Source organism: Psammomys obesus, unplaced genomic scaffold (genome assembly GCF_907164565.1).
Source record: "Psammomys obesus unplaced genomic scaffold, mPsaObe1.curated_primary_1811, whole genome shotgun sequence".
NCBI classification, from domain to species: domain Eukaryota; kingdom Metazoa; phylum Chordata; class Mammalia; order Rodentia; family Muridae; genus Psammomys; species Psammomys obesus.
Window position 1 is genome coordinate 201075 of NW_026590715.1, and position 72089 is coordinate 273163.

Here is a 72089-nt window from a genome sequence, read left to right on the forward strand (position 1 = left end):
CTCTCTTTTGCTTAGTTTGTTTCGATGTACAGATTTTAGTGGCTTTATTCTATGTTGTATGTTTATATGAGTGAGTATATACCGTGTGTGTCTCTTTGCTTCTGGGACAACTCACTCAGGATGATCCCTTCCAGGTCCCACCATTTACCTGCAAATTTCATGATTTCCTTATTTTTCATTGCTGAGTAACACTCCATTGTATAGATGTACCACAATTTCTGCATCCATTCTTCAGTTGAGGGCATCTGGGCTGTTTCCAGCTTCTGGCTATTACAAATAACGCAGCTACAAACATGGTTGAGCAAATGTCCTTTTTGTGTACTTGAGCCTCATTTGGATATATGCCTAGGAGTGGTATGGCTGGATCTTGAAGAAGCGCTATTCCTAGTTGTCTGAGAAAGCGCCAGATTGATTTCCAGAATGGTTGTACAAGTTTACATTCCCACCAGCAGTGGAGGAGGGTTCCACTTTCTCCACAACCTCTCTAGCATGTGTTGTCCCTTGAGTTTTTGATCTTGGCCATTCTGATGGGTGTAAGGTGAAATCTCAGGGTTGTTTTGATTTGCATTTCCCTAATGGCTAATGAGGTTAAGCATTTCTTTAAGTGCTTCTCTGCCATTCGATAGTCCTCTACAGAGAATTCTCTCTTTAGCTCTGTTCCCCATTTTTTAAGTGGATTACTTGGTTTGCTGCTTTTCAGCTTCTTTAGTTCTTTATATATACTGGATATGAGTCCTCTGTCAGATAAAGGGTTGGTGAAAATTCTTTACCAATCTATAGGCAGTCGCTTTGTTTTGATGACGGTGTCCTTTGCTTTATAGAAGTTTTTCAGTTTCAGGAGGTCCCATTTATTGATTGTTGCTCTCAGAGCCTGTGCTGTTGGTGTTCTGTTCAGGAAGTTCTCTCCTGTACCAATGAGTTCTAGCGTATTCCCCAATTTTTTTTTTCTAGACGATTTAATGTGTCTGGTTTTATGTTGAGGTCTTTGATCCACTTGGACTTCAGTTTTGTGCAGGGAGATAAGTATGGATCTATTTTCATTTTTATACATGTAGACATCCAGTTAGACCAGCACCATTTGTTGAAGATGCTATCTTTTTTCCATTGTATGGTTTTGGCATCTTTGTAAAAAATCAGGTGTCCATAAGTGTGTGGGTTTATTTCTGGATCTTTTGTTTGGTTCCATTGATCCACCATTCTGTTTCTATGCCAGTACCATGCAGGTTTTATAACTGTTGCTCTATAGTACAGCTTGAGATCAGGGATGGTGATACCTCCAGAAGATCTTTTATTGTAGAGGATTGTTTTAGCAATTCTGTGTTTCTTGCTATTCCATACGAAGTTGAGAATTTTCCTTTCCAGGTCTGTAAAGAATTGTGTTGGCAATTTGATGGGAATTGCATTAAATCTGTAGATTGCTTTTGGTAAGATGGCCATTTTTACTATGTTAATCCTGCCCAGCCATGAGCATGGGAGATCTTTCCATCTTCTCATATCTTCTTCTAATTCTTTCTTCAGAGACTTGAAATTTTTTTCATACAAGTCTTTGACTTGCTTGGTTAGGGTTACACCAAGGTACTTTATGTCATTTGTGGCTATTGTGAAGGGTGTTGTTTCCCTAATTTCTTTCTCAGCCCTTTTGTCTTTTGTATACAGGAGTGCTACTGATTTTTTTGAATTAATTTTGTATCCGGCCACATCGCTGAAGGTGTTTATCAGTTGTAGGAGTTCCCTGGTAGAGTTTTTGGGGTCACTCATGTATACTATCATATCATCTGCAAATAGTGATAATTTGACTTCTTCTTTTCCAATCTGTATCCTCTTGATCTCCTTCAACTGTCTTATTGCTCTAGCAAGGATTTCCAGCACTGTGTTGAAGAGATATGGAGAGAGTGGGCAGCCTTGTCTTGTCCCTGCTTTTAGTGGGATTGCTTTAAGTTTAGTTTGATGTTGGCTATAGGCTTGCTGTATATCGCCTTTACTATGTTTAGATATGTTCCTTGTATCCCTGATCTCTCCAATACTTCAAACATGAATGGATGTTGGATTTTGTCAAATGCTTTTTCAGCATCTAGGGAGATTATCATGTGTTTTTTTTTTTCTTTCAGTTTGTTAATATGGTGGATCACATTGATGGATTTCCATATATTGAACCACCCCTGCATATCTGGGATGAAGCCTACTTTGTCATAGTGGATAATATCTTTGAAGTGTTCTTGGATTCGGTTTGCAAGTATTTTGTTAAATATTTTTGCATCAATGTTCATAAGGGAAATTAGCCTGAAATTTTCTTTTCTTTGTTGAGTCTTTGTGAGGTTTAGGTACCAAGGTGACTGTGGTTTCATAGAATGAGTTTGGTAATGTTCCTTCTGTTTCTATTTTGTGGAATATTTTGAAGAGAATTGGTGTTAGCTCTTCTTTGAAGGTCTGGTATAATTCTGTGCTGAAGCCATCTGGACCTGGGCTTTTTTTTTTGGATGGGAGACTTTTGATGACCGCTTCTATTCCTTTGGGGGATATAGGACTATTTAGTTGATTTACCTGATCCTGATTCAGCTTTGGTAAGTCAAATCGGTCAAGAAAATTGTCCATTTCATTTAGATTTTCAAATTTTGTGGCATATAGACTTTTGAAGTAAGTCCTAATGATTGTTTGGATTTCCTCAGTGTCTGTAGTTATTTCCCCCTTTTCATTTCTGATTTTGTTGATTTGGGTGGTGTCTCTCTGCCTTTTAGTTAGGTTGGTTGGGGGTTTGTCAATCTTGTTGATTTTCTCAAAGAACCAGCTCTTGGTTTCATTGATTCTTTGAATTGTTTTATTTGTTTTTAATTGATTGATTTCAGCCCTGAGTTTAATTATTTCCAGCCATCTACTCCTTCTTGGTGTGTCTGCTTCTTCTTTTTCTAGGGTTTTTACGTGAGCCATTAAGTTGCTTGAATGAGCTGTCTCAAATTTCTTCTTGAAGGCACTTAGTGCTATGAACTTTCCTCTTAGCACTGCTTTCATTGTGTCCCACAAGTTTGGGTATGTTGAGTCTTCATTTTCATTGATTTCTAGAAAGACTTAAATTTCTTTCTTTATTTCTTCCCTGACCCAGCTGTCATTTAGTAACAAGTTGTTCAGTTTCCATGGGTGTGTAGGCTTTTTGCTATTTCTGTTGTTGCTGAGGTCCAGCTTTATTCCATGGTGATCAGACAAGATACAAGGGATTATTGCAATCTTCTTGTATCTGTTGAGGCTTGCTTTGTGACCAACTATATGGTCTATTTTGGAGAAGGTTCCATGAGGTGCTGAGAAGAAGGTAAATTCTTTTGTGTTTGGGTCTAAAGTTCTGCAAATATCTGTTAGGTCCATTTGATTCATGACCTCTGTCAGAGACATTGTTTCTTTGTTTAATTTCTGTTTTGTTGACCTGTCCTTTGTTGAGAGTGGGGTGTTGAAGTCTCCCACTATTAATGTGTGGGGATCTATATGTGGTTTAAATTTTATCAATGTTTCTTTAACAAATGTGGGTGCTCTTTTATTTGGGGCATAGATGTTCAGGATTGTGATGTCTTCCTGGTGGATTTTTCCTTTGATGAGTATGAAGTGTCCTTCCCTATCTCTTTTTATTAATTTTGGTTGAAAGTCTATTTTTTCACATATTAGAATGGCTACTCCTGCTTGCTTCTTGGGTCCGTTTGCTTGGAAAGTTGTCTTCCAACCCTTTACCCTCAGGTAATGTCTATCTTTGTGTCTTAGGTGTGATTCTTGTATGCAACAGATTGCTGGGTTTTGTTTACGTATCCATTCTGTTAATCTGTGTCTTTTTTTTGGAGAGTTGAGTCCATTGATGTTGAGAGAGATTAATGACCAGTGGCTGTTAGATCCCTTGATTTTGATGTTGGCTGTGGTCATCAGGTTGTGTGCTTGGTTGCTTTTTGTTTTACTGCAGTAAGGCTAATTATTTCCTGTGTTTTCTTGAAAGAAGCTAATTTTTTGGGGTTGTATTTTCCCTTCCAGTGTATTCTGTAATGCTGGATTTGTGTGTAGGTATTGTTGAAATTTGTTTTTGTCATTGAATATCTTGTTTTCTCCATCTATGAGGAGAGACATTTTTGTGGGGTATAGTAGCCTGGGCTGACATCTGTGTTCTCTTAGGGTCTGCATGATATCCGTTCAGGCCCTTCTGGCTTTCATAGTCTCTGTTAAAAATTCAGGTGTGATTCTAATGGGTTTGCCATTATATGTTACTTGGCCTTTTTCCCTTGCAGCTTTTAGTATTTTTTCTTTGTTCTGTATACTTACTGTTTTGATTATTATGTGGCAGGAGGATTTTCTTTTCTGGTCAAATTTGTTGGGTCTTCTGTAGGCCCCATGTATTCTTATTGGCCTCTCCTTTAACTTGGGGAAATTTTCTTCAATGATTTTGTTGAAAATATTTTCTGAGCCTCGGAAAAGGGAGTCTTCTTTTTCCTCTATACCTATTATTCTTAGGTTTTGTCTTTTCATATTGTCTTGGATTTCTTGGACAGTCTGTGTCCGGAATTTTTTGGATTTAACATTTTCCTTGACAGATACATCAATTTCTTCCATTGTATCTTCTACACCTGAGATTCTTTCTTCCATCTCTTGTAGTCTGTTGGTTATGCTTACCTCTGTAGTTCCTGTTTTCTTCCCTAGATTCTTCCTCTTCATTATTTCCTCCATTTGTATTTTCTTTAATTTTTCCAATTCTATCTTCATGTCTTGAGTTGTTTTGTTTACTTCCTTCACCTGTTTGATTGTACTTTCCTGTTTTTCTTTTAGTTCCTTCAACTCTGTTTCTTTTATTTCATTTAGTGCTTTAAGCATTTCCTTTCTAAAGGCCATAAAGTGTTTGGCTGTAGCTTTCTCTATTTCTTTACGGATGGCAATATTCTGTTTGAGTTTATGTTCCACTATGTCTTTACGTATCTTATTTGTTTCCTCTGTTATAATCTTCATGAGCATAGTGGTTAGGTCATCTTCTTGGATTTCAGATATGCTAGGGTGTCCAGGGCTACTTGCCCCTGGGTAACTGGGTCCTGGAGATGCCATATTGCTCTGTCTTTTGTTGCTTGAGCTTTTACGCTGACCTCTACCCATTGTGCTATCTTAGGTGTTTGGTGTTATTTTCTGGTGGTTCCTGGGGATCCTGTGGTGGATAGAATCCCCTTTGTAGAAAGCTGTTTTTTCCTGAAGGATATCTTCTCAGCTTTTTGGGTATAGTGCCTGGATGGCTGGCGTTTTTTTCAGGAGTTGCTGCTGCTCCCCTCAGGGATAGAGACCTGAGTGGGAATTGTGGTCTTTGTTAGTTGAGAGGGTTCTCCTCTCATCCAGGGAAGTCCTGAGGACAGCTGCCCTGTTTCTGGGTTTCTTGCTGTAAATTTAATGATGAACTGCTGTGACCTAGTTGGACATCTGGCGCATAGCAACTGTTTGTTCCTGTGTCTGGAGCACAGCTCAGTGAAGGCGCCTTGGCCCCACCGGTCTGCTAGCTTTTTCCAGGGAAGGATTGGGTGATTTAAGTCAGTACAGTTTCCTTCCTTCCCTGTGGATTCTCTGGAGACTGGGATTCCCAGTCTCTTTTTTTGCCCTGGTGCACACTGCTCATTCTCTGCCAGCTGGCTGGCCACAGAAACTGCCTGTGTCTGAAGCACAGCTGAGTGATGGCGGCTCAGTCTCCGCCAGCTGTCTGGCACGCAGAAACTGCCATTGTCTGCCTTTCCGGCCTTTGGGATCCTGGGTGTCTGCTTAAACTGGGTAATTTTCCGGAGACCTTTTCGGGGTGGGGGTGTCGGCTGGGTGCTCTGAGATCAGACCAGCCATTTCCCTCCCTGTGGGTTTGCACTAGACAGTGAAACTCATTTGCTGGTGCCCTGGTGCCCACAGTTCTATCTCAGTCTGCGAATCAGGCTGTAGGCAGGCAGGGCTCTGTGCTGGAGCCTGGGTCTCTGGCTCTGGTTCCAGGCTGGCTCCTGGGGCACCTGTGGAACCCGAGTCTTTTCCAGGGGATGTCTGGGTGACCTAAGGTCGGTTCTACTGGTTTCCTGTACCATGGGGTTATCTCTTGACTGAAAATTCCAGTCTCTGATAGTGTGGTGCGCATGGTTCAGTCTGGGACCTTGACCAGAGACACTGGCTTGTGACTCTGGGCTGGGGCTGGGGCTGGAGGCCGGCAGCCAAGCGTCTGGCAGAACCGGGATCTCTTCCTCGGTTTAGCCAGGTGAGTTAAAAGCTGATTGAATCCCCCACCGTGGGGTATCCTCTCACCTGGGAAACACAATGACTGTGTTTTATGGCCACAAGTTCTGATTGCTGGTCACTGTGCTGATCCTGCTGCTGCTGCTCAGAAAGAGAGTCCTCCCAGTACCGCCATCTTGCCCTTCCCCCCGATTTCCTTGTTCTTGCTCAGTAATATTTCATTGTGTAAATGCACCACAATGTCTGTATCCATTCCTCACCTGAGGGATATCTGGGTTCTTTCCAGCTTCTGGCTATTACAAATAAAGCTGCTATGAACATGGTTGAACAAATGTCTTGTTGTATACTAAGCAAGAAGGGGGACCCTGAGTAAGGTGCTCAATTCTCATACAGAAAGGCAAATGGGATGGACATCAGAAGAGGAAGACATCAGGGAACAGGACAGGAGCCTACCTTAGAGGGACTCTGAAAGACTCTACCCTGCAGGGAATCAAAGCTGAGGCTGAGACTCATAGCCAAATTTTGGGCAGAGTGCATGGAATCTTAAGAAAGAAGGGAGAGATTGAATGATCTAGAGGGGAAAGGAGCTTCACAAGGAGAGCAAAAAAAAAAATCTGGCCACAGGGGTCCTTTCTGAGACTGATATTCAACCAAGGACCATGCATGGAGATAACCTAGAACCCCTGCACAGATGTAGCCCGTGGCAGCTCAGTGTCCAAGTGGGTTCCCTAATAATGGGAACAAGGACTATCTCTGACATGAACTCAGTGGGCTACTCCTTGATCACCGCCCTTGAGGGGGATGAGGCCTTACCAGGCTATAGAAGAAGACAATGCATCCAGTCTTGATGAAAACTGATAAAATATGATCAAAGGGAATGGGAGGAGGACCTCCTCTATCAGTGGAGTTGGGGAGGGATATGGATGGAGATGAGGGACGGAAAGTGGAATTGGGAGGGGACTAGTGAGGGGGTTACAGCTCAACTACAAAGCGAATAAATAGTAATTACTAAAACAATAAATGTATACATTAAAAGATAAAGGTGAATATATATATACATACTATATATATATATATATATATATATATATATATATATCAACAGAGAAAAGTGATGCAAATGTAAATAAATAGAGGGACCATGTTCCAGCCACAGCAAGCAGCAGAACTTGGCAGCTTTGGCCAAATAGCTCTGTGTTTAGAGTCAAGGATAGAAGAAAGGGTCTATGGAATCTCCCTCTGTGACTAAGGAAAACCACTAAGACCAGGCCTGTGTCAGGGGTGTCACTGCATGTAGGGCTAGAGAGACCATTATGTGAAGCTGTGAAGGTAAAGCCTTTCATTGAAGGTCTCAAGATGTTGGAGATACCAGAGCCTTGAGATAACCACCAAGGAAAGCTGCTACCAGGGAGTGGAACCAGCCCAGGAGAAGAAGTGTGTTGCAGTCAACAAAGCTGAAAGGTGTTGGAGATCTAAGAGTGCTTTGACATCAGACATGGAGATGCAGAGTGTGGAGTCTGCTCTGCCTTTTTTGAGCCTTACTTTGATCCAGTATTTTCTCACTATGCTCCCTTTCCTCCCCTTTGGAATGGCAATATATATTCTGTGCCATTCTATGTTGGAAGTATCTTAGTTGATTTTTTATTTTGGTTTTATAGGGGATTACACTTAAGAGATTGGCATGATTCTCAAAAGAGACTTAGAACTTTGGACTTTTTTATTTTTATTAATTACAATTTATTCACTTTGTATCCCCCTGTAGCTCCTTCCTCCTTCCCCTCCCAATCTCACCCTCCCTCCATCTTCCTCACCTGTGCCCCTCCCACAGTCCACTGATAAGGGAGGTCCTCCTCCCCTTCCCTCTGATCCTAGTCTATCAGGTCTCATCAGGAGTGGCTGCATTGTCTTCCTCTGTGGCCTGGAAAGGCTGCTCCCCCATCAGAGGGAGGTGATCAAAGAGCAAGCCAATCAGTTCCATTCAGAGACAGTCCTTGTCCTCATTACTAGAGAACTCACTTGGACACTGAACTGCCAGGAGCTACCTCTGTGCAGGGGTTCCAGGCCATCTCCATAAGTGGTCCTTGGCTGGAGTATCAGTCTCAGAAAAGACCCCTGTGCCCAAACTTTTTGGATCTGTTGCTCTCCTTGTGGAGCTCCTGTCCTCTCCAGGTCTTACTATCTCCCAATACTTTCATGAGATTCCCTGCACTCTGCCCAAAGTTTGGCTACGAGTCTCAGCATCTGCTTCGATATCCTGTAAGATAGATCCTTTCAGAGGCCCTCTGTGGTAGGCTCCTGTCTTGTTCCCTGTTTTCACCCTCCTCCGATGTCCATCCTATTGCCTTTCTGAATGGGGATTGAACATCTTAGCCAGAGTCCTCCTTCTTGATTAGCTTCCTTAGGTGTACAGATTTTAGTATGTTTATCCTACATTATATGTCTAATATCCACTTATGAGTAAGTATTTACCCTGTGAGTCTTTTTGCTTCTGGGATATCTCACTGAGTATGATCTTTTCCAGTTCCCACCATTTACCTGCAAATTTCATGACTTCCTTGTTTTTTTATTGCTGAGTAATATTCCATTGTGTGGATGTACCACAATTTCTGTATCCATTCCTCAACTGAGGGGCATCTGGGCTGTTTCCAGTTTCTGGCTATTACAAATAAAACTGCTACAAACATGGTTGAGTAAATGTCTGAACTTTGGACATTTAAACAAGTGTTAAGTCTGTAAAAGATTATGGAAACTTTCAAAGTTGGCCTGAAAGCATTTTGCATTATGATTTTGCTACAAGCCTATGGGGGCCAGGGAGTAGAATGGTGGTTTGAATAAGAATGCTCCCTCCCAAAGGCTCATCTGTTTGAATACTTAGTCGCTAAAGAGTGGAACTATGTAAGAGGACTAGAAAGATTAGGAGATGTGGCCTTATTGGAGGAGGTGTTTCACCGGGGTGGGCTTTAAAGTTTCAAAAGCCCAAGATCAGCCCATCATCTCTCTCTTCTTGTTGCCTGTGGATCCATACCTAGAACTCTCAGCTACTTCTCCTGCACCCTGTATGCCTGCATGCTGCCATGTTTCCTGCCATGATGATAATGGAGTAAAACCCTGAAACTGTAAGCAAGCCCCCAATTGCATTCTTTTTTTTTTATAAGAGTTGCCTTGGTCAATGTCTCTTCACAGAAACAGAACAGTTGCTAGAATAGCCCTGCTATAAAAATCTTATACAAATTTTTTGTGTAAATATTTCTGTAGATTATGTCCTCTCTTATTTTGGAGTACATATCTAAAAGCAGACTTTCTGGGATGTATGACTCGTGTGTATTTATCATCTCCATTTAAAATCTCTTTGTCTTTCACAAGATTCATGAGAGATTTGTTTTCAGGATGATCACTGGAAGAATTTTGGGAACGCTGTGCATGAGGGAGTGCAATTGGTAGTAAGTACAGAGAGAGGTGAGCTATGTATGACTCAGTCACCATAGTAATACAGTTTCCCAATAATGTAGAGAGATCTGGTGCTGATATGACCTTTCAGTATTGTCTTAAATTGAGGCAAAGGGCTAGTCGATATGCCCCTATCTTAGTATATAATTAAATATAGGTTTCTCCTATAGAGATTAGACAACTGTGGTGCTGTGAATGAAAATGGCCTCCATAGACTCATAGAGAATGGCAATATTGGACGTATGACCCTTTTGGAGTAGGTGTGGCCTTGTTGGAGGAAGTGTGTCACTAAAGGGTGGACTTTGAGGTTTCAGAAGCTCAAGCCAGGCCTTTTGGCTCACTGTCTTTTCCTGCTGCCTGTGGATCCAGATATAGAACTCTCCAGCACCATGTCTGCCTGCATGGTGCCACACTTCCCACCATGATGATGAAGGATTAAACCTCTGAACTGATAGCCAGCTCCGATTAGATGTTTCCCCTTAGAAGAGTTGCTGTGGTCATAATGTCTTTTCACAGTAACAAAGCCATTACTAAGACAAGAACCTTGGGCTACTTCAAATTCTTCAATTAAAAAAAGCCATATTTGAGGCTGTATCTGTGCCTTGGGGTTAGATAATTTCCCTTGCACGCATGTAGCCTGGTGTTCAATTCTTAGTACTGCCAAAATAAAATGTATCTTATTTTATAAAATAAAGTTTGTCATATTTGATAAAAGAATGTTCTAGTTATATTTTCCCTTAAAATATAGCTTTAAGAAGAATTGTCCATATGAGAAATATAAGAATACATGGCTGGAGAAATAGCTCAATGATTAAGAGCACTTGATGCCCATGGAGAGGAACCAGGTTTGTTTCCCAGCATCCACCTCTTGTTTCACAGCCTTTTGTAACTTTAGTTCCAGGGAAGCTGTTGCTCTCTTATGACTTCTGTGAGCACTATGCATGTAAATGGTGTGCATACAAACATGATGGCAAACACTCATATGCATAAAATGAAGTAAATACAAGGAGAAATACAAGAACACTAACTGATGTATCAGGGATTATCTGGATTATAGTCAGATACCGTAAATTTCAGATATTTCAGTATACAGTATATTTCAGTATATTTCAAATGTTACAAGTGATTAAATATAGTTCATGATAAAGAAGTCAGTCTCCTTAGAAAATGTACTGTTTCTTAGTAATAACAGTTTAAAATAAATGAGGCAAAGCTTTATAGTAGAAATAGATAAATATATCATTGCATTTGGACTCTTTATGCCTCCTTTTCAGTAATCATTAGAATGAGTATACAAATATCAATAAACATATGAAGAGTTGAATGACAGTATTATCTACCAACATGGTATAACATAGCTAGAGAATACTCAATTAGACAATTGAATTAGTAGTCAAAAGTCTCCCCACAATAACCTTCCAGTATCACACAGCTTCAGTGAAATATCTATCAAATATTAGAGGAAGAAATGATACAACTCTGTACAAAATTTCTCAAAAAACCAAAGAGGAAAAAATGCTTTTCAACTTATTTCATAGGACCCTTATTACTCTGATCTGAGAGGCAGATAAAGACAGCACAAATATAAAAAGAAGAACCACAAGACCAGTATCTCTAATGAACTTTAGACACAAAACTTCTCAACAAAAATATTAGTAAATGGAACTCCAAAATATATAAAATAACTATTCTTCATGTCTAAGTAGGATTTGTCTAGGTATATACATTTTTTCTATATTCAAAAAAGCACTGTAATCCTTTAACTTAACATACAGAAAAACACATGATCATATTAATTTGAGGCAAAAAAATCTGTCAAAATTCAACAGCTTTTTATGATAAGAGAGAAATCTTTTTCCAACTGGTAATAATTCACATTACATCATACTTCAAGGTGAAGAACAATGTTTTCTGTTTTCAGATTGGCAAGCAAAGGATGCCAATTCTCATCTTTTCCAGTCTTCTGCTCTGGGAGTTCTAGCCAAAGGGGGAAAAAAGGCAAAAAGATCCATGGACAGCAAATAATTGCATGAAAAGGTATTCACCACCAACCATCAGAGAAAGCAAGTTAAACCTGCAGTAAGATGTTACTACTTGGCTATCATAACAGCTGCGATAAAAATCAGTGATATAAATGCTGGCCAGGATGTTCAAAATTTTCTACCCTTGTGTTTTGTTTGTAGGACTATAAATTAGTTATGGTCACTGCCTCAGTCAATGATCCGTTGCTGTGAAGAGACACCATGACCAAGGCAACTCATAAAGGAAAGCATTTCATTGGGAGCTTGCTTACAATTTCAGAGGTTTAGTCCATTATCATCATGGCAGGAAGCACTGCAGCATGCACACAGACATGGTGCTGGAGAAGTAGCTGAGAGTTCTGCATCTGGATCCAAAGGCTGCAGGAAGAGAATGACACTGAGCTTGACTTGGGCCTCAAGCCCACTGCCAGTGACACATTTCCTCCAATAAGGCCACACCTCCTAATCCTTTCAAATATTGCCAATCCCTAAGCATTCAAATATATAAACTTACCGAGGCCATTCTTAGTCAAACCACCACAGTCACTCTGAAGAAGAACTTGGTACTTCCTATTAACACTAAATATATAGTGTTAACATTATATATTAACACTAGATGTAAGTATATAACTCTGAAATTGAGCTGTTGGATATTTATCTCAGATAAATAAAACCTTAAGAGGCTTTGTTTTCCATCTCTTAAAGCTTTCAATGGACTGCATGTGAGTGACCAACATTACGGGTAATCTGTTTCACCTGATTTAAATATTAATCATATCTACAAAATACTTTCACTTACACTCATAGATCAATGACTATCTGTGTGCCATAGTCTAAGTGACACACAAAATTAAGCACCACAAACTAGAATGAAACAGCGTCTGAGTTAGCTATTCTGAAATAGCTTCTCTGTGTACTTTTTGGTACGTATTGTCACCATCTGCACACCACACTTATCAGGTTACCCTGCACATACACACAGGAGTAGAAATGCCAAGCTCTTTTCTCTTTTATGGGTCAAAATATTAAGGCAAATTTGGCCTTTCACAGCATGTTCTGACCTGGTAATTAATTATCTTCCACATCTGGTTCGCTGTGGACCTGATATTCGCACCCCAAATTTTGTAGAACCCACTGCATAACCTTCCTTCACACTCAACAACCCCACTCCTTGCCATAAGAGCTTGATTTTATTTTCACCATTATTGACCACTTGCTGTAAAAATCCTTTCTTTGTGGTTGTCCACCCTGCAGCAGTGGGCACCCTGGAGAATTGCTAGATGGTTCTAAGGTCTCCCAACTTCTTTTTTCCTTACTTGCTGTCCAGGTCATCCTCCAGACAATGGAACACTCACTGTTTAGGTCAGCCATGGCTAATCTTCATTCAGCCTTTTAGCTGATGATTGTAGACAGATGGTACTGGCCCTCTCCCTTTCTTAAGATTAAAAGGAAGGTTCTGAGTTTTGGGAGGAGGCTTTTACCCTCAAACTTTTCAGACAGTTTCTGTTGTCTTTGGTGTTATGGGTAACTGGAAGGATAACAGGGAGAATGCACTTTACTTTGCAGGAAAAGGGTGGAGGAAGGATTATAAAATCAAGGGATTTATGGAGAGGTGTATGGCCTGAGGGGTGTGTTCTATGAGAGGACAGGGTAGAAGTGATGGTCCAAGGAAACCAGGAGAACAGGAGGAGAGCTTTAGTGTGCATGTGGAGGTCAGAGGACAACTTGCAGAATTGAGTTCTCTTCAGCTGTGTGGGACCTAGAGGTTGAACTTAGCTCATCAGGCTTGGGAGCAAGTGTCCTTAACACATTGAGGCATCCTTCTGGCCCAAATTTATGGTGAATTTACAACAGCTTTAGCAAAAATCAAATACTTAAGAATGAAACTGGTGCAGACATGCAAATTTGTGCACTGAAATCTACAGAACAGATAAAACAATAAAAGTCTATCTATCTATCTATCTATCTATCTATCTATCTAGATATAGATGGATTGATTGATAGATAAATAGATAGATAAATATTGCTTGTTGAAGAATTAAAAGATGTCCTGGTTAAGACAGCATTTTTCTAAATTCACTGAAAGTTTTCAGGAAATACAACCAAAATCCATATGCAAAGCTGTATGTCAAAGGAAATTGCTACACAACACTCTGATATTTTATAAAAGTGACAAACCTATGGTAAGCTAATTCCAGAAATTGAGTGAATCTCAACTAAGAACAAATAAAAAAAATCCACAGAAAGGCATGTCATAACCAGAACACTAGAAAACTAAATATAAAGAGAAATGATTTTGTATACTCTGGAGCTGGTGCTGAAGCAGTTCTCAGCTGTTCAACATAAATGGCAAGAATCCATCTCAAGTCTTCTGCATCAGTAAGCACTCTTAACCACTGAGCTATCTCTCCAACACCAAAGCAATCAATTTCAATGTATTAAGAAAAAAATGACAACCTTCCTCTTAGGAAATATTTTAGGTGGCAAGAGATTTCTTATAAGAAATCTTGTGATGCATACAACAACTTCTATGGACCTGAATGTGTAGAGACAGTCATGTTTCACTCTTGACTAAGGCAAGGCTTCTGAATATTCTCTTTCTTGTTTTATCTTAGACTCAGCCATATACTCCACACTTGGCAGGCTCTAAGCGACATGGTAAAAAGAAAATGTGGGAAGAGACTGGAGCAGGGAACAGTAGGCCTGGTTTCTAGGCTACTTATAAAGACTGAAAAAAAAATCTCAGCTACATAGAAAAAAGAACGAATTGAGTCCTGGAGCTATTAATCTCTGCAGTAAAGTTTTTTTGTCTGTACAGTGAAGTTTTTCTTTCTTTTAAAAATTATTTTCAGACATGGCCTTACCATGTATCCCAGGCTCGCTTAGCATGAGATCAAAATGTTTTCTTCCTTCAGCTTAAATAAAAAACATAACTCCTGCATGCTGGATGCCTGTGATTATGGCTTCTTCTGAAGTCTTTTTATAGATAACTTCGTCTGTGTTTTCAGTTATTTGTCGTGTGAGTGAGTGAGTGAGTGTGTGTGTGTGTGTTCCCTGTTATAAGAAACCAAGTCCTATTGGATTAGGGTCCATACTAATGACTTTTATATTAGCTCACCCATTACAGACTCTGTATTCATATATAGTCACAGTCTCAAGTTCTGGAAGTGCAGATTTTTACATAGGAATTTCAAGACGGGCACAATTCTACCTGTCTTAACAGGTAGAATCTCATTCCAGTTGTGTCACTTATAAGCCATACAGTTGTGGGGAAATTACAAAACCGTGTGAACTTCAGGTTCTTCAACTATGAAGTAGATTTGTTGGGATGTTTGAGGTGCATGTAAAGTGCATCCAAAGCATGCTGTGTATTAGAATACAAATATCGGACAGATATCTCTATGCTGCCACCCTTCCCCCACTAGGTGAGCTATTATTTAATTTGTCTACAGCCTTTCCTAACTGGACACAACTGAAACTGCTATAATTTAAGCAAGTATTGTGTATTAGTTATGATTTCTTTTGCTGCTATGAAATATCATGACCAAAGCAACTTGAGGAGGAAAAGGTTTATTCAGCTTGTACTTCCATATCACTGTTCATCATTGAAGGACGTCAAGATAGGAACTCAAATAAGGCAGAAACCCGGAGGAAGGAACTAACACAGAGGCCATGGAAGGGTGCTGTTTTACTGGATTGCTCACCCTGCTTTATTATAGAGAACCCGGGACCACCAGTGTAGGGATAGCACCACCCGCAATGAGCTGGGCCCTCCTTTAGCAATCACAAGCAGTTGGCTTGTCTACAACCCGAACTTATGGAGGCATTTCCTCATTTGAGGTTTCCTCCTCTAAGATGACTTCAGATTGTGTCAATTTGACACAAAATTATCTAGCATATACTGTGATGTTAATGTATATTTTATTTACTATTCACATTTTGATTAAAAATTTTCATATGGCATGATTTCATAATGTTCCTTCCCCTTCTCCAAGTTCTCTGTCCCTACCCACCTAACTCTCTTTTCTTTTTCTCACTCAAAAAACCACAAAACACAAAAACAAAAATCAAAGCACACAGCAAAAAATCAATGACAAAAACAAAACAACAAAACACAAACAAACAAAAACAAAAATCAAAACAAAGCCCAAATCCAACAAACTCAAAACAACAATAACAACTGAGAGACCAAAGAATTAAATATTAGGGTTTTGGGGGGGTGGTATTTGTTTAAAGTTTAAAGTATGAGCCTGAACGAAGGTGGAGACACGTCCAGCCACCTACTGAGAGGAACTAGCCTTTTCCTGCCCACTAGAGATACGGTTGCTAAGAAACCAGCCCAGATCTTGGAGCCTAAAGTAAACCAATTGTTTCAAAAGGCAATTTACCTTACCCAACCATGTAATGCCAAGGCATGTAACCCCCACTTTCGTTTTTTCTCTTTAAAAACCTTGCATCCCTAGACCTTCCCACCACACTCCTCCTCTTCACCAAGGAGGTTGCTGTGTCCCAGGCTCAAGCTTGTATTAAATAAACCCTTACGTATTTTCAGCAGAGTTGATTCCTGGTGGTCTTTGTGGGTCTCAGGAACTGGGCATAACACAGCAACAACAACAAATCATAGCATTTGTTTTATGTTGCCCAGCTATTGCTGGACATGGGTTTGTCCTGGAGTGTGGTTGACAGTTGTTGGAGAAAACAGATTTTCCCTTTGCCAGTTGCAAACCACTTCTTGATTAGGGATGAGACTCTTCATCCACTCCTCCTCTCAGGGCTGGGACCCCATCTGGTGTTGTGATGGTAATACTGATTTTGAAAATGCCAGCATCACCTAGGAAATAAGCCTCTAGGCATACCTGCTGGGGTTTATTAGGTTAGTCTCTGGCCATGCCTGTCACTGGCTTTGATGGAAAGTTGGCTGAACACAGACATTCTAGCTCTTTTCTTGAACAGCTATCTCCAGCTCCTGCTTCCAGGACTTCCCCAAGTTAATGAGTTTTATCCAAAAGTAATCCCTTTCTCACATTAGTTTTGTCAGTTTCTGAATGCTCTTCCATTTAGGTCATTGGGTACCTTATAAAGAGGACTTTATTTGGCCCCTAATTTTAGAGACTAAAAGTCCAAGAACACAACTCTGCTCTGATAAAGGCCTCATGGCAGCCACCATTATAGTGTGCAAGAGGGACAGATCAGGAATGAAGAGAGCTATTCTGGAGTTAGGCTCTTTTAAAAATGATTACTTTTATTTTATGAGTGCTTTGTCTGAATATATCTTTGCACCACATTTATGCAGAGTAGCTGTGAAGACCAGAAGAGGATATCAGATTCCCTGGAACTGCAGTTTGGATGTGTCAGAAAGCTGCTATGTGGGTCTGGGTTCCAAATCCAAGTCCTCTGCAAGAGGAACGGAGTCATATCTCCAACCCAAAGGCTAACTCTTTCAATAACAACCTCTTGCAAGAAATACTCAGGGTACTCTGGGAATTATATCAGTTATTACTTTTTTTTATGTATACAATTTTCTGCCTGCTTGTATACCTGCAAGCCAGAAGAGGGCACCAGATATCATTATAGATGGCTGTGAACCACCATGTGGTTGCTGGGAATTGAACTCAGGACTTTTGGTAGAGCAGGTAGTGCTCTTAAGCTCTGAGCCACCTCTCCAGTCCCCAGTTATTACATTTTTAATTTATTTTTTATTTATACATTCCATTTATAACCTGATCATAGCCCCTTCCCTCCTCTCATCCCAGTCCCAACTTCCCACCCTTGTACTCCTATACCTCTCCCCTTCTCCTCAGAAAAGAGGCCCCCACCGCCCCCACCAACCCACTCCAGCATAAGTCACATTAGGGCTGAGCTCATCCTCATCCACTGATGCCAGGCAAGGCCGCCTGCACAAAACTCAAGTCCAATTGGATCAAAGACCTCAATGTAAAATCAAATACACTAAACCTAGAAAGTGGAGGTCAGCCTAGAAATCATTGGCACAGGAAGGAGATAACTGCCTAAATAGAATATATCAGTTATTTCCAGGAGGATGATGATCCCAAAGAGTTCCTATTTGACTCAACCTCTTGGAAGTCCCACCACCTCTCTGCATCACACTGAAGACCACATTTCCTGCACAGGATCTAGATGTGGATTCCTGTCTGTCATATCCATCTGCTATCCAAAAGGAACTGTTTATGGCACTGGAGAGATAGCTCTCTAGTTAAGAGACCATACTTCTCTTTCAAAGGAGGCAGGTTCAATTTCTAGCACCCGTAGCAAGTGTATTACAACTGCCTATAACTTCAGCTCCAAGGGCATCTGACAACTCGGGCCTCCTAGCACACTGGCACTGACATGCGCAGACCCACACATGTACACAAAGTCACTAACAATAAAATAATTAAAAACCCAAACTAACCCCAGAAGGAACTGTGGTAAAATTAGAAAAGGAACTGCTCAGAATTGAAAACTTTACTTCTTGGGCTTAAGAGAGAGCATGAAACAATCCCTTTGGTATAAGAAGACACCCCATTTCTTCTTGATATAGCCGCTGATGATAGACTTTATCATTTATGGGTAAAGACAGCTCTAGATTTACCTAGAATTCCCCTGTGAACACAGAACCTTGCAATGGTTCTCAACGAATCAGCCAGTAAGTGGAATGCCTTATTTATTTGCATTGTGATTTTATTAAAACAACTTGCAGATCAAAAACCACACACTGAACTTAACCACATCCAAACTACATATATGTCAGTTAGCTTCTCTTCTTTTGAAGCTGTGGAGCTTCACACCAGAAAATTTATTAGGATGTAATTCCTTACACATTTTCAAAACATCAGGTATATTTAAGTTTACACATGTAACTTAATTTTACTGAGAAACAGATTTTGTTGAAGGGGAAAATATGAATTAACATTCTCATTTTTCTCAATTTCTCAACATTGGATATATTGCTAAGTTCTTTCACAATCCAAATTAAATTCATATTCCCCAGTTATCTTATTACAGACCACAACATAAGATGGGAGGTTTTGTTATATAAAATGACAAAAGATGGCCAGGTGTGGTGGCACAATATTTAATACTCAAGAGGAAGAAACAGGCAGATATCTGCAATTTCACGGCCAGCTTGGTCTACATAGAGAATTTCAGCCCAGCTAGGGCTATGTAGTGTAACCCTTCTTCAGAAAGTAATCAATGTGTTATCAATGCCATTTACAGACTTAAAACATGAAGCCCATTAAATCCTCCAATTAAAAGAAACAAAATTTGAAGAAAACAGTTCCAAAAATAGTTATTTACTTCCAAGTTCTAGTGCCACCACATTCAGAAGCTTGCTGCATGAAGTCTCAGACTCTTCACTGTGTCTGAAATCAGCAGTTAGCGTTGTAAGTGGTAAAGAGGTGGTGGCACTAGAACTTGTGTTGGACATGGCACTATGCCATTTGTGGTGGCAATTCTAAACAAAATTCCCTGTTCTCTCAAAGCTTCCTGAACACAGGGATGGGAAGGAGCTGGAATCACTTAGTTCGTGCTGTTGACCCAAACCAAATACTCTAAGACATCTATAATTCTGGCTTCAGCCTGGGCCCTTGGGCCCCACAGGAACTCGTGGTGAGGGGGATCACTGTCAGGCACCAGATTGTATTGCAGATACCCCTCCTGCACAAAATTTTCAGTGAAAAGCTCCCTGGCATTCCCAGCTACATAGTGATTTCCCACAGAAGTTATTCCCATCCTATTGAGTGCTCGCCAGATCACGTCCTCATGGACACGGTCGCCATGCATGCAGATGACACCTAGGGCAATTATTAGGAGGCCTGTCTTAGGCATGCCCTGGACATCAGTAAGCATGCCGTCATAGGTGATCCCCAGGGCTATGGCAATGGAATAGGTATGGACAACAGGGTCCACTTCTACCACATCAAGGCCAAAGACTATCTTCAAACCCACAGTGGCCTCACGAAAGATCCTATCGTAATGCGGCTCATCATCTTTGATAATATTTTCTACAATCTCTGCCTTGTTGGTCAGCTCCTTCATTCTGTACTTGAGGAGCAGGAACTGCACCACACCACCCACCTTTGTAATTAGTGCATGCTGCAATTGAATGGGCTCCTCCTCTCTTTGGTAGCCAGAGGCCTCATCAGATGGGGATATTGGAATGGCAGCCATGACATTGGGAGGAGACGGAGCTCTCTGAGGACTCTGGTGAATTGGTATTCCACCAGCGGGCTTCTTCCTCGGAGGGGTTGGGCTACTGAAAGGGGTGGAGTTGTTGTCAGTGGACTCTCCCCACTCAGCCATCAGACCCTTTTCTTCTCTTTGGGCCTGAGATTCTCCCTGAAACTGGCAACACTGCCTCTTCTGACCATGAGACATGATGACGTTCCTTGCAGCTTGAAGGCAGGAGGATGGACAGGATCACAGTGATACGGACTCAGACCTGGGGCAAGAAGAGGCAGTGTGAGAATACATTGCTGACAGTTGAAACCTGACAAAATAGTCAAAATAGTTTTTCTCTCGGGTGGTTCCGTATGGCAACAGGGGAACCCAACTGCCTGTCCGTCCTATTACTTTTGAGACTGAGGGAAGTAGTGAGAAATGTCTCCAGAGCACAGCTATGTTTACAGAGCTTGACATTTCAGTGGTGCAGGGAAATATGGAGTCCCTGTGTTCTGGGGTGGATGGGAGCCTTGGTACCTCCCCCTCACTCTTGACTGCTTGGTCTGACCCCATGTCTGACCTTAGGATCCGTCCCTAGACTAAGCCCTTCATTTCTGGCCCCTGGAGCTCCTGTAAGAGCTGCCGAGGCATCCCAGAGCTTCAGACTCTGAGAACACCATGTGTCCGGCTCCCATAGGAAAGGAGAGCTGGACTCTGGGGCACACTTCTGTTGTCTCCTGTGATACTTCTGCAGTCACGCTGAGTTCTCAACTTTGCACTGTCAGGATCTACACCCACCCCTCTGCCATCCTGTGGCCCAACTCCTTGCAAAGGAAGTCCACAGCTCTGGGCTGGAAAAAGGGAGTGAGGCAGCTTACATCTGGCTAAACTTGCCTGGGGTGATGGGAAGAGGTAAAACACTTCCCTAAAGTCCTTGTGTATTGGGAGGTGGAGCCCGTCTCATACTTACCTTGGTAAACGGCAAGGACTGAACTGCTTCCCCTGAGAAACGGAACTCACCCTCAGTAATGTGGAGGCTTATTTCTGTGAGGAGGAAAAAGAAGTAAGTGTGGGGAGGGAATGTGTCCCACATCCAACAGAAGGGCTGGGTCCCGTGTGTTTACATGATGAGAGTCCCTCTGTCCTCACCTTGAGTCCTGACACAACTCCAAGCTTTTTGGTGCTTGAGTCAAGATCTGCTTGATGAGGCCTTCAGCTCTCTGAGATGAGCAACCTAGAAACAGATAAAGGGCTTAGTCTGATGGCCCTGACCCAAAGTCTGCTGACGCAGATAGAGGATGTTGGTCTTCATTTGAACAAAGCCCACCCCTATTATGGTGCAGGCCATTAAGAGCTGCGGTTAGGTTTTACTATTAGGACTGGGGCTTCCTCAGTATCCTCATGATCTCACCACATCCCTTTACAGAGCTTGCCCTTCAAAAATGTTTCCTAAACTGAGTGCAGTCTAAGTACACAGGAGGCCGAGGAGAGGCTCTCCTTGTCTAGATAGAGTTTCAGGACAGCTTGGACTACATAATGGGGATCATCTCAAAACAAAACCAAAGAAACCAACCAAACCAAAGAGCCTGTCTCAAAAAGTCAAAACAATCCAAACGACAATATCTCTGACATACGCACAAACAACCATAAGTGCACTGGCACACACCTACCCATAAATAAAAACAAAAACAAACCTAACAGCAAAAAAGAGAAAAAAGTAACTCTGATTCTCTACTGAGGAGGAAGTGACTTTGAGGAGGTGGAGGTTACCACTGGATTCTGTGGGGGAAAGGCTGTTCCCCTGTGAGGTCTGGGGCTTTGTTAGTCCCATAGTCTTAACATGTCTCGTCGAGTATCCCAGCCCTCAGAAAAATGTTTCTTAAATAGTGCGTGGTGGCACATGCCTGCAGTACCAACATTAAGGAGGTTGGGGCAGACTGTACTGCAAGGTCAGTCTGTACAACGTTTGGGACACTCTGGGCTAGGTAGAGGGGATCCTGTTCTAAAACAAAACCAGGGACTGAAGAGATGGATCACTGGAGCACCTGCTGGTTTTATAGGGCACTGGAGCTTGGTTCCTAGCCCCCACTTTGGCTGGCTCACAACTCGGAGCTCTGGAGAATCCAGTGCCTGCTTCTGGCCTCGACCTCGAATTAACTAGCTCCATCACTGCAAACACACTCAAATACATAAATAAAAGTAAAATAAACGTAACCCTCCCTCCCCACAAAAACCCCAACCAACCAACCAAAAACAAAACTAAAACAAAAAATCATAGGGACGAGAAGGTGAGGACTCTGGAACTCTTCTGAGGAGGAAGAGACTGGAGAGAGGCTTCTTGCTTATTATGTGGGAGGCCCTCTCTCAGGGCGGCTGCGTCCCTCTTTTGAGTCTCAGCTTGTTTCCTCATAGAGCTTCAGCTCTTTCCGCTCGGCCCACCTCATAAGGTGGTTCTGAATGTCAGAGTCCACGGAGGTCGGCTTTCTAAAGTTTGCAGACTAACCAGGAATCAAGTTGCGTTTTATGCTGACTAACTCTCTTGGGTAGCGCTTCCAGAGTCCACCCTCAGCTTTCCAACCCCTCAGGGAATTGGAACCTTCTCCATTCAAAATGGCTCCCAAGCGGGACGTGCTCCATCACATTTACGTTCGTGGCCCCGGCGAGGCTGAAAACCTATTGCCAAGTTGGGTCGGTTGTGGCTGTTGGGAACACAGATTACAGCAGTAGTGGACACGACAGCGGTGCCTTCGAATTACCTGGGGGTCCTATGTCGAGGCTGAGGCTCTCCTACTCCACCCGCAAGGTCTTACCCACTCGCTTCAAAGCTCCTCTGTCTTCTCCTGCTTCAGACAGCCGTGGATCTGGACTCAGGCTCCCAGAATGCAGCGAGGCAGAAGGCACGAACAGAGCGCCTCCCTCTGACCTGGGGGCGGGTTAGCTTAGAGCACAATGCATGCTGAGTGCAGATGGGCTACTTGGAGAACTTGCATGAGGACTGCCGTTTCCTCAACTTACCGTCAGGGTCTCAGGTTTTCTCACAGACCTTGGTTCCATTTCTTCTCAGTGGACCTCGGAAAAAGGCTCGAGGCAGGTGGTGGAGGCAGAAGGAGAAGAATACTAATTATTATTATTGTTATTATTATTATTATTATTATTATTATTATTATTTCGTGTAAAGTAGTTCGGCTTTGATTACAGGCTAACCACAGAGGAACGCGTGTATTATTTTGGACTCCTCTAACCAGACTGAGGCTTTAAAAAAATGATTCTCTCAGCTCATAGAATACTTTCCTGCTTACAGTTTACCCATCTTTCAGTCCTCAGAGTTCCCACCTCTCCTCTCCCACAGATCTACCCCTTCGATTTTTCTTCAGAAATGATCAGGCCTCCCCGAGTGAGACTTTCCTGGTATGCCTTGACTCCTAAATGCCCAGGCTCTCTCTGCTCTGCCGGTCTGAAATGGGGACGTCAGATAAGGTTCTCAACACCCGGCCCATTCCTTAACTCTCCCAGATTAAATTTATTGGATGTTGCATTCCATAACTCACACTAAGGGCAGAGCCTGACTCTCTAGAGACCAATGGTTCTTCCCGTGATGCTAGACAGTGCCTGAGCCTGTTTTTGTCTGTGACTGTGCTCAGAGGTCACAACAGGAATAAAACTGGGATTCCTCTGTCCTGGGTTCCTTCAGTTGTCTCCTTCAGCCCAGACGGTACCTAAGCCACTTCTTTAAAACATTTGTTAAACTTAAAACACTCATATAAGGAGAGCAACAGAACAAGAAAATTTGAACACAGGGAACTTCCCAGAGACTCATACTCCAACCAAGGACTATTCATGGAGATAACCTAGAACCCCTGCACAGATGTAGCCCATGGCAGGTCAGTGTCCAAGTGGGTTACATAGTAATGGGAAGAGGGACTGCCTCTGACATAATCTGATTGGCCTGCTCTTTGATCACCTCCTCCTGAGGGGGAGCAGCCCTACCAGGCCACAGAAGAGGACAATGCAACCACTTTTAATGAGAACTGATAGACTAAGATCAAAAAGGAGAGGAGAACCTCCCCTAATAGTGGACTTGGGGAGGGGCATGCATGCAGAAACGGGAGGGAGGGTGGGATCAGGAGGGGAGGAGGGAGGGGCTTATGGGGGGATACAAAATGAATAAAGTGTAATTAATAAAAAATTTTAAAAAGTTAAAAAAACTCTCATATAAATTTATCCATTCCTCTCCTCCCAGAAAAACCTCTTCTTATATAGCCTTCACATTGCTCCCTGTGGAATTCAGAGCTTCTTTTTCTTTAATTGTTATTACACACACACACACAAACACACACACACACACACACACACACACACAAATATGTAAATACAAACTGCTTGGTCCATTTAGTGTAACTGGTATGTATATGATTTCAGAGCTGTTCTTCAGTGTTGAATAACCAACTCAGGGGTTCATCTTTGGGTATGACTATTTCTCCTGCTCTCAGCACTCCTTAGTTACTTTGCCTCAGAAGAGGACCCCATAAAATTTTCCTCTTCTGTGTCAACATGAATACTGGTGGCATAGTTATGTACATCTTGTTTAGGGAACAATATCAGTGAGGTATCATGGGTACTGTTTCTTACAACACGTTTCTAGGAGATAAAACCTTCAGAGACAATTTCCTAGTCCTCTGATTCAATCATTCTGTCCACTCTTCCTCTTCCTAGATGTTTCCTGGGCCTTAGGGGTAGGAGTTTTCTTGTAGATGTTTCAGTTAGGGTTGCACAGTCCACCATCAGTTGTTTTATGTACTTTGACCAGCCGTGTTTTTTGTTTGTTTGTTTGTTTTTGTAAAGGTTTCCACCTATTGCAAAGAAAAGTTTATTTGATGAGGAGTATGTTTGCTAGTTTTATGCCAACCTGTCACAAGCTAGAGTTGTTTGAGAAGAGCCTCGATTTAGAAAATGTTCCCGACTGATTGGCCTGTGGGCTGTCTTCTTTATTCATAATTGATAAAGGAGGGCCCAGCTAACTGTGGATGGTGCCACTCCTGCACTAGTGGTCCTAGGTGTTACAAGAAAGCAGGCTGAGCAAGCCATGGGGATCAAGCCAGTGAGCAGTGTTCCTCCATGATCTCTGCATCAGTTCCTGTCTCCACCTGCATCAGCTCCTGCCTTGAGCTCCTGCCTTGGCTTCCTTGGATGACAGACTACAAGCTGGAAGCTGAAATAAATCTTTTCCTACCCAAGTTCCTTTTGGTCATGGTCTTTTATCACAGCAATAGAAACCCCAAGACAAAGGCGAGAGCTATGCTTCTCTGTGGGTGTAAGGGTAAGCATTAAGCATTCAAATATGAATTATGCTGAGAAGATAAAGTGAGAGCAGCAGGTTCTCCTCCAAGTTCTATCACCTCCCTAGCCTTACACGGATGGGTTGGTTCCCGATACCAGACATGATTTTCCTCCTATTGAGTGGGCTGTATGTCCTATTAGGAAACTGTTATTGCTAAAGTATGAATGCCATAATTGTGCCCTTAGGGATATTGTGCTATGCTGGTCATTGTGCTCTATGGGCAGGGACACACACACACACACACACACACACACACACACACACTCATAAAGACACAAAAATGGAAACCATAATAAACCAGAAAAGGACCAATAAAGTAAAATGCCCAAAAAAAAGCAGTATGAGAAAAAAAAATCTCCAGAAATGCTATTGAGTTCATTTTGTTTTGGCCATCTACTGCTGGACCATGAGACCTGCCCTTAGGTGTGGTTTATATACCCAGTCAGACTCCATTAGAGAAACCTGTTTTTCTTTTGCAAGTGGTTGTCAATTGCAGATAGCGTCTTGTTTAGGAATGGGGATTTCTGTACACCTTTTCTCTCAGCCATGGGGCCCCACCTTACTAAGACCTGTACAGACTCTGTCCATGCTGCTGTAATCTCTGGGAGTGCATATGTGCTTCTGTATTGTATTGCTGTGTCTGAAAGACATGCTTTCCTCAGTGTCTTCCATCCCATCTGGCTCTCAACAATCATTCTGCCTCATCTCTGTATTGTTCCCAGTGCCCTGAGGAGAAGTGTTGATGAAGACGTCCCATTCAGATTGTTTCAATGTCTCTCCTCACTCTCTGCACCTTTTCAAGCTGTGGGTCTCTGTATTAGTTCTCATCTGCAGGAGGAAACTTCTCTGATGATGGCTGAATGATCTATGGTGTAGCAGAATGTCATTAATAGTCACATTAATGCTGTGTTCCTTTAGTAAAACAATAGTGTTTGGTTTTCTCATTAATCCATGCCCTAATTAGTCTTATTTTCTTGACTCTTATCTATGTCATTTAAGTTTTTTGCATATGTCAATCTTAATTTTCCCCCAAATATTATTTTTATTAATTTATTGGAAATTTCATACAGTGCACCCAGATCACACTTGCTTCCCATTCCTCCAAGGTCCAACCTCCCACCATTGCCTGACCCCAAACCAAACCCCCAAACCCCCACCAACTCTAGTTTGTGTTCCCATATGCTCATTGATGCATGGTTGGACTCCCAGTGTCCAGTCCCTTAAAGAAAACTGAACGTCCCTTTTCCACCCCCTTCTCCAACTGTGAAGAGCTACACTTTAGCATCTTTATCACCGTTTTAAAGGACTCTCTTCAATGGCTTCCTGTCTGGGCTGTTGCTTTTGTGGGAGGGGGGGCTTGTCACAGAAGCCTTAAATGGCTTCCATTCTCAATTAAGTCTGCAGTTTTCAATACTACTGCAAAAGAAGCTTCCTTGCCCATAATAGCAGGCGGCAGCATGGATCACAGACTTCAGCACAGTTTTCAGTGGCAGCCTGGATCATGTCCATCACAGCAGCACAGAACACAGAAAAGGAACACTAACATGGCCTACAGCAGCAGCACAGACCATGGAAGTCTTCGAGGAAACTTCATTCAGAAAATGAACAATTCATCATCTCTGATATCTTCCTCTTGCTCAACATCAGGGTGATCATGCAGTTTGGCAGCATGTCTGGGAGTCAGAATCTTCCTGAGCCCCAGGCTTCTGTACTCCACAGTGCACACTGCCCTCAGTGCTGGCTGCCTTGCCTGCACTCCAGACATGACCATTGTGTTTACAGCCAGGAAGCACACCTTGGCCAGCCCCATGCTCTCCTCCCGGAGCATGTGAGCCTCACAAGGAGTAGCCTGGTCAGCAGCAGCAGGAGCAGCTGCAGCATCAAGCGCTCCATACTGTGTGCCAGCTCATTTAAATTTCATAGTGAGGACCCTGGCATGTGCTGATTGCCAGGAACAAAGTGTAAGTCCATGATCTGTGCTGCCACTGACTGTAAAGGACAAGGAATCTACTTTTTCAGGGGAACTGATGACTGCAGACTCACAGAAGAAAAACAGACCACTAAAAGGTACAAGAAACAGAGACCCCACTTGTTTGCAGGCTGAAGGATCATCCTCCCCCAAACACTAAACTAGAAGCCTTAATATACATACAGAGGACCTAAAGGGTAAAACGAGAGAAGACTGTATGCATGCATATATGTATGTATGTATGATACAATTAAAAATTCTAAAAAGGGAACACTAGAGCTGGTGTGAAGACTTTATGTAGGTACCAGCTATACTTCTCCATATTTAATGAATTGTGTAGGTGTTGTCTTTAGCCTTGGGGCCTGGCTATTAGTTGTGGAGAGCAACTTAGAGTCTTGGCAAGAGCTTGGCTTATTCGGGGGTTCCCATCGTATTCCTTTGGCCAACAACTCACTTAGATGTAACCCAATCTGGTACTGGAAGCTTCATCTGGTAACAAGAGATGGCCAGCTGGGGCTCTGTTTCCTCTATTATTGGGCTATTTCATTTGATCAATTTCATATAAGTATATATTTTAGAAAGTTTCTACTATATTAGGATTTAATACTACCCCACAATTTTAGCCATCTTTCCCTTGATTCCTTTTCTAGACTTGCTCTTCCTTCCTAATCTCCATTGACCCTCTGTTTATTTCTATATACCTGGGTTTGCTTTGACTAGACCAAGGGCAAGTCTGAATTTATGTATGAGTCAACTACTGTATAGGTGGTAACTGGGGTTGGTCAGCGTGACAATTCTGCCTAGGGACAGGCCCCATGAAATTTTGCCTCTTCATGTTAGCATGTTTACTGGCGGTATTGTATATTTGCTCAGATGTTGTTTAGGCCATATTGGTGATATATAATAGGTGAGGTTTCCCTGCCATATCTAGGAGATTCAGTCTTGCAGCAGGTTTCCTAGTCCCAGACAATGTTTCCCAGGGCTGACAGTACACAGAGAGACTGATGTTGGGAGATTCTTAAGTACTCGGGTGAGTAGAACACCCCTCCCCCAACCAGGTCTTCATACATTTGATTTTCACTTCCTGACTAACCACTAACCACTTCTTGATTCTTATTATGTCCTTTCTCTGTCACATTTGAACATCTGTCAGCTACAGCCTTTTAGACGCTAACTGAGCTTTTGGGCTCATGATAAATAAGCTGGAAAGTCCTATTTGTTGTATGGTCTTATAACATTTAAATCAATAGGTATATCCACATTTGTTTGTTTACAAACTTATTGTTTATGCATTTTTCTTTACTACTTGATCATATTTGCAAAAATGTGTTTTATAAGTAGTGTCAAAAAACTGGATTTTGTTACTTGTAGTTTTTTAATGTTTATTTTATGTGTGTGAATATTTTGCCCACATGCATGGACAGTGGCTGTGGAGGTCAGAAGCAGACTTTAAGTCCCCTAGATCTGGAGTTACAAATGGTTGTGAGCATTTGGGCAGCTGAGAACTGAACCCCAGACTTCTGGAAAAGAAAGAAATACTCTTAACCAGTGACTTATCTCTTCTGCCCTGATTTTGTAACCTTTGCTGGTATTACCTATTTTGTTATTTCCTCATTTGTCTTGTTTTCTAACTTAAATTAGCTTAGGTTTGTAATAATCATTCTGAGGTTCTTGATCTAATTGGGTATCGTAAATGTAAGAATAATTATTATTGTTATTTATGTGTGTAGATATTTTGCTTTCATGTCTGTGCATCGTGTGCATGCCTTGTCATGCCTGGTATCCTTGGGAGATGGAAGAGGTTATCAAATCCCTTGGACATGATGTTAGCAAGTTAACAGGGGATTGTGAGTCGCTATGTGGGTATTGGGGATTGAACTTGGGTCCTTTGGAAAAGCAGCAGGCCAGTATTCTTAACTGCAGAGCCATCTTGCCAGGGTCTTAAATATCCTTTCTTTTCTTTTTTTTCTTCTTTCTTTCTCTGTCTCTGTCTGTCTGTCTGTCTTTCTCACTCTTACTCTCTTATTTTTGAGACAGGGTTGATCTGCCTAGAGGCCTGGCTGTCCTGGACCCATTTTTGTAGACCAGGCTAGCCTTGAACTTACAGAGATCTACCTGCCTCTGCCACCGAAGTGCTGGATTTAAAGGCATGTGCCACCACTGCCTAGTTTACATATATTTTTATATTCTGTGTACTTAAGGCTAGTCACTCCCATCGAAAGGTCACTGAACCTATTAGTATTATATAATTTTGAATGTTTTACAAATTGAACATATTCTTCTTTTTCTATATGTGTGTGTATGTAGATAAGATTGAGAGAGTGAGCTGAGTTTTGGCATTCATTGCTCCCTGCCTCTTAACTGCAGATGCAATGTGGCTCCTCAAATGCCTGTTGCTGTAAACTTCCCAACTATGAGCCAAATAAACTCTTTTCTCCTTCAGTTGCTTTTGTATGTATTTTATCACAGCATTAGGAAGAGTAAGACAGCACCATGACAAATATTTCTGCTGCTGGCTACCTGAGATCAGTGTTGGCCCCTAACTCTGCCTCATACATTTTTTTTCACCTGCCCTTATACCTGACAAGGCCTTTCATAGACTCCAGTAACTTCAAGATTCCAAATGTGTTGATTGGTGGCTGTGTCAGAAATATCAGTGAAAATGTGCATCATTTCGATTCAGTCTTCCTGGACTAACTCAGCTATGATGTTTTTTCCTTAGTTTTTGTCTTGGGTGTAGTACTACCTCTCCTCCCACCTTTTTTTCTTTTTTTGAGTCAGAATTGTGTATATAGCCTGTGACAGAAAACATAAATAAAAACAAAAAACAAACAAACAAAAAAAAAAAAACAGAAGAAATGGGAATTTGAACTTTTTATCTTTGCTGGAGTTAGGGTATTCTTGCTTGTCTTTGAACATCAGAACTTCAAGCTTTTTGTCCTTTGCACTCTAAAACTTGTGCCTGTGGCTTTCTGAGAGTAGTTATCTATTGTAAAGTGATGGAGCAATCATTTATATCATTGGAGAGGAAAGTGGGTGTCTCGATTTTTTTTCAGAGTCCCACATATTATTCTACGAAGAGCATATCAGAATGGAAAACTTCTCATATACATGGACCATACCAAGCTAGAAGATAAGAGAAAGGTCCTGATTGTGTAAAAAACATTGTATGCTATTGATGAAGGTTCAACATTGGCAATGGAAAGGTATGTAATGGAGCTATGCCTCTCATTTCTATAATGAGAGAAGTTCCTACTGGGTCTTAGTTGCATGTTTGTCCCAATGGCATCTGTTCAGAGGTCACTGAGTAGCATGGATGATAGTGCTAGCTTGACCAGGACCAGAGAACACAAGTGACTGCATGTTCAGATTGCTCATCCAACACACCATTGTTGTAGCAGCACCTCTTTCCTTCCTTGCACCATGTCCATATGGAGAGGTCCTTTATATACAGCTGAATGACGAAAGGGGCCACATCTGCAATTGTTTAATCTACAAGTATGAGCTTAGAATGTATGACAATGCATCTTAAGCATACTTGGGGTGAGCTTGAAAGATAGTACCCCCCAAAATCTTCTCATCTGAGTCTTCAACAATATACTTGACCTGTTTATTAGCCTCTTTGTAGCCCGGAAGCTGTATAGGCAGTCAGTGTTCACATTTGAACATGACTTTTGTGATTGATGGGCAGCATGGTATCCCTAGCTGATGAAGAATGGGGAGAGAGAGAGAGAGAGAGAGAGAGAGAGAGAGAGAGAGAGAGAAATAGCTCTAAAAGAGACTCTCCAACTCTTTCAAGGCCTTTTGATTTTTTTTTCCCCAGCTACAGTTTAGTATATACAGGTTTAGTATATACAGGTGGTTGCATCCAGGTGAAAAAGAGGGAGAAAGGGCATGAAAGTAAACTGAGAAGGTTATTGGAATTAAGAGCCCTAGAGTTAAGAATATAGAACTTGATTCTGTTGGAGCATATATTAACTCATCACCAGGGGTTACATTCATCTTTTAACACTGACTCCCTGTATAGCTGCTAGGCTACTATGAGACCATAAGATAGAATGTTTGAGTATCATGGCACTGAGACCTCTTATTTTATACAGAAATGATTAAACTAAGGGGTGGAGAGTTGTCTTGGTGGGTAAGCACACTTGCTGTGAGAGCAACTGTACCTTGTTTTGTATCAGTTTCCTTTTAAGCTTATAAAGACTCAGGAAATTCTGAGATGCTGTAAGACTCAGAAAGCCTCAGGAAGTGCTCAAAACTGACCCTGGACAGCCCTTTTAATCTGATTAGGCCAAAAAAAAAAAGATGGTGGAAGACGATCCATTGGATTAGGGTTTATGTCTTAAGGTCTCATGTTTTCATAAAAAAATGATTGGAGATGATCTGATGAGTGTGGGTTACAAAGAAGTCTCCACCACTGGGGTGTTTCTGGGTCACTTTGCAATGCTTATATAGTAATTATAAGCTTATCTACAGTAATAAGTAATAAGATTATCTACAGTAATCTTAAATCACTAGTCACTCTGCTTTCTTGCTCCCCACTCTGTACATGCACTTTGGTAGAGATGAAAACAAATTATTTTGTGTTATATAAATAGTACTGTTTTGTTTTCTTCACTATACAAAGTGAAATAAATGTCCACCTCGAATTTGACTTGCTCTGTTTTAAAATTTTGTTTCCAATGACTATGAAGGTTTTTTGTGCAAAACTGTGAATTATTCAGTGACAATGTTGCTAACTTCCCTACTCTTGAAAACCATGAAGAATAATGGGAACTAGAGGCTTTCCGACCCAGATGAGTGTCCCATGTAATACCTGCCAGTCTACTAGAGGGAGCACGCGGACCAACCACAGTATTTGCGATTATAGATCTTCATTTTGGTCTTTTCTATTTACATATTTTTGGTATATTTTTCTTTTTATTAAAGTATGAAATACTCAATATATTGATCTTTTGGAGAATGCAATACACTGTCACTGTATTACAACTGAGCCATTAGTCGTGTTGCTTCGTCAACATTAGCTGGTTCATTTTCATGGTGCTTCAGCTCTTTCTGCACAGATGTAAGAAAAAGGCTTTTTGAAAAGTTCGCAAGTTCTTTCTGTATGTTTACAAAAGCTCTGTTCATTCTATTGACTTTTTCATCATTCATAATGATATCTTCTTAAGAATAGTAGTAACTGGTTTTGCCTTGTTTTTAACCTTGAAGGTTTATTTGGTTGGCTATGTGAAATACATACCTGGACTTCTGCCCTTTCAATTTGTTCTTAGTCATTGTCTTCTCACCACTTTTTCAAGTTCACAGGGCAGCTCAGGTTCCCAGCCAAGCCATCCATAATCTCAGAACACAGGAAGTTCTGGTCTGGTATATTTTTCATATGCACAATGTTATGCTTCTTCTTGTTTCACTATCTTGAAACCGGTCAAGGTCTTTTTCTCACAAGGATGTCAACTAGTGAGCTCAACGTGGGCACCCTCTTATCTATTGAGGCTCAGCTACTCGGTGACCCTCGTAGGCCAGGACACCTAGGTCATCTGGCTGTTGGTCATTCTCTTTTCTTGCTTTTAATGTCTTGGTCCAACACCACAACTGTATGTATGTGGTTTTACCATAGTTCTAATGCTTCCAGAACGTTATTGATTTAATTGCAATTGGAAGAAACCTCTGATATTATCTGAAGTCATCTTCTATGCTACTGTGCAAAATTCTGATACTTTCACCTTAGCTGATCCCAGGGTCACAGTCTAGCATGATTGTGGGTGCAAATTCTGAGACAGTTGCACATGGATGACCCTGACCAGCTGCCTATTTCATAGTTTAAGTATATCGGAGAGATACTTTAACATCCTTCCCTCCTTTCCCTGAAAACACAACACTGATAATGTATATTTCATATTAATCTCAGGACATCATTCAACAAACAAGAACACACTGCACTTTCAGTAGGACAAGTTACTCTGGATGCTGGGTTGTAGATTAGCTGGAAAGTTCCTTCATTCTACCACAGGATGGTATCATGCAGATGTAATGCTTAATGGATGCACTCAGTAGTTAATGGCTTGAAAGTGAGGTTGCTGTATATACAGAGTAAGGAAGCCTCATTAGGAATGGTCACAATCTTAGCAAAACTTGGTTTTAAGTATGTCAAGAGTTTGTAGCCTTGCTACTAATGAGGATAATACAAACTGTAAAAATATATTGGGCAAACTCCATTGAGATCCAACAGATTGTTCTCTTTGCAGAGACACCCCACAGTGCAAATCAAACTGGGCAGGAAATGCACCACTCATTTCTACAACAAAATGATACATTGGAAAGACAGACAGCTGGTGTCCTTCTCAGATTGAGATTCTAGGGTGAAAGGTGAGGGAAAGGCAAGACAGAATAGAATAGTAAAGTGGGGTTGCTCCATCCCAGACTTAATAAAGCTCTTCCTTCTGTCCAAGCTGTTGGGCTGGCTGAACCCCAGGAGCCTTGTTTGGATGCTCTGCAATTTCACTACTAAATCTTGTGTGTGTGTGTGTGGGGGGGAGAGTTGGGGAAGAGACATAGGCAGCCAGATAGGGAGGTTGTGCCTGCATGGCTGGAGAGGGGATGGGGACAGCTGGATACAGGGCTTGATGAAGATGGACAGCAGACCACACACAGAACACAGGGGGAGATCTGGCAACTTTCAAGTAAGAAAGACCATAGCCATGGGAAAATCAGAAGATTAAATTTTTTGAAGAGTTGTCATTGCTAAATCTCCACAGTGCTTTGACACTTAACCACACAGAGTATGAATCAAAGTAGAGTTTACCTGCTCTCATGACAGCACATTAGGGCAAAATAGTCTTTTAGGGTATGATATATCTAGCTATGTGGATATTTACAACTGGCCTCTCTGCCCATGTTCTGCTGTACCTTTGTTCCCACTACTCCAATTCCTCTTTGTAAGTTTACTGCAGTGAAGTGTTCAACACCACAAGATAGGGCTCCAAAGCCAAGTACACAGCCACTGAATGCTGAGATGTCAGATGACAGCTCTCTGTTCTTTCTTTAATTTGGGCCTCTTTGTGCTGGGTTCACAAAAGAAAATAGGCAACCTTGGACATTTTGGTAGTAACTTCCTTGTTTTAAAAGTATGTGTTTAGTGTGTGTATGTCTATTGGTGAGGGTGCCTGTCTGGCCATGCCTGTAAATGTAACTTGGAGCATGGGAGCGCCTGATGTATTTGCATGCATGTGTGGTAGTGTGACTATGTGTGGCTGGTTGTGCATGCATAAGAGTCTGGAACTACATCTATATGTAGAGAAGAGACAAACCTGGGCTCGACTAGTCAGTACCCAGGGCTCCTTTCTGCTTTCACTTCTCTGACTCTTTTCCTGAATTGAGTTACAGTGAGAAATGTTCAAAGTCCAAATTCAAGGTAGAGTTTGGGACCTATTCAAGCAGCCAAATCTATCCTAGGGTGAGCTCCAAATGTATTCCTGAATAGGCCCACCATCATCATAGTCCTTGTCTGTACCCATCTCAGGCACCTTTGGTTCCTAGAATTCACATGTTGGCTCCCAACATTCTGGGCACATCCTTTCCCCACTGCAAACAATGTTCATGTGTGTCAGGTTCACACAGAAAGGATGTAATGAGTTTAATATGTGTGTATCTCTCTCTCTCTCTCTCTCTCTCTCTCTCTCTCTCTCTATATATATATATATATATATATATATATATATATACATATATACCTTATTCATCCCAGTTCATCTTTTGGCACTTTTCATCACCAAGCAAAATGCTCAGCATTCCCAATTTATTCTATGAACCAATTTTTTTCTAGCCCCAGGGCACTATCATTAATACTTCTTATGACTATGTTCACTTCCTCTGGGTTGTCCACCCAGGACACAGCAGAACTGTGTGAAGGAAGATTGAGCAGTTAATGGAAAGCAATAGACCCTGCTCCCTGTCTCCACAGAAACAGTTAATCAGTCCAGCTAAATAAGACATTCCCCACTGTGTCAAAATAGGCCACTAGAGTCCTAATGTTACTACACAAACTCCCAGCAGGGAATGTATGTGGTTTCTGATGTATGTCCTTTTACACCAATTAAGTTTGATAAACACAGGTATACAGACATACACATTCCACAAATGTGCACAGAATGAATTCACGTCTGTTACTATAAGTACACAACTGACACTCTCATAGAGATGTATACACACAAACTATTTATCCACACAGTGCAGATATGCATTCATATATACTAACATAGACTGACACTAATATAGTCCTTGTCAACTTCTTGAATGGTTGTACGGCACATACATCTACCTGGATACATATACACTCCTTCTCCAGTATACACAGGAACATGTAAACACAGAAGTAGAGGTAAGGAGGTGGGTGGGCACAGGGGTCCAGGGCTGAGGGAGAGGCTGCCTATAGAGGAAGGGGGAACATAGATTGGGTGCTTGGACAAGTTCCCTCATGACCTCCATCAGTGAGCTGGTGCTTTCTGGCAAGTTGGTGTGCAGGCTCATCCTTATCAGGAGCCCTGCTGAGTGGGCAGAGCCATATTCTCCATCTGCTCAGTTCATGTTCAATGGCTGGTCAGAAGAAGCCTCTTCTTATAGAGATGTTCCAGGTGCTGTCCAGTGAGCTTGGCAGCCTGACAGGTAGATTCTGTAGGGATGCACCTTTGAGCAAAGGGAAGGGGCAGTAGGGGAGTGCATCAGCTGAGAGTTAGGCAGATAAGCATCTGTAAGCATAAGATGTGGTACACAAGATCCACATTTTCCTTGGAACACTGGGGACAAGGTGCTTTGTCTTTCCTGGCTCACAGGGCTTCTGTGATGATTCAATGATGTGATGGGTCAGCAAGGTCACTGACACTTACTATGCACTAGACAAGTATTAGTATGAGTGTTAGTATATAGATTCACAGTAGTTGTCCAAATGCTTTTCTAGGCTGATGGTAAAACAGTAAGCCTGAAATTTCTCAGCTAGTGCTTCTTCACTATGTATGTCTCCTGTAACTAGTAATCAATTCAGCATTGATAGAAAGCTAACTCCTAACTGAACAAATGTATTGAGTCACTACTGTGAGGCAATGTGGAGAAGAAATAGAGGCAAGAGAAATTCAACTAACTTTAAAGGGAATAATTGAACACATACTAACTCCAGCCTGACACTACTCCCTCTCTTCTACATACCCTTGTTGGCAGCATGATTTCGCACTTACCCTGATATATCTCTTTGGCAGGGCCTCCTCACTCCTATACCTCCCCACTCCTATACCACAACTCCACACTCAAAGTACAGGGTACTTACAAATGATTCCCAACTTTTCTTAGTCAGAATATCTAAGCCATGCCTAGTCCTTCCTCTGTATATTCCAGGCCAACTTAGCTTGAATTATTTTTCCAATGCTCTTTTTAGCAGGTGGACAAGGTGCATGACAACCAGGAGAAAGCCAAAAGTAATAAAAAAGCAATTTTAACACCTGAAGGAGATTAAACAGACAGGCCCCAGGAATGTTTGTGAACCAGGATCAGATTATCCTCATTCCTCAGCCTGGCTATTCTCTGTTCTCTAACTACTCCCAAGGGCATTTCTAGGCTGATGGACTGTTCAAAGAATTTGAAAGGTGAGAATTTTCTAGCAGGAAGATATCGATGTGCAATTCACCTCCAAGTTTTCCTCAGTCTTTCACCTCTGGTTTCATGTTTTCTCCAGATCCCCATTAATTCATAAAAAAGAGAAGTGCCCAATAGATTTGATTGCCCCCAAACAAACAAACACTTGCCAAATAAAATGAACAAATAGTAGAGGGATAAACCAAACCAAAGGAACTCTGAAGGAAACACATCATAGTATTTCTGCTGCTGTGGGGTATGGGAAACTAATAGATGCGGTACAACCAGCAAACCACATTGAAAACCCAAAGGAAAGAGGGAAGAGGAAACAGAACCCCCTGTCAACTTTAGGGACCCAGTCAGGGCTAAAGAGCTGGAAAGAAAACCCTTCATTAAAGGAGAACCCAGGGCTTGGGGGACAATTCTTCTCAGACTCTGAGCTACCATACTTCTCTTGGTTACAGGCCATCAGTAAGACTCCAGATGCTGTCAGCATCCCCCTTGCACTGTTCATCAAGGCCAAGCCAGCTGCTTTTGGTACTGATGTCATCCTGTAAGCTGTCAATATTGTCAAGTTTCCAACTCGCTTCTTCCACACACCGCTGTCCACTGTCAAGCACAAGCCTTCCACTAAGGGCTGCTTCCATGGCTCTCATCAGAGCTTAGGCTCTTTTGGAGTCTTCATCGCCATGGGTCTCAGAGCGGCTGTGGATTTTGGTGGGCATAATACTGTCATTAGTGAGAAAGCCATGAAAGTGAGTGGTACAGTCATGTAAAGTTTGCTGAGAGTTGGAGGTCAGATCACTCAGGCTTTCTCCAGTGGCTAATTGGGCTTGGCTCAAGATGGCTGAGGATTTCTGAGGTAGCCAGCTGGGCCTGCTCTGAGGGGAACACCAAGGATCCAAGACTTTCTGGGCTTGCCAGATGAGCCTGCATGGGGCTGTCTGGAAGGGAACCAGCTCTGTCATCCAATCTGTCTTCCACATTAACCAGGCCATCCTTGGAGGAGATAATGGGTAAGCTGATTAGTTCCATATCACATATGGAACACACAGGAATGGGGGAAGAGAAAAGAGAAGGAACTTTCCTAATTGGTGCTTGCAATGCTACTGCTGATGTCTTTGATAGACAGAGCCATCTTCAGTTGAGCTCTCTGGGGAGCTTAGAGAGATTCAGAAACAGAACCAGGAGATTTTAGCATGCAGAGAATGCCATAGCTTCAGCCAATCAACTGTCTCCCCGTTGTGACCTCCTGAGTATCATATATAGGCTTTCTAGGTTTCAGGAGGCTGAACTTTCTGCAAAGGAGTGGTGTTGCTGGCCATTCATGTATACCCCAAAGCAAAACTCTCAGTATTTTCCCAGATGTCTGAAGTGGAAGGGAAGGTAAAGCATGAAGGACAGCTTCTCTGGTATCTGTTTTCTTTCCAGTCTCCCTGTGCCCCGCCTTCCCTTCTTGCTTCATCACTTACTCTGGAAGCCCCTAAAATAGAGCAAATTTGTATCAAAGATCTAGAGAAAAGAACTCTGACTTTTTTTTTTTTTGCCTTGTGATATCAAATAATGATCATCTAAAGATGAGTGTGGGCATGCTTCCATATACAAGGAAAATATGAAGATTAAAGCAATTACGAAATGTGAAAGGGTCAAGTGCTGAGCCTAGGCTGAGGAGGTGCTCAAAGCAAGCTGGCTGTCAGTAAAAATGTCAAACCTGCACATTTCCCACCACCACTTCTTGGTAGAGGTATAGGGCAACAACTCTCCTGACTTTCCTGCATCTCCTGCGATTACACTGAGGTCCTTCGATGAAGAAAAGGTAGTTGATGTAGACATATTCCAGCAGGGCCAGGAACACGAAGAACAGGCACACAAGGATGTAGATGTCAATGGCTCTGATACAGGAAATATGGGGGTGTTTATCCCACATATGTGAGTCGATGGCAGTCAAGACAAGGATGGAAGTTAGGCCTATGAACAAAACAGAACATGTTTAGTCTTTCTCAATAGCTGCAGTTTTAGCAAGCCGTTGGAGCTATACCTCAAAGGAAGTGAGTAGAGGCCACCTTTGGGGTGAAGGCTCTGCCCATGTCCTCTCCTTGATCCTCCTCCCTATGCTTTACCAGGTTGATTGCTCTGGGTCAAGCTCAAATTCGAGCCAAGGTTTAAGTAATTCACACTTCCAGTTCCATAAACTCTTCCTTTAGCATCTAATGTTTTCTGAATCTTAAAATGTCATATACATATACAGCAATCTGCACCACAAAAGGTAAAAAGGCGCTCAGGAACTCAAAACATTCCATGCCTACCCCCAAACTTAGACCTCAAATTCAAAGTCTTCCCCAGTTTTGCCTTTCCTTATTTTCTAAGCAAAATGACCCAAATTTCTTCCTGAGATGGAGATAGAGAAACCCTACCAATAGTCACCCTGGCTGTAGAGGAATCATAGATCATCCAAAATTATATCCAGGAGAGAATGGTGGTGAGGATGTGGGCCAATAGACCTGCACAAGGTGACTGTGGACTTCCCCCTGAACCTGGAACTTCACTATCAGGCACATGTAAGAGCCTGTAAGAGCACATACTGGTGTCAGGCCTATGTGGTACAGCAAGTCAGCTCTCACCCCGTCCTGCCTCACTCATTCCACATGAGATGTTTTCAGGCTGCAAACAGATGGAGGGTGAGGGGCCAACCCTGAAGCCACAGAAATCATTTCCAGCTGTAGAATGTTGTCAACCTGCCCAAGCCTTCTACACGTATTCTTCATCTTTAGGGCCTTTATCAAGGAGCAGGGGAGAATGAGATATGTTCAGAACCAAAGGAATGGGAACAGAGGGAGCCAATGGTAAGGATAAAAACAAGATGCCCCTAAGAGTTGGTAGTGGTGTAAAAGGGAATAGAAACCGTAGAGAAAGAGGAGGTCTGGCTCACCTGTGTACAAATCCACCTCCCTGCTGGTAATTGTCCTCCGTTGGTAGGTACACTGAGGTATGTGCAGCTCATCAGTAATGTGAATGTCATTATCATCTTCCCAGGATAACACAACGTCTTCGACAGTGTAGCCATCTGGGAGGTGAAGCAAGAGTTTATCTAGGCAGGTTTCACTCCACAGAAGTCTGTGAAAACCAAAGCATGGTTGACCCTTGGAATTTGAGGGGCTCCATTGTACCATTCTGAGTGTGAGCATGGGGAAGTCTAAACTCTTGCTAAGAGAGGACTTTCACTCTGGAGTTTTTAGGCAGGAAGGAATGTGTAGCAAAAACATGCTATGAACTTTTACCCATGAGTATGCATAGTTTCTCAGTTGTATTACCTACAAAATAAAGGCCACCTACTCCAGATGCAAGTACATACAGCTGTATGTCAGTGTATTAGGCAGCCATCATCCATCTATCTTTTATCTGCTTGTGAACATGTGTGGGTAGAGAGAAGGGAGTGCCTAGCAGAGGAGCTGCATGGTTCCTCGCAGTGTCAACTCTACTCATGCTGACTGCCACGGCCCCATTCAGGGATGAAGGGTCCACAGGAGAAATACGTACAGCTCTCCACCTGCAGCTTGCAGCCTTGTTTGTACATAGGGAATTTTTTCATGTTCCAGGAACAGGCTGCTGTTGTGGTAAGTCTGCAAAGGAAAACAAAAAGGAAGGGGAAAGAATTCAAGCTTATTCCTTAGCATTCTCTAGGGTGGGGAGGCAAGAGTTAGCTGGAGGATTGTCCCATGTGTATGGAATTAGGGAGGGGGAGAGAAAGAGAGAAAATTGGAATTTGACAAAGAATCGACAAGATTTGGCAGAACTGAAACAAAGAGCAGATCTATGTCATGCCAGAAAAAGCACAGAGCATGCGAAAAGGAGGGGGCATTGAGGAAACAATACAGAGACAGAAACACTTGTGCCTCTTAGAGTATCAGCGAGGCTGTTGGGAGAACACTGTGTGCTATGTGTAATGTGCTGAGGCTGCACAGCCATTGAGGAAGGCAGATATGGGGTGTGCAGGGACAGAGTGGGCAGTGACCCAGGCCAACCTCAGACCATATCTACATCCAGGTCAGTGGTGGGCCTATGTGGCGCTTGGGGCTACACAGATGTCAGTGGGGACAAAATCCCTATCCATGAAGGGCCCAGACAGTGCTGACAGTAGATACAGCCAGAAGAGGCATTAACTTGCTGTGCTGTGTACCCAGAAGATGAATCTGAGCAAATGGCCTTGGACCAGCCAGGAAGGTGGCTTCTGTTTGAAAAGAGCAAAATGAAAATAACTCCCTACTGCCTCACTTCTGTCCTATCTATTTTTCTTCTCTTCGCATCTGCTAACCATGCCTAGGCCCTGTCAACCCTTGCAGGAATTTCATTTTGGTGACTGGGTAATGTGTATATGTATGTGCGCTTCCACCTTTTCAAAAAAATATATTTCCCAAGTATTATTCATCCACCATGCCTCCCTTAATTTAAATAAGAGGGATTACTGATAGGTTTCATGGAAGCAATGATATTCCATGACTTCATGAGAATGTGGATGGAGATAGGAGAAAGAAAAGAGCACCCCAGGATAAGAGAAACTCAATGATTAGATGTATAACAACCTGCCAAGCAAACCGTGGTAGGTACCACCAGGAAACAGTTTCTGGGCTAAGATGACCTCTCAGCTTACATTTACTGACAAGCAGTTTGAGCTGAAACTGTAAAGTCAGCTATGGTGGTTGCTCTATTACAAGTGGAGAAAGAGAAAGGGCCACTGTAGACAGAAGTAGCAGAAGCAAAGGTGTGGGAACAGGGAAGCCTAGGATGTATGTCTCTGGAAAGCTCTGAAAATGTATGTGCATACACGGCAGATGTGGAAAGCATGGGTCTCTTCTGTATATCCCTTCTAATGTATTGTATTTGTGGGATACACAGTAGGAAGAATGAAGATTTCTGGGACCACCCAAGGCTCTTGCAGGGACTCACCGGATGCCGTATCGCACTGTCCCTCCTGAGTGAAGCTTAAAAACACGATTCTCCACAGTTACAGCATGCACAAAGGCATCTTTGCTAGTCACAAAGTAGCAGTCAGGGACCCAGAGTTTCTCCTGCATCTGATATTCCAGAGTCAGCTTCAGGTTGGTCTCATAGTAAGCTAAGCATTTGTCCTTCCATGTCTGATGCAAAAACATTGTGATTGTATAGTCCTGGGGAGAGATAGGTGAACGACAGCTTAGCTCTCTGTCTTCTGTATACACAGATTATATGTGCACACATACATATGCACCACAATATGAAACCATGTAAAAAAGTACCATGCATGCTCAAAACAGGAAGAGATCACAACGGCAAAGTGAAAGTGGCCACTTGCTTTCAGCGAAAGCTGAGAACAGGTGAGGCTTAGTGGTGCTTCCACCTAACCAACATCAGTACAACCTGACTCCTGTTTTGAGCAATGTGTGCCTTATGAAATATACTTATATACATAGTCTAGCTCACAATAGCTTTTTTATTTATTACAGTTTATTCATTTTGTATCCCAGCTGTAGCCATCTCCTTCATCCCCTTCCTCCCTTTTCTCCTCCCAATCCCCTCTCCTAGTCCACTGATAGGGAGGTCCTCCTACCCTTCCATCTGGCCCTAGCCTATTAGGTCTCATCAGGACTATCTGCATTGTCTTCCTCTGTGGCCTGGTGAGGCTGCCCCCCCTCAGGGGGAGGTGATCAAAGAGCCATCCACTGAGTTCATATCAGAGACAGCTCCTGTTCCCCTTACTAGAAAACCCATTTGGAGACTGAGCTGCCATGGGCCAAAAGGAGACCAACAGAACCGAAATATCTGGGCCCAGGGGCCTTTTCTGAGACTGATAATCCAACCAAGGACTATTCATGGAGATAACCTAGAATACCTGCACAGATGAAATACATCTTTTCTTACCCTGCTTTACAAGGATAGTGTTAGTGTGCTTTTAAATCTTTAAAAAGCTTTGTTTTTTCAGTTGATCATACACACATGACTGAAATTTTTGGATATGCTGTGACTTGGGCCTTCAATTGATTTTTTTCCAGAGGGCTGTGACTTTCAAACCTACCAAACTACCATTTCCCGTAGTTCTGTCACATGTCAGAACAATTAGAACTGGGTTATGACTGTACTTCTTGTCCCTTGTCTCCAGCACCATCATTGGAATCTATAGACTTACCATATTTATTTCTGAGATCTGCTCAATACTGGAGACACAGATAGGTGCCAACACAGCCACAGGGGCACCTACAATACAGGAAGATATAATCACATGAACCTTTGGGTAAAAATTAAGAGTATGTAAGAGTTTGTACTTATGTCTCAGTTGTCTAAGTTAAAACTGGTTTTGAAATTTGCTGGTTGTGTGGTCTTGAGTAAGTCACTGAACATCTCTAGGACTGGGGTTTCCTGAGGGTCAAACAGGGATAATGTTAATAAAATTAATGAAAGTCAAGTGCTTAGAGCAAGGCCTTACTGACACTAAGTTGAAAGGAGGGTATAAGGGCAACATAAAAAGAAAATATGAAATGAAGCACTTTATGGTAAATATTTCTGACACTGAAATTGGAACTTGACTAATGTTTTCTCCTGGTTGTGAAAAATGTGCTCTGGAAAGTATACATTGGAACTGAAACTCAACCATCCCACAAACAAGAGCTGGGCAATTCATGGTTATGTGTGAGTGAATGTGAGCATATCCATGCTTACTAGTGACTTTGGAAATGTGTTCATATTAAGGTGAATCTGTCTTTATGTGTGTGATCATGTCTATGTATGAATGAGTGTGTAGGCATATTTGTGTGATCCACTGTGTTGTATGGGAGACAACATATAAGAGAATGCAAGTGAAATATGAGGATATTTATCATGAGGTAGCAAATGAGTGACTGAGTGTTATGTGAAGAAATATGTAAGCATGTTTTTTTTTTTTCAGTATGTTTTGGGAAAGTAGGTCTGTAAGCATACATAAGTATTTAGATGGGGTGTCTGGAAAATGTTTGTTGTGAGCACTGTTGTATGTGAGTGAATGTGTGATGCTCATATGTGGGTGTCTGTATGCTCATCTGTGGGTGTCTGTGAGCATGATTGTGTGTATGAATGAGTTTGTATGCATAGGTGAATGTGTTTATATGTCAGTGTGAGTATATTTGGGTGAGTGAACATGGTTTTATTTTATGTGACCATGGTCATGTGCAGTGCGGTAAGCCATGTGTATGTGTAAGGATGCTAATTTGCTAGTATGTTTGGGTATGTGGGTATATTTAAGTGCATTAATAATTACAATGTTCATCTGTGATGAATGTGTCAATGTTTGTCCATATGTGGGATTGAATCAGGGCGTGTTTTTGTGTAAGCAAGCATAACTGTGAGTGAATGTGTATGATTCTATGAGGGTAATAATGTATAACATGAAAAATTCATAGGTATATTAAAATATGAGCATGATTGTGTATTAAAGTGTTTCTGTATATTAAAGTGTGAGTGGATTTTTAAATATACATAAGTTACACTCATGTATTTATATACATATACATATATATGAGTGCTGATGTCTTGTCAATCTGTCAGAATATTTGTGTGTATAAGTATGAGCATACTGATGTATTTGTTCTTATGGAAGAATGGATTGTGTGTTTGTATATGCATACAAATGATTAGAGGTGTGACCATATTTGTGTTGAGTGAATATGTGATCAAGTGTGCTCATAATTGGGTGCGTTTCTGAATTTGTATGTGTGCGTGGATGTATTTGCCTGCATGTGTGAATGTGTTTTCATGGCAGTGAACATGTACATATGTTCATAATTATGAGTGTGCTCATGCAAATGTCTGATTGGATTGTGTGAGGTGACGTATGTACTAATGTGTGTACATGAATTTTTGTGATTACTTCTATATGTCTGTGTATGATCAAGTGTTTTGTTAATATGTATGCGTGCATGTGTGGCTATTTTTACATAAGTGTTAGTGAGTGAGTTCAGGCCACATTTGTATGTGTGCATTAATGTATAAATTTAAGTGAGTAATCACGCTTGTGTGTGTGTGTCTACGCGAGTGAATTCATGAGTGTGTTCATAAGAGTGAATACTGTGTGATGGTGATTTGATTAATGTGTTAGTGTGACTGAGTGTGTAATTCTGTGTCAGTGTTCTGCCTTCTAATCTTGTTTCCCCGTAGGCCTGGGTATTTGCAGTGTCCACTGGCAAGACTCAAGTATGATCACAGTTGTGGAAACAGTAAGCTGCAAGGTACTATGGAGAAATACATCAGCTTACCGCAAAGTGTATTACATCACACTGCTGCTATGGAAATATGTGTACATGTGATGCTTGCAATCCAGCCTGCTGGTTTCACTGCAGGCTGATTGCCTAGAAGCTGAGCTCAAGAGAGGAAACTGCTGTATCAAATCCAGGGCTTCAAAGAGCAAAGTGCTCTGGGGAATAAGAGTATGAATGGCAGCTGAGAGGAAAATGGGGTTCTCCTAGGGCACAGCCCAGACTCCAGCACTCAGGGCTATTGTCAAAATCCCCAGGAAAGTGCTGCATACTGAGGGAGATTCCTAGAAGCACCATTTGATTGCCACCTTTCAGGATGCCCTCCCCATACTTTCAGCAGATAGCAGCTGTGTAAGTAGGCAACAAACCGCAGAGAGGCCTACATGCCAGCCCTTTCTCTAAGACTTGATTGCCAGGCCTTTACTCCAAGGTCAGACTTCTCTAGACCATCCTAGTGAAGGTGGAATGCTGCGCAGCTAAAGGGCCAGGGCTGAAGCCTGCCCAAGGACTCTTAGCTGAAGGGGAAGTGGGTACTGAAATGAAGGGCCTATACTTCTTTGCCAAGTCATGATATGGCACAGGGTCATAACCAGAGGAAGGACACATTCTCATTTCTCTTCCTAAAACAAACCAGTTAAGGTGAAAATGTTCCCTGCCCTCCTTTCCTGTGCAATGTTGGATGTCTGTGTCACATATGTGTGAGAGAGGGAGTCAGGATCATTCTTGTGTGTGAATCCCTAAAACGATATCCCATCTTAAATACAGACGGTACTGTGTTTATTGGGAAGATATACAGGGAGCCCTGAGTTCCCTAATCCTTAGTGCTCCAGCCTGGGTGTCTCATCAGTGGATCCCCCACCATATTTCTCCCACCGAATAGTCCAGCCTTGTACCTTGTAGTGTTTCCTTCTGTCTAAATGGCAGGTGGTCCTAAGTTCTCTGTGTCCCCTTCCTCTACTGCCTCCATCTGTTTGGCAGTATCGATGCAGGGGCATATCTTATCAGGTGCTCAAGCCTGGCATGATCATAATACTTGGTGTAACATGAAAGTTGGTGGCAAGGGGCCTCAGGCCTACTCTGGACCAACTGTGCTGGCCAACACCCAGAGATGCACTCTTATCTCAGTTCCTTTCTTTTAGTCCTGGATGCTGCAGGGAGGGCAGTCTGAGCCTGAAACTGTGAGGAGAGTGTCCTCATTGAGTGCAGATTGCTATTGTTTGGCCTTTACTAACAATCATTAGAGTGCGAAAGAGGCAAGAAAGAAAGAAAGATTTTCCTGTCATCCTCTGGGGCTTGGCACAAATGATTCACAGGGTAGTAAGGGGTATTGGCTGTGCTTTAACACCTGAATTTCTACATGCCCACTTCCCTTGGGGATGCACATGGAAAATGTGCTGTCACTGTGTCCTCAGTAGCATAAAGGTATTGACATTTTGTGCCTTCTGCCTTTTTCAACCCTGTATAGCATGCATATACTCACGTTAGGGCTCTTGGCCTGTGCCTTCTGCCCACATGTAAGGACGAAAGGGAAGCACCTGCTGATGGTCTTACCTCTTAAATTTAGAGTCAAGGGAAACTTCCTTGTTTCTTAAGGTGGCACAGTGTTTTCAGAAGATGGTTACATATGAGCACAAATGTGAATAATTAGCAGAAACTACTCATTAAACTGTGTTCCATCATATAGGAAGTTGCCATGTGCTGTAGCTCTTCCTGCTATGTTTGAGCTGAAATGTAACTAGCCCAGATTTAAGGTACTTTTTCTTTTGCCTGTCCTTGTTTTAGAGTTCTATGGTCTCCCATTGCTCACTGAATGATATTCTTATTTTGTGGGGTTTGGGTCGGCTGCCCACCACTTAAAGTTCTGTGTGATCCAAGAGAAGCAGAAATCTAGAAAGTGCCCATTGGCTTCTTGGAAGTTTGTGTGTGTTTTCTTGTCATCTCTTGTCTTGATGCTTCATTGTTGGTGGCTATTAGGCTGAATTTTACGATGTAATACAGTACGGTAGATGCACTGAGTTTTGTGGGATCTCAAGGGTTGGAAAAGTAGGGCATTATAAAATGGTCCCAGGCTTAGGTGTATTGGGCAACACAGTCAGAATGCCATAATAGCTTCTCCTAGAATTGCCTAAGGATGCCAACACCTTTCGAAGTGAGTATGGAGGAGAAGGTCTCTGGCATAGAAAGTATGGTATATAGATGTGAGATACATTTCAGGAAGAGAACAGAAGGCCCATGGTTGGGAGTCTGGGAGTGCTCCCTTGCAGAGCTTGGCAAACTCAAGAAAGTAGGGCCTGTGGACCAGAGATATAGAGCCTGGTTAATTTACAGGGTGGATCTGGCCTCTAGTGTTTACATTTGGCTTACCTCCAAAATTTGGTCTCAGTTGGACATCAGATGTTGACAGCACCCTGTCCAAAATCATTTGAACCACAGACTCATTTGCACAGTTTTTGCTGAAACAGAGAAGTCGAGAGTAAATTCTAGTTGATTTGTGGCCCACTTGCCAGTGTCTAGTTTGCCAGGACCATCACTGTTTCTGTACATATGCAAAAATTTCCAGTCATATGTGTTTGTGCTCTCTCCCTCCCTTCCTCCTCTCCTAGTCTACAGTGAGTCAGGCAGAAGCACAGCAGTGATGCAGACTCTTTGTTCCTCCCCTTTATAGCTTTAATCCAGAGGGCCCAGAGACTGGATCCCTGTTACCAGCAAGAAATAGTTGAGGAGAGGGAGGAAAGTCTACCATAGGAGAGGAGGGAAGGTGAGCAGTTTTAGTTTTCTGAGAAACTGCACCATGAGGTACCCTTGGATGCTGACTACTGGCAATCTTCTTTCCACTGGTACCTTACTGCCCTGGGAAGTCATCTCCCACTGGCAAGTGCCGCTTGAGCTGATCTCATGTTTTCTAGCTTAAAGACACATTTCTTTTATCTGGTCTGGGTGTTTTTCCCCATAACATTTATGTGAACATTGTGTTTGAGAGTTGGTATATGACATATGATGCAGAAAGAGAGAGGTGTGAGGAGGGAGAGAGTGAGTGTCTTGCTCAGGTAGCAGAGATTTATACTCTCATTAAACTCAGATTCCTGGGGGTTAGGGCTGTATTTGAAAAGATCCATCCTGGGAGTAAGCACCTCACTCACTAAGCATGTGCTTTCAGTCTGGACGTATCTTAGGTGGGCACATGGAAGTGAAGCCAGCCCAGCTGCACAGAGTAGGCCTTTCCAGATGTTTCTGAGATGCTCATTGAATTAATCTAGACTTTCATTCCCCAGAAGGTTTTTAAATGACAGCAGGCTCCAGGCATCACTATCACTGTGACTCTTCATATCTTTGACGTATTGCCCTGTGATCTCTGTCTCTCTGTCTCTGTGCTTCTCTTTCTTTGCCATTTCATTGCTCACTGACTCTCCCACTCCCTGTATGTGCTCACTGATGCAATCTGAGAGCACTGCAGGGCTGCCTGCTGGAACCTTGCCCAGCTTAACCCCTCCTGCTTTCTGAATAAAGTTTATTTCTAGTTTGCCCTTAAAATTATTCCTCAGTTCCCTCTGTCATAAAATTTATTTTGTAACATCTTAAAGTGTGCGCATGAATAAATTCCAAATTTAAGAAATACATTCCCACTTGTTTCTGTCCACAGATTTCACATGTGCCAGTGTTCCAGATTTCTAGCCACCGCAAATACATATTTTGGGTGTGTATGCGATCTACATGTTAAGGATGAAAGTTTATCCCCTCTTCAGAAACTTGCAGACTTAAACAAACTTTAAATCAAACACCGAGAAACACTGAAATCTTCAAATGTTTCCACAGGAGTAAGCACAAAAGGAAGGAAGAGCCCCCTCCCCACCCACCCAGCAGATTGCCTCAGCAAAGGGACTGAAAAATCTTTACTCAAACAGGTGTCTTTTCTGTTTTGCAAATTGCCTGTGTACACTTCCCAATCACACAGGTGTCAGAGAACGTGACTGGGAAAAGCTGACTGGGACCTCAGTCTCTGAGGATGATCAGGTAGACTCTGTAGTTGAGGGGGCTTATGGCCTCAAGGCTTGGGTTAACAGTAGGCATTGTAAGGCGCAGCAGTAACAGGTGGGTTGAAGCTAGGACTATCTTTTCAGGGTTGTCCCCATGCCTCCTTTATCCTCTAGACAAGCCTGGGTCCTAGTCCTCTGCTTTAAGCCCGCTCTGTCCAAGAAGCCAAGTCCTTTCCATTCTCACCCAGGCTGGGCTACTTACCAGTTGATGAGATCCAGGATGACTTCTGGCATGCTGGAGGAGAGCTCGAAGTAGAATTGCGGGGTGGAACTGGGGTCGTTGCTCTCGGCCAGCCAAGTCCTGATGAGCAGCAGGAGAGCTGAAGCGCGCAGTGTGCCTCGGATGTCCATGGCTGCGGTGCTCTTGGGGACTGCAGCTGACAGCTGGAAAGCCGGACGACACGGTTAGGGTGGGAGAGTAATTACTGGAGAAAGGGAGCGGGATCATTAGCCCTTCCTTAGAATTGTGACTCTAAGGAGAGACCTGAAGGGAGCAGGGAGTATGGGGTCGGTTCAGAGTCCTCAGCCACTCCGAAGCAGCTCTCCCCGAAGCAGCAGTCCACAGGGCACGCTGGGCCGCTAAAAGGTGCAGGTGCGCTCCCGTCGTCTGCTACCATTCAAGGCTGAGACTCGGTGATTAGTGGGGCGGGTGCGCGGCTGGCTCCTCCCACTCCGACGGCTGCACCAGTTGAACCAATCCCTCAGGTGCCAGGAGTGCCACCAAAAGGCGCTAGCTTGGGTCTCCACCCCGCAGGCTGCCTGCTGCCAGGTCCCGCCCCTTCAGGCCTATGCAGTTCTACCCAGACCAGCACCAGCAATGAGTGAGGGAGGGCTTACTGCAGAGATTGTGCCACAGCAGAAACCAGGGGCATCTGGCTCTGGGCCTCTTCTTTGCAGAAAGAAAATGATGTTTCTTTTAGAAGATTTCTTGTCCAAGAGTTTGTTGTGAAAGGAGTGTGGCCATTTGATTTTCATGGCTGGATGTGCACCCTGAAACACTTGCAAACTTTAGAGGAATCAGGAGGTTGTGTGCAGACCAGCAACTCAATGTGCTTAACCCAATGTGTTTCATTTTTGAGTGGGTTGATGGAATCTCTTACCAAGGTGTCTTATGATAGGGCTTTGACCACAGAGGATGGAAATTTTCTTCTTGGAGCCAAATTTCCCAGAGGGTTCTTAGTTTCAGTTTTGGGTTCTCAGGAAAAACAAATTCAGGGACCTGAAAATATTCACCAGTTGGAGTCTTCCTAAGGTGTCATTCATTGCCTTAGACAGGGAGTATAGAGTTGAAGTGAGGACCCCAGGCTGACACTATTGAAAGGTAAAAGAAGGCAAAAGTCAGTGTTTTTTTGATGTGCACCAGAGGGTTTTTGTTGTTCTTGTTGTTTGTTTTTTAATTTCCCCTACCTAAAAACTACTGTTTCTACTTCTGTTATGAAACAGAAGAGCATGGAAGACTTCACACTATCCCTTGTGTCTCAGCTTGGGTCCATGACAGAGCTAGTTCAAAAGAAGCATCACAAGAGCCCATGTGCCTCATGATAAGAAAAAGGGCTCAGTCATGTTCACTAGCATTGCACCTCCCAGGTCACACCATAGAGAAGGGCCGAAGTAAAACGGATCTCAAGTCCAGTCTTCCTTAACTAGGCACATACAAATAGAAACACACCCTTTCTGCTTTCCCTCAGTACCCAGTAACTCAACTTTAGATTGATTGAGCCAAGAAAAGCTTCACTAACCTGATTTTCACAATGTCTTACACAGTTGCAAATTTACTCTCCTTTTGAAAAGACATGGTAGAAGCAAACAAAATATTCCATGTTCCGTAGTTTCATGATTTTCCTAAAGTGCAGAGTACTCACATCTTCCTTTTTTAAAATCTTCCTTCTTCCCCTACTGTTACAGGAAATGGGTATGAAAAGAAAAAGGAATGATGGGATTCACATATTGATGATCACTATTGATGATCACATATAAGTGAGATCCAAGCCTTGCAGCTTATTCTACTATGTGAATTCCAGAGATCAAATTTAGGTCATCGGGTTTGGTGGCAAGTTCCCTTACCAACTGAGCCATCTCATCTCCCAAAACTGCCTTTTGGTCTTCACAGATATATCATAGCATGTCCCCACCATTTACACATACAATGTATACACAGTATAAAATACTTAAAAAATCCAGACTGCATGTGGGATCATGGTCCAGGGAAATCAGTGCTGCCTTGGAAGTTCTCTTATTGTGAGTCCTGTCACTTCATCCTGGATCATCCAGACATCCTTACAGAGATTCTTTCTGATTCTCACCAAAAGGTAGGGCTAATCTATATCCTTATGCTTAACCAGCTGGATGGAAATATGGGTAAACTGAGGTTCAGAGAAATTGATCCAATGTCACATAGTACTAGAGAGTCAAGCTAGAAATCTTATTTGCAGGTTTGCCTGCTTCCGTTGACTAAAAATTCCAACAACTACCATCAGGTGGGAGTAGTTTTGTTTGGGAGATTTTTCCAGCACAGAGGAGTCAAATTCTGCAGGCAATTAATTGCTCTGGCCTCTTGTTTGTTAGAAAGAGTTTTAAAGTTGAAATTCTGTTCTTAAATGTCTCTGTGACTACGGATATTTCCAAAAAGTTGATGTCAATGATTTATTTTCAGACCTTAAATCCCAAAGGACCCACTTCTGCCTTCCTTGGAGGTAATATTTCTTTGAAATTTCTGATTAATAAGACCAAATAACACCCCAAAATGTAGCTAGATTTATGCATACATTGCTGCAATGGATACTGAATGAGCCTTTGTCTCAGCGTATTTTTATACCCACAAACTTTTGGGCTGGGTCTGGTGAGGTGGCTCAGTTGGTTAAGAGGACTTGCGATCAAACCTGATGACCTAAATTTTTTTTTAAAGGGTTTTCTTTTAGTTTATTTAATGTACATAAAGCTAGATATATTTATATGTAAAACCAATAAATTTTTGTTTGTAGATGATTCTTCTGCTGTCCATCCAGGTCATTATGTTCTAGATTTCTGAATACAGCCCTCAAAGATGGTCCATATATACCTATCCAAAGATGGTCCAGTGTGCCCTTTATTCTTTTATCCTTGGCTTAACTTCAAAGTTCTCAACCTGTGGGAAAGTTTTTCAAATTCATATGATAAAATAATTACAAAAATTTCTACATGAGGGTTAGTTTTGAAAGTGTTAAAATGAGGGAATATTAATAACCACAGAACCAGATGGGCTACATGAAGCCAAGATTGTCTTGTAAGCCCAAGAGGATTCCCATGGTTAAAGGAGTCCCCAGGCCTGCATACGTGGGATCTGTAGAGACCTACCCAGTGTAGATGACCTAAATTTGATCCCTGGAATTCACATGGTAAACTAAGAGAACTGACTCACACAAACTGCCTTTTGGCCTTCACAGATATGTCCCTACCATATACATAAACTAAACTAAAATGAATGTATAAAATACTTTTAAAGATCCAAGCTGGATGTGAAATCATGACCCAGGAAGATAAGTATTGTCATGGAAGTTCTCCTAGCTGCATTCTCATCCTGTACTTCCACACCACAATGAAGAGTATAGTTTGGTAGTAAGACAAGAAATAATGAAGTAGGTTAGAGCACTTACTGCTCTTGCAGCGGACCTGAGTTCAGCACCTAGCACCCATGTCAGGGGCCTTATAAATGTCTGTAACTCTAGCTCTATAGAGTGGTTTATAGTATTTCTCTCTATAGAGTGGTTTACTATATTCTAAAAGAAATTTCAAAATATATGCAGGAAACACGAAATCACCAAAAATGTTAAAGACATTTTGAAAAAGAATTGAAGAGAAGGATTACATCTAAAACCATTAACAATGAAACTTGAGAATTGAATGGCTGGGCTAAACAGAAGGGCAAACACAACTAAAAAATAATTACTTTGGGAGATATATTATAAGTAACAGTCCAAAGTTCTGCATGGAGAAACAAATTACATGAAAACTTTAAAACTGAGAATAAGAGACCCAATGGGTAGATTGAGAAGGGTCACCATATATAATGTATAGATATAGATACAGATACAGATATAGATATAGATATACATATAGAGATAGAAAGATAGAGAGATAACGAAATAGAGCTAGGTATAAACACAGGCATAGATATAGATAGATAAAATAGAATGGGAGAGAAAATGGAGATGATCCAAATTCATGGCTTCAAAGAGCTCCAGGCAGAAAGGACACATGAAATAAAATCTACTTATAGATACATCATAATAGAAATGCTGAAAACCAGAAGTAAGGAAATCCAGTTAGAGTGCTCTGTTGTCTAATGTCTATTATAGATCTAATAGGCCTATAGCTCTATTACCTTCTGTTTTCACTGGTCACAGAAGAGAAGACTATTATCTATGGGTGTGAAATATTTCTTGTAGTTCATCCCTAAGTCAGGAAAAATATGTAGTATTTTTTTTTATTTAAGCGAAAGACTGACAACGTGAATTGTTTTAAAAAGTCAAAATAAAATGAACCTCCCCTTCATTTATTTTTTTATTGTGCTCATTAGTTGGTCATAGTACTGGATGTCATAAGAACACATTTATACAGGTATATAATGTGCTTTGACCAAGTGCTCCACCATATACCTTTTCTCTCCCCACTTTTCTCTTCTCCTCTTCCCTTTGGTTCCCTTTAGATCTTTGTACAAAAATATCCTTCAAATATCAACATTTGCTCTGTTTCTATTAAACAAGCAACTCTATTGGTGGAGTTGTTTTCTTGTATTCCCCGCCCCACACTGGACTATCTAACTTTGCTGCAATGGGATGAAGTTTCTGCATACACAGGGCTAAACAGACAATAGGCTAGATTTTGGGAGACTGAGCCTCTTTCTTGTCACTAGATTGGTTTATACAGGCTGACTGAAAAAATTTCCTCCAGTCAGCAATGGATAGAAGGTAAAATTCTCTTCCATATGAGAGGTCACATCTGAATTTATTTGTTTGGTTCAAAATACTTTGTGGATTGCTTTGATTCGAAAGATGCTCTCATACACATCCCCAGAATACCCTTACTGCAAGAGTGGATAATGGGACAGCAGGTCATCAGAATACTGTCCAAAGACAGTATTGTAGCAAGTGGTAAGTGATCAACAATTTTCACCAAGTGTTACAATGGAAGAGGATTCTGAATTTCTGATTTTGAGTATCTACATTTTTCATTTTGCTGGGCCTTGATTGTTTATGTCCTTTTATTACAGTGAAGTGCAGGAATATAAAAAAAATGTTCTGAATATATGGGTTTTTCTCTAGGGCTGCAGTCCTCAACCTGAGGGTCATGACCCCCTTTGGTGTTGCACATCAGATTATAATTCATAACAGTAGCAAAATTTACAGTTATGAATTAGGTACAAAATAATTTTATGGTTGGTCTCACCACAACATCAGGAACTGTATTTAAGACTCACAGAACTAGGAAGGTGGAGAACCAGTGCACTAAGAGGCAGGCTAAATTATGCGCATTAAAAGTACATTTGACCACAAACCTGAAGGTATAGATTAGGGCTCCAACACTAATGTATGTTTCAAAGATGTATGTTTCAGCCTTTCATGTGAAATATGAAGATGGTAACTGTACTTACTCATCAATGCAAGTGACAACCCAGACAGAAGGAAATCCCTTTCTAATTTTCTAGCTCTAGAGTGCTATCTCTTAATGCTTTCATGTGGAATGGCTAAAGTGAATACCACATCTAGCCACCAGGGGACATCAATGCTCCTGGTCTGATGGTGGAATGATCCTTTCTGTTTATGTAATTGTTTTCCGAATCCAAAGCTAGGCTGATATTTAGAAAAGAATGTCCTAAAAAACTTAGTGAAAGGATGAAGATAAACGTCCTTTTTAGGGAGTTAACATTAACCAGCGCTTGGACAGGCTTCTATTTCTTTCTTTTGTGTTTGTGTTCTGTTAAGGCTGGGTCCATTTTGATTTATTTTCAATTTGTTTTCATTGAAAGTGGGTTTTCCCCCTACAACATTCTGATCCTATTCACACACCCCTTTGCTCCACACAGATCCTCCCCACTTCTCCACTCACAGAAATTTATACCCTTTCTTTTCCATTAGAGAACAAATAGGTAACTGAAACCAAACAATTAAGTCAGCATAAGACAAAACAAACAAACAAACAAAGAGAAAAAAAACAGCCAAAGAAAAAGCACAAGAGACACATACAGATGCAAACACACACACACACACAGTTACAATCACAGAAATCTCATCAGATCACCAAACAAGAAGCCATAATATATAAGCAAAAGACCTGTAGGTTTTTAAAAAATGCCCAAACAAAGAATTATGAAACAATAGTAACAGCAGCAGCAGTGGCAGCAGCAACAACAACCTCCAAAATTACCATATGCTTAAAATTCCCTTCTAGCTACTTTTAAATATGCACTCAGTTAATTATAATAGTCACTTTATTGTGCTATAGAGAGTTCATTTTGTATTAGCTACCTACTACTCCACATGAGGCCTGCTTTTAAGTATGGTTTGTATATCCAGTAAGGCTTTGTTGGTGAAAATTAATTTTTTGGTTTTTATCTGTTATCAATTGGAGAAAGCTTCTGGGTTAGGGGTGGGGCTAATCCACCTCCTTCCTCTCTTAGGATTGGGACCCCATCTGGCTTAGACCTGTGCAGGCCCTTTGCATGCTGCCACAGTCTCTGTGAATTTATTTTATTTTGACTAACATACAATAATTGTATATACTTAAAGGGTACAATGTGATAATTCAATACATGTAAACAACATGTAGTGCTCAAATCAGAGAATCTAGGATATTCATCACTTCAATGTATTTTTCTGTGTGTCTTGTATACTTAAAATCCCCTCTTCTAGCTACTTTTAAACATGCACTCCGTTAATAATGATAGTCACCTTACTGTGCCAGAACTCCTTCCTTCTGTCAAGTATCTGAGAAATAGAGACACCTTGACCTAGGGCAAGAGTGAAGAGATAAGGATTAGGGCATGAGAGTGAGACCCACACTTGTGAATGAGTTTACTCAATTAGTCTATGGATAATTATCTTTAAATATATGAATTTTAGTACTAATTAATTCAATGTGTACATTAAAAAATGTGCTTTCTAAGGCAATTTAACAACCTGGTAACCATTTCCAATTGTCATATGGCAAGCTGTTGTCCTATAGATGTGTGCCTCTCTTTCTACTGGCCACAAAAAAGGAGACTATTGTCAATGGGTGTGAAATATGGCTTATTCTTCAGTTCTAAGGCTGAAAAATGTGCTGATAACTAGTTTCTCTTCATCTTTCCATGTCCATCATAGCTATTGATAACTGTTACTCTACATTCTAGATGTTCAGCATTTCTAGATTCCATATATAAGTGAGATTATGTAGTATTTTACTCCTCTGCATATTTTCTCTTAATATAATGAAATTTAGTTCATTTATGTTTTCAAAAGGTAGATTTCCTTCTTTTGGAGCATATACACAATATGGTATTCATTCAAACAAAAAAAGTTTCAATCCTAAAATAAAAGATGCAATCCTGTCATTAAATCATTCATGGATACTGGTTGAGTCCTATCTGTTATTGTGAATTATGATGCAATGAACATAGAGTGAAGTTGATTTTATTTGCTCTAGATGTATACCCAGAGGGGAAACTTCAGGATCAAAAAAGAGTTGTATATATTTTTAAAAATTATGCATTTTATGTGCATGAGTGTTTTGTCTTCATGTGTGTATGTGCTATATATGCATGCAGTATCTGTTGAGGCCAGAAGAGTTCATCAGATCTCTGGAACTGGAATTATTTGATTGTGAGATGTGAAATGGGTGATGGGAATCAAACCCAGATCCTCTGGAAGTTCTCTTAATCATTGAGAAATAATTGAGCCATCTTCCTACACCCCCCCCCCCATTTTCAATTTTTAAGGAAACAGCTTTCAGTTTTCTATAATAGCCACACTGAATTACACTCTCACAATGTGTAAGGGTTTCTCTGTCTCCACAACCTTACCATAATTTGTTATCCCTCTGGCTATAGTTGGAACCGACTAAATGCCAAACTGATAAAAATGCTGTTTATGAGTTCCCTGCCTGCTTGGTCTACCTGGGGCACAGCCAGCAGAGGTGAGCTACATGCTGTTTCCTGAGCCTCATTGTCAGACCCAAGGCTTTTCATGCCTCCCTTAGGAGTCCTGCCAGCATCAGGAACATTCAGCAAACACTAGGGACAATCATATATCTAAAGGCCAGAGTAAAAACACAATCAACAATAGCCAGGGAAATATGGCACCATCAGAGTCCAGCTAATCCACTTCAACAAGCCTACATATTCTAACATAACTGAAGCACAAGAAAAAGACCTTAAATCCAACCTTATAAAGATGATAGAGGCCTTTAAAGAGGAAATGAATAAATCATGTTAAGATATACATGAATATACAATCAAACAGGTGAAAGAAATGCATAGAATAGTTAAACATCTAAAAATAGAAATAGAAGCAATAAAGAAAACATAATGTGAGGCAATCCTGAAGATGGAAAACCTAGGGAAGAAAACAAGAGCAATAGACACAAGCACCACCAACAGAATAAAAGAGGTGGAAGAGAGAATCTCAGGCATAAAAGATATCATAGAATAAGTTGACACATCAGTCAAAAAATTTCAAATCAAAAACATTCCTGACACAAAACATTCAGGAAATCAATGACACTATGAAAAGACCAAACCTAAGAATAATAAGAATAGAAGGAGAAGACTCCCAACTTCAGGGTCTGGAAAATATTTTCAGCAAAATCATAGAAGAAATCTTCCCCAATGTAAAGAAAGAGAGGCCTATAAGCATACAAGATGCTCACAGAACACCAAATAGAATGGACCAGAAGAGAAAATCCTGCCATATAATAATCAAAACACTAAATGTACAGAAGAAAGAAAGAATATTGAAAGTTACGAGGGAAAAAGGCCAAGTTACATATAAAGGCAGAACTATCAGAATTACACACGACTTCTCAACAGAGACTCTAATAAGCCAGAAGGTCTTGGACAGATGTCTTGCAGACCTTAAAGCACCACAGATAGCAGGCCAAACTACTATACCCAGCAAAACATTTACTCAACATATATGGAGAAAACAAGATATCCCGTGACAATACCAAATTTAAGCAACATCTGTACACATATCCAGCCCTACAGAAGATATTAGAAGGGAAACTTCAATCTAAGAAAGTTAACAACACCCAAGAAAATACGGAAAATAAATAACCCCACGCCAGCAAAACCCAAAGGAGGGAAACTAACTCTCTTTCTCTCTCTCCCATGACCAACATCACAATAACAGGAATTAACAATCATTGGTCATTAATAACTCTCAACATCAGTGGATTCAATTACCCAATACATAGACACAGGCTAACAGAATGGATGCCAAAACAGGATCCATCATTTTGCATACAAGAAACACGCCTCAGTGACAAAGATAGATATTATCTCAGAGTAAAAGCCAGAAAAATTTTTTTTCAAGCAAACAGACTCGAGAGGCAATCTGGAGCACCCATTCTAATATCTAATAATATGGATTTTCAATAAAAATTAATTAAAAGAGATGGGGAAGGACACTTCAAACCCATTAAAGGGAAAATCCATCAAGATGATGTATCAGTTCTGAGTATCTATGTCCCAAATGCAAGAGCAGCTTACTGGAGCTTAAATTACACATCAAAACCCACAATTTAATAGTGGGAGACTTCAACACCCCACCTTCACCAATGGACAGGTCATCAAGACAGAAAGTAAACAGAGCAATAGTGAAACTAACAGACCTTATGAATCAAATGGATATAACAAATAGCTACTGAATATTCAATCCAAACACTAAAACATTTACCTTTTTCTTAGCACCCCGTGGAACCTTTTCCAAAATTGACCATGACTGTATGGTTGGTCACAAATCAAGCCTCAATAGATACAAGAAAATTGAAATAACTCCTTGCATCTTATCAGACCACCATGGAGTAAGCCGGACTTCAAAAACAACAGAAAAAACAGAAAGGCTACAAATTCAAGGAAACTGAACAAATCTCTACTTAATGACCACTGGGTAAAGAAAGAAATTAAAGACTTTTTATAATTCAATGAAAATGAAGACACAACATACCCAAACTTATGGTACACAATAAAAGCAGACCTAAGAGGAAAGTTCATAGTACTAAGTGCCTTCATAAGAAAGTAAAGAGAGCTCATACCAGCAATGTAAAATCACATGTGAAAGCTCTAAAACAAAAAGAAGCAAACACATGCAACAGGAGAAGACAACAGGGAATAATAAAATTCAGAGCTAAAATCAATAAATTAGAAGCCAAGAGAACAATACAAAGAATCAACACAACCAAGAGCTTGTTCTTTGAGAAAATCAACAAGATAGACAAACCCTTAGTCAAACTAACTAAAAGGCAGAGAGATGATCCAAATAAAAAAAATCAGAAATGAAAAGGGGGATATAACAGCAGACACTGAGGAAAGCCAAAGAATTGTTAGGTCTTACTTCAAAAGGCTCTACTCCTCAAAATTGGAAATCTAAATGAAATTTATGATCTTGTGTCCACTTACCAAAGTTAAATCAAGATCCAGTAAACAATGTATATAGGTGTATAACCCCTAAAGAAATTGAAGCAGTCATTAAAAGTTTCCCAACCAGAAAAGGCCAAGGGCCAGATGGTTTTAGTGCAGAATTCTACCAGACTTTCAAAAAAAGTTAATACAAACATTCCTCAAATGATTCCATGAAACAGAAACAGAACATTGCCAAACTCATTCTGTGAGGCCACAGTCACAATGTTGCCTAAACCATACAAAGACTCAACAAGGAAAAATAATTTCAGACCTATTCTCTCATAAACATTGGTGTAAAAATACTCAATGAAATATTCACAAACTGAATCCAAGAACAACATCAAAATTATCATCTGTCATAATAAGTACACTTCATCCCAGGGAGGCAGGAATGGTTAAATATATGGAAATCCATCAATGTAATCCAGTGTATAACCAAACTGAAAGTCAACAAACAAACAAACAAACAAACAAACAAACCACACATGATCACCTCATTAGAGGCTGAAAAATCATTTGAAAAAAAAATCCAACATCCCTTCATGTTAAAAGTGTTGGAGAGATCAGGAACATACCTAAACACAATAAAGGTAATATACAGCAAGCCAATAGCCAACATTAAATTAAATGGGGAGAAACTTAAATCCATTCCACTAAAATCAGGGACCAGACAAGGCTGCCCACTCTCTCCATATCTATTCAATATAGTACTTGAAGTTCTAGCTAGAACATTAAGACAACAGACAACTAAAGGAGATCAAGAGGTTATAAATTGGAAAGGAAGAAGTCAATGTATCACTGTTTGCAGACAATAGGATAGTATACATAAGTGACCCCTAAAATTCTATCAGAGAACTCCTATAGCTGATAGACAACATCAGCAAAGTGGCTGGATAAAAATTAGCTAAAAAATATCAGCAGTCCTCTTTTATACAATTGATAAATTGTATAAAAGAAAGAAGAAAGAAGTTAGGAAAGACAATACCCTTCAAGATAGCCATAAATAATATAAAATACCTCATTGTAACTCCAACCAAGCAAGTGAAAGACTTGTAAGACAAGAACATCAAGTCTCTGAACAAAGAAACTGAAGAAGATATAAGATGGAAAGATCTCCCATGCTTATGGATCAGTAAGATTAACATAGTAAAAATGGCCACCTTGCAAAAAGCAATCTACAAATTCAGTTCAATTCCCACTAAAATTCTAACACAATTCTTTACAGACCTTGAAGGAGTAATACTCAACTTAATATGGGAAAAAAAAACAGGGTAGCAAAAACAATCCTGTACAATAAAAGAATTTCTAGAGGTATCATCATCCTTGATTTTGAGGTACACTGCAGAGCAATAGTAATAAAAATCCAAATGGTATTGGCAGAAAAACAGACAGCTTGATCAATAGAATTGAATTGAAGACCCAGAAATAAACCCACACACGTACAGACATTTGATTTTTGACAAAGAAGGCAAAATCATATAATGGAAAAAAGAAAGCATCTTTGGTGCTGGTCTAACTAGATGTATGCATGTAAAAATGCAAATGGATTCATATTTATCACCCTTTATGATACTCAAGTCCAAGTGGATCAAATACCTCAACAAACTGATTATACTAAATCTAATAAAAGAGAAAGTAAAGAATAGCCTTGAACTCATTGGCACAGAACACCTACAGCTCAGGCTTTAAGATCAGCAATTAATAAATAGGACCTCCTAAAACTGAAAGGCTTCTGCAAGGCAAAGGACACCGTCAATATGATAAAATGACAGCCTACAGAGTGGGAAAAGATCTTCACCAAACCTACATCCAATACAGGGCGGCTGGTATCCAGAATGTATAAAGAACTCAAGAAATTAAACACCAACAAATCAAATCACCCAATTGAAAATGGAGTACAGAGCTAAACAGAGATTTCTCAATAGAGGAATCTCTAATGGCCAAGCAGCACTTAAAGAAATGTTCAGTGTTCTTAGTCATCAGGAAAATGCAAATCAAAACAACACTGAGATTCCATCTTACTTACACCTGTCAGAATGGTTAAAGTAAAAAACTCAAGGGACAACACATACTGTTGGTAATGCAAAATCATACAACCTCTCTGGAAATCAATCTGGCTGATTCTCAGAAAACTTGTAATAGCCCTAGCTCAAGACCCAGCTATACCACTCGCAGGCATATAACCAAAAGATGCTCCATCATACAACAAGGAAATTTGCTCAGCTATGGTCAGCTATGCTCATAGTGACTTTATTTGTAATAATCAGAAACAAGAAACAACCCAGATGTCTCTTAATGGAGGAATGGATTAAAAACAACAACAACAATAGCAACAAAACAACAACAACAACAAAACCTGTGGTACATTTACACAATGGAATACTATTCAGCTATTAAAAACAAGGATATCATGCAATTTTCTGGCAAATGGATAGAACTAGAAAAGATTTTCCTGAGCGAGGTAATCCAGACCCAGAAATGCACACTTGGTATATACCCACTTACGAATGGATATTAGACATAAAGTACAGGATAATCCACAGACCTAAAGAAGTCAAGGAGGCCCCAATGGAGGATTCTGGAATCTCACTCAGAAGAGGAAATATTAGACATCTGAAGTAGATGGAGGGAGAAAACTGGGTGGAAAAGGGGGCAGGAGGGTAATGGGAGTGGAGATCAGGTGTGGGGGGTGTTTGTGGGGAATCGGGAGAGAGAACAGAAATCTGTTGGGGGGCATCTCTGGGACAGGGGATACTCAGGGGAGTTTATAGAGGGTCTATTGTGGTGACTCTAGCTTAGATTCCTAGCAATGGTGGGGGGGGGGTAAAGGTGCCTGAAGTAGTCACCTCCTGTAGCCTGTGAGACTTTCAGTGGAGGGAGGGGGATACCAACCCACTCAGAAAACCTTTGATTCAAATTTTATCTTGCCTACAAGAAGTCTAGGGATAAAGATGGAATGCAGAGATTGAGAGAATGTCCAACCAAGGTCTGGCCCAACTTGAGACCCACCCCATGGGAGAGAGCCATCCTTGACACTAATAATGATACTATGCTGTGCTTGTAGACAGGCGCCTAGCATAACTGTCTTCTGAGAGACTTCATCTAGCAGCTGATGGAAACAGATGCAGAGACCCACAGCTATCAATAGGCAGAGCTTGGGGTGCTTTGTGGAAGAGTGGGAGAAATGACAGAGGGAGCCAGAGGGATCAAGGATTCCACAAGAAGACCTAAAATGTAAACTAACCTTGGCCTACTAGGGGCACACAGAGACAGAACCATCAACCAAAGACTACACATGGGCTGGACCTAGGCTCCCTACACATATGTAGCAGATGTGAAGCTTGGTCAGCATATAGGTCCCCTAACAATGAGAGTAGGAGCTGTCTCTGACTCTGTTGCCTGCTTCTGAATCTGCTTTCCCTTCTGGGCTGCCTTGTTAGGACTCAGTGGGAGAAGATGTGTTTAGTCCTGCTGAGACTTGAGATACCAGGGTGAGTTGGTACACCTTGGGGGAATGGTGGGAGAGGGACAGGAGGGTGAGGCTGGGAAGAGCAGAGAAAGAGGGCTGGGATCAGGCTCTAAAGTGATTAAATAACTAACTAACCAACTAACTAAATAAATATATACAAACTCTTTTGTAAACCATAATTTCTTTTTTAAATCCCTATTTCAGGATGGTGGTGCTGAGAGGACACTGTGTCTGATGAGCAGTACAGAAGTGACTGCACAGCGACCAACAGACTGAATTCTGGGCCCTAAAACACCAGTGACTGTGTTTCTCAGGTGAAAGGAAACCCTATGGTATGGGAAGCAACTATGTCCATTCTCATGTCACTCAACCAAAACCTGGAAGAGTTCCCTGGTCCTGGCAGGCCCTCAGTCACCAACCCAGAGTCACACATTTGTGTGATCTGATCACCATCCCAGATTCAATTGTGGGCCTCACAACACCAGAGACTGGATTTTCCAGTGGAGAGTAAACCCCATGGTGAAGGAAGAAATCAGGACAGACCTCAGGTCACCCAGATAATCCCTGGAAAAGGTCCTGGGTTCCTGCAAGCACTCAGCTGCCAGCCCAGAGACCTGCCTGCATGCCTGACTCACTGTCCCAGACAGAACTGTGGGCCCCCCAAACACCAGAGACTGAGTTTCCTTGTTGGGAGGAAACACCAAGGTGAAGGAAATATCAGGTCCAACCTTCAAGACACCTAGCCAAACCCCTCCCCCAAAAGTTGCTGGGAAAAGTTCCAGGGTTCCTGAAGACACCCAGTCTCCAGCACAAAGTCACTCGCCTGTGCCTACACACCATCTCAGACTGAACTGTGGACCCTAAACAAAACAAACAGAGTTTGTTCCAGAGTTTGTTCTGGATTGGGAGGAAACCCATGGTGGGGGAAAGATCAGGTCCAACCTCAGGACACCCAGATAATCCCCAGAAAAGTTCCTGGGTTCCTACAGGTGCCAGGCTTGAGCCTCCTGCCACATGCATGAGTGCTGTGTTCATCTGCCATTGGTTACCACTTGGGTACTGGGGCACAGAGCTCCAACCTTAGACCTACAGAAGCCTGGGATCCACAGGATCAGCCCCCAGACACTGCTCCAAGGCACAACATGTCTCTCTAGCCAAACTGACCGAACTGCAGGGTTCCCTGGTTCTTCAAGAAGGCTGCTCCCAGTAACCACAGTGTAAGAGCAGCAGCAGACCACTAAATTCAGAGCAAGAAACTCAGCGTCAGGGCAGCTGTCTCAAAAACTTCTCCTGGTGAGAGGAGAGACCCTGACTACCAAGGACCACAGATACCACTCAGGTCTATACACCTGAGATGAGTTGTGGCAATTCCTGAGAAGCACTGGCCATTCAGTGACCATACCAAAAAAGCTGAGGAAGCCTGCTTCAGGAAATATCATCTTCCTGCCAAGGGGATTCTCCGCACCCCAGAATTCCAGGAGGTACCAGAAACTACCAGCCAACACCTGAGACATCCAGATGGGTAGAGGCCAGTATAAAAGGACAATCAACAAAATCCAGAGCAATTTGGCATCTCCAATTCCCAGTTATGCAGGAGAAAGTAGCACTGGATATCCTAATGTAAGTAAAATTCAAGAAGAGGACATTAAATCTATGCTTACCAAGAGGATAATAGAGGAAATGAATAAAATGTTTTAAGAAACAGAGGAAGATAAATTCAAACATATTATAGTCATTCATAAAGAAATAGAGGAAGATAAAGACAAACACAGTGTGACCATCCATAAAGAAACACAGGAAGATTCAGCCAAACAGGTTGTGGCCTTCAGAGAGGAAATAATTAAATCACTGAAGGAAGTAAAAGAAAGAGAAGAATGTTCAAACAAACAGGTGAAGGAATGGAAGGAAAAACAAGAAAATACAGTCAGATTGGTGAAGGAAATCAACAACATGGTTCAAGATATGAAAATACAATTGGAAACAATAAGGAAACCCAAACTGAAGAAATCACAGAAAGGAAGAACTTAGGGAAGAAAACAGGAACTACAGAGGTAAGCATAACCAACAGACCACAAGAGATGGAAGAAAGAATCTCAGATGTGGAAGTTACAATCGAAGAAATTGATGTATCCGTCAAAGAAAATGTTAAATCTAAAAAATTCCCAACATAAACCATCCAAGAAATCCAAGACAACTGGAAAAGAAAAAAACCTAAGGAATAATAGGAATACAGAAAAAAAAAAATTCTCCTCTCCAAGGCCCAGAAGATATTTACAACGAATTATAGAAGAAAATTTTCCCAATTTAAAGGAGAGGCCTATAAGCATATAATAGGCTTACAGAACACCTATCAGATTAGACCAGAAAAGAAAATCCTCCCACCACATAATAATCAAAACAGTAAGTATACAGAACAAAGAAAACAATATCAAAAGCTGCAAGGGAAAAAGACCAAGTAACATATAATGGCAAACCCATCAGAATCACACCTGACTTCTCAACAGAGACTGAGAAAGCCAGAAGGACATGATGGATATCATGCAGACCCTAAGAGAACACAGATGTCATCCCAGACTACTATAACCAGCAAAACTCTCAGTCCTCATAGATGAAGAAAACAAGATATTCAATGACAGAAACAAATTTCAACAATACCTACCCACAAATACAGTGTTACAGAAGATACTAGAAGGAAAAATACAACCCAGGAAAGCTAACTACAGTTAGGAAAACCCAAGAAATAAATAACCTCTCTACAGCAAAACTAAAATTAGCCAAGCACACAAACACACAGCCACAGCCAACATCACAATCAAAGTATCTAACAGCCACTGGTCATTAATCTCTCTCAACATCAATGGACTCAACTCTCCATAAAAAGACACAGACTAACAGATGGATGTGTAAACCAGCCCCAACAATCTGTTGCATATAAGAAACACATCTAAGTTACAATGATAGATATTACCTGAGAGTAAAGGGCTGGAAGATGGTTTTCCAAGCACATGACCCATGAAGCAAGCAGGAGTAGCCATTCTAATTTTTTTTATTAATTGCAATTTATTCACTTTGTATCCCCCCATAAGCCCCTCCATCCTCCCCTCCCAATCCCACCCTCCCACCTCCTTCTTCACTAAAATAGATTTTTCAACCAAAATTAATCAAAAGAGATGGGGAAGGTCACTTTGTACTAATCAAACGAAAATCCCACCAGGAAGACATTACAATTCTCAACATCTATGCCCTAAATACAAGGGCACTCACATTTGTAAAACAAACATCAATAAACTTAAACCACACATAGATCCCCACACATTAATAGTGGAAGACTTCAACACCCCACTCTCAACAAAGAACAGGTCAACAAAACATAAATTTAAAAAAGAAACGATGACTAACAGAGGTCATGAATCAAATGAACCTAACAGACAGCAACAGAACCTTTCACCCAATCACAGAAGAATTTACCTTCTTTTCAGTACCTCATGGAACCGTCTCCAAAATAGACCATATAGTTGGTCACAAAGTGTGCCTCAACAGATACAAGACTGAAATAATTCCTTGTATCCTATCTGACCACCATGGACTAAAGCTGGATCTCAATAACAACAGAAATAGCAGAAAGCCTAAACTCACATGGAAACTGAACAACTTTCTACTCAATGAAAGCTGGTCAGGGGAGAAAGAAAGAAAGTATTCAAGGAAAATGAAGACAGAACATACCCAAACTTATGGGACACAGTGCCAAGAGGAAAGTTCAAACCATTAAGTGCTTTCAAGAAGAAATTTGAAATATGGTATTCAAACAACTTAATGGCTTACCTGAAAGCCTTAGGAAGAAAAGAAGCAGACACTCCCAAGAGGTAGAATGCTGGAAATAATCAAAGTCAGGTCTGAAATCAAGAAATTAGAAACAAATAAAACAATTCAAAGAATCAATGAAACCAAGAGCTTGTTCTTTGAGAAAATCAACAAGATAGACAAACCCTTAGCCAAACTAAGTAAAAGGCAGAGAGACAATATCCAAATCAACAAAATCAGAAATGAAATGGGGGCATAACAATAGACACTGAGGAAATCTGAACAATCATTAGGTCCTACTTCAAAAACCATATGCCACAAAATTTGAAAATCGAAATGAAATGGGCAATTTTCTTGATCGATTCCATTTACCAAACCTGAATCAAGACCAGGTAAATATATTAAATAGTCCTATATCTCCCAAGGATATAGAAGCTGTCATCAAAAGTCTCCCATCCAAGAAAAAAAAAGCCCAGGGCGAGATGGTTTCAGTGCAGAATTCTACTAGACCTTCAAAGAAGAGCTAGCACCAACACTCTTCAAACTATTCTACAAAATAGAAACAGAAGGAACATATTACCAAACTCATTCTATGAAGCCACAGTTGCCTTGATACAGAAACCTCACAAAGACTCAACAAAGAAAAAGAATTTTAGGCCAATCTCTTTTATGAATATTGATGCAAAAATACTCAACAAAATGCTCACAAACAGAATCCAAGAACACATCAAAGATACCATCCACTATGATCAAGTAGGCTGCATCCCAGGTAGGAAAGGGTGGTTCAATATATGGAATTCCATCAGTGTAATACAACATATAAACAAATTGAAAGGAAAAAAAAGAACACATGATAATCTCCTTAGATGCTGAAAAAAGCATTTACTAAAATCCAACATTTGTTTATGTGTAAATTCCTGGAGAGATCAGGGAAATAAGGCCCTAGCCTAAACATATTAAAGGCAATATATGGCAAGCCCATAGCCAACATCAAACTAAAGGGAGAGAAACTTAAATCAATCCCAATGAAATCAGGGGAAAGGCAAGGCTGCCTACTCTCTCCGTATCTCTTCAACATAGATTTTGAAGTCCTTGCTAGAGTGATAAGACAATTAAAGGAGATCAAGGGGATACAAATTTTAAAGGAAGAAGTAGAAGTATCACTATTTGCAGATGATATGATATTATACATGAGTGTCTCCAAAAATTCTACCAAGCAAAGATGCTAGCTACAAAATTAAAAAAAAAAATACCAGTAGCCCTCCTGTATACAAAAGATAAAGGGGCTGAGAAAGGAATTAGGGAAACCCTTCACAATAGCCAGGAAGGATATTAAATACCTTTGAGTAACTCTAAACAAGCAAGTCAAAAGCTTGTATGAAAAAAAAAAAAACCTTTAAGTATCTGAAGAAAGAAAGAAGAAGATATCTGAAGATGGAAAGATCTCTCATGCTCATGGTTCACTAGGATTAACATATTAAAAATGGCCATTTTCCCAAAAGTAATCTACAGATTCAATGCAATTCCAATCAAATTACCAAAACAATTCTTTATAGACCTTGAAAACAATTCTCAACTTCATATGGAATAACAAGAAATCCAGAATTGCTAAAACAATCCTCTACAGTAAAAGATCTTCTAGAGGTATTTCCATCCCTTATCTCAAGCTGTGCTATATATAGATCAACAGTGATAAAAACTGCATGTTCCTGGCAAAGAAACATGCTGCTGCATCAATGGAATCGAATAGAAGTCCCAGAAATAAAGCCACAAACTTATAGACACCTGATCCTTGACAAAGATGCCAAAACCACACAATGGAAAAAAGATAGCATCTTCAACAAATGGTGCTGGTCTAACTGGATATCTAAATTATAAAAATGAAAATAGATCCATACTTATCACCCTGCACAAAACTAAAGTCCATGTGGATCAAAGACCTCAACATAAAACCAGACACACTAAACCTGCTAGAAGAAAAATTGGGGAAGAGCCTTGAGTTCATTGGCACAGGAGACAACTTCCTGAACAGAGCACCAACAGCACAGGCTCTAAGATCAACAATCAATAAATGAGACCTCATGAAACTGAAAAGCTTCTGTAAAGCAAAGGACACTGTCATTAGTACAAAATGACTGCCTACGGATTGGGAAAGAATCTTCACCAACCCTATATCTGACAGAGGGCTAATATCCAGAATATTAAAAAACTACAACTAGAGCAATCCAATAAAAAGGGGGTATAGAGAATTCTCAATAGAGGAATATAGAATGGCAGAAAAACAATTAAAGAAATGCTTAACATTCTCAGTCATCAGGGAAATGCAAATCAATACAGCCCTGAGATTTCAATCTTATACCCATCAGAATGGCTAAGAGTAAAAACGCAAGTGACAACATATGCTGTACAGGATGTGGAGAAAGGGGAACCCTCCTCCACTGCTGGTGGTAATGTAAACTGGTACAGCCACATTGGAAATCAATCTTGCACTTCCTTAAACAATTAGGAATAGTGCTACCTCAAGATCCATCTATACCACTCCTAGGCATATATTTAAAATATGCTGACGTATACATCAAGGATATTTGCTTAGCCATGTTAGTAGCAGCTTCATTCATTATAGCCAGAATCTGGAAACAAACTAGATGTCCCTCAATTGAAGAATGGATACGGGGTTGTGGTATGTGTACATAATGTAATACTACTCAGCAATTCAAAATAAAGGAAATCATGAAATTTGCAGGCAAATGGTGGGAACTAGAAAAGATCATTCTGAGTGAGGTATCCCAGAAGCAGAAAGACACACATGGTATATCCTCATTTACAAGTGGATATTAGGCATATAATATATGATAATCATATTAAAAACTGTACCCCTTAAGAAGGAAGACCCTGGGTAAGAAGCTCAATCCTCATTCAGAAAGGCAGAAGGGATAAACCTCAGAAGAGGGTGAAAACAGGGAACAAGAGAGGAGCCTACCTCATATGGCCTCTGAAAGACTCTACCCAGCAGGGTATTAAAGGAGATGCTGAGACTCCTAGTCAAACTTTGGGCAAAGTTCATGAACCTTATAAATAAAGGGGGAGATAGAAAGCCTGTAGGGGACAAGAGCTCCACAAAGAGAGTAAGAGAATCATAAAATCTGGGCACAGGGGTCTTTCCAGAGACTTATACTCCAACCAAGGACCATGCATTGAGATAACCTAGAACCCCTGAGCAGATGTAGCCCATGGCAGCTCAGTGTCCAACTCTGTTCTCTAGTAAGGCGAACAGGGACTATCTCTGAGGCAAACTCAGTGGCTGGCTCTTTGATCAACTCCCACTGAGGGTGGAAGAGGGCAGCCTTACCAGGCTACAGAGGAAGACAATGCATCCAGTCCTGATGAGACCTGAAAGGCTAGGGTCAGAGGGAAGGGGAGGAGGACCTCCACTATCAGTGTACTGGGGAAGGAGCATAGGAGGAGAAAAGGGAGGGAGGGAGGGGTTGGGAGGGGTGGAGAGAGGAGGCTACAGCTGAGATACAAGTTGAATAAATGGTAACAAATTAAAAAAAATTAAAAAATATAAAAAAAAGAAATCTCTGTTTCAGGTACCAAATAAACAAGTGAACCCAATCAATGCTAGTGTAGGTTGTAGTGAAAAGTAATTTTAACACTGGACATCTTAAAAATGCAAATTAGCTAGGTCATTTCAGGCACTAAATGATAATGTAGAAATCTGAGTGGGGAAAAAAAATTCAGTTTGCAAATGATTGATTCCTCTGAACAGTACCTCATTATTCTTTTTTAATCAACAAGGAACCCCATTTGCTCCCTAAGTGCCCCTTTCTGTCCTTTAGAAATGCCAAGCTCAAGGGAAATTTTATTTAAAGTATTTATTCAATTCCTTTCTTAGCTTCTTAGCTTGACTAGCTTAAGCCTTTGGTTTGTTCATGGGGATTATGGGATTTTTAAGAATTGAGCTACTCTCTAGTTCATTCCTCAGGAATGTGGGCATGCTGCATGCATTTAATCTTTTTAATTTACAGAGTAGGCTAGCATGAAAATGAAAGGTGAACATGACATTTGCACCTTAAATTTTCAGAAAATACAACTAAAGGAACCCACCTAAATTCTTCTGAGAGCTTCTGTCTTCCTGTGGTTGTTTTTAGGACTATTGCTCAATACAATGATATTGGCCTCATCTCTAAAATGATATTAATAGTAGAATTTCATTATAAAGTGAATATATGTAAAATTTCTTCAACAGTTAATTGATGAATACATGGCCACTGTTCAAATGGTGGAAAATAATTTTTTAATTTTTATTCCTTATGGAGTTAAGTGTTCAATTTCCTATGAGTAGCAGAATGAAAGGAAGTAAAATATGGGCTACTGGAATAGAGCAGCCTCATCTATAGTTCCCAGGATTTTTTATTTCATTCTAATTAATGGTAGGAATAGATATATAAGAAGACTGCAGAAGAGACAGGAACTCGCAACCATACCTTAGGTGAAGCTAGAGGAGCCTTGTGTAAGAGGGAGAGAAGGATTGTAGGATTTAGAGGGGTTCAAGGACACTAGGAATACACAGCCCCACAGAATTAACCAAGCACGGCTTATAGGGGCTCACAGAGACTGAAGCAAAGATCGCAGACCCTGTATGGGTCTGAACAAAGTCCTCTGCATATATCTTATGGTTGTATAGCTTGGTGTTCTTGTGGTATTCCTAACGTGGGAGTGGAAGGGGTCTCTGACTCTTTTGCCTGCTTTTGGAACCCTTTTCCTACTACTGGGTTTGCCTAATCCAGCCTTGATATGACGGTTTGTGTCTACTCTTATTGCAACATGTTTGATTGATATGCCTAGGAGGCCTGCTCTTTTCTGAAGGGAAATAGAGAAGAAGTAGATTTGGGGGAGAGGAGATATGCGTGGAGAAGCAAAGGGAGAGGAATCTGCTTTTGGGAGAGAGAAGAATTAAATGTGAGAGAAGAATTAAAAAAAAAGTTTTCAGAATGTAAGCTTGGAGGAGCTAGAGCCTGACATGTGTCCTTGTTGTGTTAACTGTAGCCATAATCTCTTAAGACTCAGTAGATGTGAAAAGATCTTAAAAACAAACAAACAAACAAAAATCAATCAAACAAACAAA

At 41.2% G+C, this 72089-nt stretch overlaps 2 protein-coding genes and 1 pseudogene across 2 annotated transcripts; all 3 read right to left on the bottom strand.

The window, feature by feature from the left end:
• Window positions 1-19049: 19049 nt before the first annotated feature.
• On the bottom strand, window positions 19050-20051 carry LOC129678074 (melanoma-associated antigen 10-like). The gene is given in 1 exon segment (XM_055608757.1): window positions 19050-20051. A coding segment is annotated over 1 exon segment (1002 nt).
• A 12013-nt stretch (window positions 20052-32064) lies between these two features.
• On the bottom strand, window positions 32065-32458 carry LOC129678102 (ribosomal biogenesis factor-like; annotated as a pseudogene).
• A 2443-nt stretch (window positions 32459-34901) lies between these two features.
• Window positions 34902-49681, bottom strand: Gabrq (gamma-aminobutyric acid type A receptor subunit theta). The gene is given in 15 exon segments (XM_055608748.1): window positions 34902-37070; window positions 37073-37239; window positions 37241-37398; window positions 37400-37440; window positions 37443-37606; window positions 37608-37765; window positions 38478-38734; window positions 39181-39252; window positions 39255-39332; window positions 39696-39830; window positions 40304-40386; window positions 41711-41931; window positions 42927-42994; window positions 47389-47477; window positions 49261-49681. Coding segments are annotated over 15 exon segments (1878 nt in total). The 5' UTR covers window positions 49410-49681; the 3' UTR covers window positions 34902-37032.
• Window positions 49682-72089: the final 22408 nt, after the last annotated feature.